The following is a 60170-nucleotide window of genomic DNA, read 5'->3' on the forward strand; positions in this document are numbered from 1 at the left end:
AACAATGGACTTGTCTGTGTACACAGCCGTACGTGATTCTAGAAACGGTCTCGTAAGCCCACTGTGGGCTTTCGAACAGAACGTGATTCTACGCCACGCTAGAGGTGTTTAGAAAACTGATGTAACGCACTAACATTGTCACAATCGTCACCCTCGTTCCATTTTTTTTTTAGTTTTTTAAATTCTTCGGTGGAATTGCCTAAAAATGAGAGCTTCAAATTGAAATTTCAAATACGTGCTTAGAGATGAATGATTTTACTAGCCACACTGATTTTCAGCATCACTTAAGGAGTTGCGGGTGCGTATATATAGGTACGTATAGGTACCTATAAGTATGTCTGAATGTGTGTGTGTGCCTGTATGTGTGCAAGCAGAAACTAACACTTGAGCTGCGCTGCTAGCTGGAAGTTGCGTTGTCGCTATTGCTCGCTGGCAGAGTCACAGCCACAGCCATAGCCACAGGCTGATTAAGGTGCACGTTATTTATGACCAGGAGTTTTTCATTTGTCTATCGGATCGCTTCGAAACTTATAAGGTAAATATTTCCGTTGCCTGTTGGGCCATGACAGCACCCATTGCACTGCATTGCATTGCGTTGAGTTGTTATCGGGGTGGAGAAGGCCAAAAACTGTAGACAGCCACACTTGGAACGATTTTTGCTTATGATTCCCCCACACACCTCGTATCAGCAAAAAGTATGTATATGGAATATATGTAATGGAAGGCATGATCTCCCTTGATCTATGCGAGTTATTGAAAGGCTATGGGATTTCTAGCTGCCCAGCGGATAAATGACAACTACAGATAGGACTAGATTCAGCCAAGCCCCCTACTGCCCTACTGCCACACATGTGACTTTGAACTTATTCAGATCTAGGCAATTTCAATGAATGTAATTCAAAATAGAAACAACTTAAGAAATGAGAGTTTCAAAAATAGTCGAATGCGAACGTTTATTATTAGAATTTAATCATCAGCCTGATGTGAGGTGAAGAACTCGCACAGAATATGCACCGACGCCTGCCACCGTCGCAAATTGATAGAAGCCAATAGGCCCTCCCTCTTGGTGATCACTCAGCGATATGAATGCAAGTTTTTCCGATTAGTACTTGACTTGAACAATATGGTGCCGAATAGGCATCATGTGGATCCCCATATATCTTGTGAGATATGACTTCTGATGCAACAGGTGCGTGGCCTGCGGCTTGTGGCTGCCCTTCTGCGTATGACAAGCCAAAACTGAGTGAATTCGTGGCTCTGAAGTATTCTGCAAATCCCAAAACCAGCGACAAATGCGGTTACCAAAACGCTCACTCGCACGCACCCACATACACATACACATAGACACACACTCACACAGACACACACCCACAAACTCGTTTTAGGCAACAGATTATGGTTTATGGAATGGCTGCGTTCGCTGTGCTTGACATCAACTATTACAAGCCGCGAGTAGCGACACACATACAATCATAAGAATTAAGTTTTATCTGTTGATCTGCGCAAAATAAACTTGTTAAGCATAAAAGCTGCACGAAAATGAATTTCATTCTATTAGCTCTCCTCGCCTTAGCTCAAGCTACTACAGATCGGATATGCTTATGTTGTGTCCTACGCTCGCTCATTGACAAGCTCAATGCTCGTTAAATGAAACATTCATCGTCAATTCAAGCCAATTGGTAGAGCATATGGATTGACTTTGTAATTTCACAGATCTGAGTCAGCAGATTGGAAACGAAGGCTGAACTCATTCGGCAAATCTGTAAGAATCAGTGCTGAAACATAGTGATTGAATAACCACACGTTGAGGCACACACACACATGCACTGCCAAATACAATTGAAAAGGCAACAGTACCAAGGTGTGAAACCATTTGCTTCATCCTGCCGTCACACAAGTTACGCACGGCGTCCATCCCATACAGATTGACAGACTACGAAGCAGAGAGACTTATTCACACAAACACTCGCACACACTTACACACCCACACAGGCCACAATCAGTTAGTCATTTCATATGCGCATTGTCAGCCGTTCAAGAGTTCATAATGAATTTAATCGCGTATGTTTATTGCTTACTTTTAAAGGGACGCACACAATTCACACGCGCGTACCTGCCAGCGTCTGTGTGAGTGTGAGCGTTAGTGTGTCTTCCTGAGAAAACATTCCCACAAGTTGTTTTGTAACAACCGACATTGGAGGGGCACACAGACACAGACACACACTCTTACTCAGACAGTCACACACACACGCACGCAAAATATAGTCAACACAGTTTATCATTTTGCCACGCTTCTTGTTTGCCAAGCGTTGGGTCGTCAGTGTTCCTTTTCCATATTGATTTATCGTTGCTGTTGCTGTTGTCACTGCCTGCAAGGATGTTGTTTTGGCTTGGCTAGGTTTGGTTCCGTTTCAGTTCGTGCCAGTCTATAAACCCGCCAGCCTGCCAGCCCGCCTACCTCATCTCCATTTCCCGCCGAGGCGGCACAGTAAGCTGCCTGCATATATTAGACACGAGCCTCAAATTGCATTTCTAATGAACTTCATTTGAAAATAATTGCAGCTGAACTTTATTGTCGTCGATGATTGCCCGCCTGCCAGGGAAATACAACTGAAGCTAAATCTATTTGACTCCCAATCACTTGCCCAATTACGATATAATGAATAACAATTCATTACGCTGCTGAGTGCAGCTCCGAGCACTGGAAATCATAAGATGTCAAGCGAAATAGCTCGAGACATCTGGGAGTTATTTTGCACTTTGCACATTGCCATAGACACGGCGTCGTCTATATTGCCGCCTTTAAACGGCTGCATGACACAGCAAACACAATAAATGGCAAATGCCAATGTGGCATGTTTCTAATGGCACAATCTAGCAACGGAACGAACGTCAACAGCTGCTCACCCAGACCACTAACCGCTCTCAATCGCGAATCAACGGTGTCCCTGGCTGCCACTAATCACTAACTAAAAAGCGTGTTAAGGACTTTCATTACAATCCACGTACAGCGACGAAGGACGCATGTTTCCCATATGCTCGCACATACATCTAACATGTACATATGTATGTATGTACATCACTGCTGCCAGCGACCTATAGTGAAAATAGAACAGTGTCTGAGTCTGCATCTGTATCTGTGAATCCGCTTCTTATATCCAGATCCCATTGTAAATCAGGAAAGCAGGATATAATGGTTTTGTTAAAAGGGATGCGAAAGGCAGAAGAATATATTCCTGATCAGGACTTAGACCTGTCCTGATCTGTCGGTCCCCAAGTGTGAACATGTCGATCTTTATTATATGGAATTCCAAAACTATTCATTGAGACACCATGGAAAAGATGTTGGTAAAATTGATCTGCTCCAGACTGGAGTCTGCAATCGCTAAGGCCGGTGACCCCAACCAATTGGGTTTCCGAAAGGCCAAGTCAACAATGGCGTTGGTATTGCAACTTCCGTTATTCAATCTACCAGAAGGAAGCAGGGATGCTACACAGCTAGCTGAGCGATGGTATTGGACGCGCTGTCAATGCAATATCCGTAAAGATCTAAGAGAGATAGCAGAGAGCTACATTAGGAGAAGAACACAGATATACAACAGTGAGGGGCCGAATTCTTATCTAGCGTCAGGTGGAGTCCCCCAATGATCAGTACTGGGGCCTCTCCTATGGAATGCAATGTGGGACGGGCTGCTGCGCCTGGAACTACCCGTAGGTGCGCATTCCATTGGCTTTGCTGATGATGTAGTCGTTGTAACCATAGGAAAGGAGCTGAAAGATACAGTCATATGTGGAAAAAAGAAAACACGCGCACACACACACACACACACACACACACACACACACACACACACACACACACACACACACACACACACACACACACACACACACACACACACACACACACTCACTCACACACTCCACGTCAGACACCGACATACACGGATATCCTGACCACACCGCCAGCTAAGCTTCGACTTCAACACATCGCGGGTCAGGATAGACCAAAATCGCTATCAATTTGCGTTTGTAAATAGATTTTAATGGCATTTCAAAGTAAAACTGGGTTGACTCCGGGTCGCGGCTCTATCGCCTCTCATCGTCCACTCATTCCGCAACCGTGTCCCGTAATCAATTTGAAAATTTGAACGTGGTTACTGTTGCTGTTCTTGTTGTTGTTGTTTTTGCCGTTTTATTGTTGTTGTAGCTGCTCTGTTGCTAGTGCGATGTGCGAATGGAACTGCCTACCGCTTAGCAATCGCGTTTTAACGGGCAGAGAGAGGAGGGTTTGGGGTAGAGGGCGGGGCAGCGGAGTGACACCGGAAATTCAAACTACTTCCTCTTTGTAGCTGGTATTCGTTAGCCGCGTTTCATTTGAACCCCAGTTTGATTTGACTTGATGGATGGCTTCAGCGCCGATTTGATTTGTTTTCATTGTAACAAGCCTTTTATTAGCCAGCATCTTTCTCCTCCCTCTTTCTCCCTCTCTTGCCCGACTTCCTGGCACATCACTAACACCAGAACCTGACCCCAAGCCCACCCCATTATCGGCCTTGGCGCGGAATTTCGACGAGCACGCTTGTTATTGCCCTTATTGTTGCTACTGCTTCGCACAGTGGGATCCTTGCGCATTTTACGCAGCAAAAAGGCACATGAAAGGCACTTTTTCGCCAATTAATAGGCTTGTCAACTCTTAAGGTCAATGCGCATACAAATTGAATAAGTTTTCATTTACTTAGTTTTTAATGAACTCCCAGTCGGACCGGTTTATGAAAACTTTGGTTTTGACTACGCTTTCCGGCCAAATGCTCCACTATGCATCGTTGCGGCGCTGTTCGTTAAATGCAAACACTAAAAAGGGTTTTCAAAACAAAAAAAAGCAACAACAACAATCAACGCCAACAGCAACAGCAACCCATCCAGAAAGCCAGCAGCTAGTGGCCATCCAGCCAACTACTACGTCCACTTGCTCTCGTAACTCACCAGGGGCTGGCAAGCAGACGGCGAGTCGACCCAACGAAATAGCCACGGGAACGGGGCGGGAGGTGGTGGGGCACAGCGGCACCAATGTTGGTCACTGCCAGCGGCAGCAACCACCCTTTTTCGATTCTGTTCATTCGGCACTGGCAGCGCACAGTGCAGCCAATTTCTATAGGAACGATTGCAAATTCCTCGATCTGGATTGCTGTAAATCACAAAATATGTTAACTGAATCTAAGTATATATGCTCTTTCTTTTTCCTTTTCTATCTCTCTTCTCGATCGACTCTATTTGTACTGGATATTTAGCTACATTCATGAAACATTCAGCTCGAATGGCAAAGCCCTATTCAAGTGAAGCGGTCTGTATTATTTTTTAATTGCAAGACATTGTGCGTGTATATGTATGCAAGTGTGTGTGTGTGTATGTTATTGTCAGTCTGTAGCAAAGCGATTTGCATACAAATTTGGCACGAAGTGTAAATATTTAAGCAGATACAAAGTGTGAGTATTAAATTTTTGATACTAATTAATTATGCATGTGTAAATTTTGCTATGAAAATTATTATAACGCCATATTTTGGCTTACCACTTGAATGGTACACACAAAATCATACGCACACACACACACAGACAAACACACAGACACATCAGTTCGATAATTCAAATTAGCACACGCACACAAATAAATTCGGGCTAGAGAGGAACAGCACAAAAATCGCCTTGATTTGAATGGGATCCTTATTTGTATTTGGACAGAGTGCATAATGGAAGTCTGATGAGTACTCTAGCTAATTGCGTAATTGAAGCACACAGTGGGCACACAGTAGGCACACAGTGGGCACACAGTGGGAAGTATTAGCTGATCTACGCGTACCTTTACATATAAATCTCTCTCAGCTCATTTGCTTTCACTTAATAAGCCATTCGAGTAAGTCCAGGAAAGTCTTGTAAAATCGAGCAACTAACGCCTGAGTTGGCTCACACTCACACTCACACGGACACGCACACGCACACAATAATAATAAGTATCGAGAAAGAAATTCTATTAAAACTTTTTCACTTTTCGCCTTTCAATGCGAGCACAAATGGGTCGCCGGCTCTATGCCATTTGTTGGTTCGATTCAAGCACCAAAAATACCAATAAATAATTTATATACCAACACACACACGTGTATAGATGGGCACACACACAAATATGACTCTGTGTGAGCCGATATCTAGTGCAGCCTTAAAGCGTATTAGCTATGAACTGGCCAGCCGGCCAAGTGGCAGCCGGACTCCAATGATAGTAAGATAGCAGGGCGAAAGTAAAGTGCTCTGGATAAGATATTGAGCTTCTTGAAAACGAAAAAAAAACAGTAAGAAGGCTGCAGTAGGGCGCAGCTGACTGCATACTACTCGCTCATCGGTAAAGGTCTGCGAAGGGCACACCAGCACACCAATTAGAGGTGAGCTGGTGTCTAGCTTCGTGCTCACGCGGAGAGAGAACGCAAAGAAAAAAGGACATGGCTGAAAACCAATATGCCCATTTCACTCTCTGGACGAATATAAAGACGTAAGCTCTGCCCGTACGGTATGCTGGGCGCAGAGCACTGGATGTCCTTCTGCAGCAGCAGCAGCAGCCGCGTAGCCGGCAAGTGCGAAACTGTCTACAAAAGTATAATCTATGGCCCAGACCACTACAGACTATTTGTATTAATTTGTTGTTGTTGCTTTTGTTGTTGTCGCAAAAGGCAGCTATTGAATATGAAAACTGTACGTACGGTGGCCACCCAGCTAAAAACTCTAAGGAATTTGTCTTTGCATTATTCGCAAAATGATCCTTGCCCACACACATCCACAGCCAGCCATATTGATGAAAGGCCAGAGCAACGACAGAGTCGGGGGCAAAGCGGAGCTATTAAAATGTCTGCGCGTACGAGAAGATAAATGTCACAAACACAATCACTGACTATAGTCGAAAAGAGAACGAACCGAATCTTAAAATGGAGAGTGAAGCGCACAATTTCCTCTTCTCTAATCCTCGACTCTCGCGAAGAGAAAAGATAAGGAGAACCGCAGAGCAGAGAATATGTTTTTCACTTAGAGCCCCAGCCTAGGGAGCTTGGCTAATCCTCGCACTTTCTCAGCCAAATAGTCGCTAAATGATGGACAGCTTGCCCATCGTAGAGCCTGTTCCACCAACAGACCATTAACCACGGGTTTTAATTCAAGCCAAGCATATCGGATGCAAAACTTGCAAAGCGTTTCATCCAATTAGAAAAGTGTTGTTTTATTGTTAATTGCCTCGGCGGATAGTGCTTGGAGATGGAGTTGGAGATGGAGATGGAGATGGAGATGGAAATGGAGATGGAGATGCAAATGCAAACTCAGCCGACGCGACGACAACCAAATCTAGATTGTTGCCAACAGCGCAACTTTGCCTTCCTCTCTTCGCCTTCCTCCTTCGCTTGGCCCCCTCGAATACCCAATGAGCCGTAATTAACTTTATCCGAAAATCTTTGCCGCCACAGCAGTCGAGTGCCAGCGAATGGTCGATGCATGACTGTTTGAGAGCTGAAGATGAAACTGAAACAAAAGCTTCCACTGGAACCTCAAGAAAAAGCTACAGAAAGGCACAAAGGAATATTAATGAAGGCAGAAAATTATATTCTATAAAGCTAAATATCTAATAAAATATAAACATCTAAATATATATGAGCCAAATTTGCAATCTGTGTGATTGCTTGACAGTAAAGTATGTCTGGAAAAAGGCTAAACTGACAGCACTGACTGCAGACGTACAGCTGAAGCTGGACTTGGATTTGGACTTTGCATGCTGGAGTTTTTATTAAGTTAAGCAGCTGAAATTGTGTAAAGATGCTTTAATTTATTGTGGGTGGGCGTGGACGGGCACGTAAGCGTGGGCGTGGGCGTGGGCGTGACGTGGGCGCGAGCGTGGGCGAGGGCAAGGGCGTAAGCGTGGTCAGTTGGTGCGTGTCAGGGAACTGGACGTGGCAAAGCAAACACTTAAGACACATCTCCCTATTATCTTTATACCATCTCCCGCCCATCTACTGCCCACTTAGCTTTCCCTGTTTTACTTTCAGACATTTCCTTTTCTGTTGTGCTCGATGCCTTGTTCTTATTCTTGTTCTTGTTCTTGTTCTAGGACTGTGGTCGTTATCGTCGGAAGGCTTCGGCCAAACTCTCTTGTAGCTGCTGTCGTTGTTGTTGCTGTTGTTGTTGTTGTTACTGCTGCTGTGTTGTTTCCTGATTATTTTTGTAATTGTTGTTTAAGTTGTTGTGGTTACATCAGTCGCATTTGCCTTTATGTAGCGTCTAAGCTGCTGTTTTTCGGGCGTGATTTAATTGAAATCAATTAACGGTAATGAGAAGTCATTAAGCCAGCTTACCAGCTTAGCTACCCCTCCTTGCTCCTTCGACTTGAGCAGCATCGCGGCGGTAATTACATAACTCACTTTGCCCCTCTCTCCTTCTCTCCCTCTCAGCCCAGAACTTCCAAAACGACTGTCCACGCACACACATAGACACAATACATTCAGATCCAGATAGAGATAATAATTAATGTTCATGAATGCAAGCATATTTAAATTTGAAAGAGTATGCAAATTGAAGGCAAAGTTAATAAATATATTTCAATTAACCAAAGGCAGACTGAACAACCAGACCAATACGAGGCAAGCCAAAGTTGGCAGCAGCAGCAGCCACTAACAATAACAAATTAACTACGCCAGATGCACCATCTCTCTGCCCCTCTCGCTATCCCTCTCTCTATCATGGTCGGAGAGGCCACATATTAAATGGAGGCATAACATTTTCTTTTACAGTAAACAAACTTAACCAAAAGTATTTGTGCTGCAAAAAAGTTTCCTATATAAATTGGTAAATGGACAGTGGGTCGCTCGCACTTAAAACTTTAAAGGACCAGGACCAGGCCCGAAACACTGCGCTACTGCCTTGTACACACTATATACCCTGCACGAGCGCACATTAACTGGCTATGCTCGACTTCAATTGTCAAACCGGCACAAAAACAATTGCATCCTGCCTATCGATGCCATCACATATTGCGCTACTCAAAGCATGGTATACCGGACTCAAAGCATGGTATACCGGATATACAGTTAGAACTTATCTCAGATAGACTTTATCTATGATTTGTTTGATTGGCAACAAATCATGGACGCTGGAAGTCCATGCAGGGTATCAGCACAGAGCTGCTTTCCCCCAAATTTGGCGCTTCAGTTGCTCTGTTTGAGCTTCATTTTTTCGTTGCCTACTTTTGTGCGCGGCTGGTTGCTTAGTGAGGAAGTGGGAAAAGAAGGGCGAGAGAGAACGCGGCAAGGGGGCAAGCGGAGATGGAGGCAGGGAAGCAAGGACGCCAGGGGGCAAGGGTAGTCGCTGTCGGTCCACTTGGCAAAACGTTACATCCTTTGCTTTGTCGACGTTGTTGGCTCGTTTTTTAAATTGTTTTGCTGTTTATTGCAAAATTACACAAAAACAATGCACGTTGATGAAGACGGCAATGTTGATGACGTCGACGCAGGCGTCGACTTCTACGTCGAAAAGTATATGGTAAAGGCAAAGGCAATGCGAAAAACAAAGGAGATAACGGGCGTAGATATTAGAGCGTTTTCTATATGTATATGTGTGTGTGTGTGTGCGTATGCGTGTATGAGAGATTGTATGTGCGTGTGTGTATTAGCACAAGTGTATGAGTGCAACTGCAGTAGAAACGCCACAAACACAAAGTTTTCAAAATGGGAAAACTTTTTTACTCTGCGAGGACAACAAGGACACTAACAATAACAACAACAACAACCACAACAAGAGCCAAGAGGCAACAGCCAACAGCCAAGAGGCAACAGCGAGGGCAGCGCCCAGTAACGAGGCAAGTTGGAAAATCTTTATTGTGTATCAAACCATTTGTATTAATTAGGAGCAGAAGCAAAATAATTACAAAAGTATAAAAAGGAGGAACCAAACCGAAAACCAAATGCTTTGTGCATTTCGCTTCTTCCTTGTTTTTTCAGTATGTTTTGGGAGAATTTTAAATCTATTTTTTAAGTCTATTTAATTTGAAAGTCTAAAGTCGTGCACATAGTGTTCTTCCTCTTTCAAAGGACAATAGCCAGAACTTTAATTGACCGCTCATTCGGTGGGTACATAACAAAATATCTCTCTCTCTCAATACAGTTTCTATTGCAACTGAATTAATTTCCTAATGAGAGAGAGAGAGAGGCAGGCAGGTGGGTAGGGAGGCAAAGGAAGCAGTCAGAGATAAATTGTAAATTTGTTTGGCTGCTGCAGCTTTTGGGGACCGACCACGAGCGACAACGGCGCGATAATAAACTTATTTATTGCATAGTTTATGCGCACCAGCTATCACTCATACGACATGGTATCGCCCATTTAACATGCACCCTTGTGTAAAAGGCGATAGGACTAGCAAGTGCGTCCACAAACCAAAACCAAACTCCAAAAAAGCGAAAACGAAAACGAAACCGAACCCGAGAACGAGAACGGGAACGATAAGGACATCCCAGCCCCAACTGACTGGGACAACCTCGACACACAGACATACATACATAGATGCATGCATGCACACATGCAGACACTTGCGCATTATCCGCTTGTATCGAATGGAGACGAGTGGAATATCTACAAAAATATAAGTACCTACAAGTATAATACGATCGTAAAAAGTCCTTTCATTGCAAGCATAAAGTATTAAGCTACTTTGCAGCATCTTTGCATGCATTACCAGGGATAATAAACAAATACACAAACACACAGCATGTAGCTTATATTTATATATATATATATATATATATATATATATATATATATATATATATATATATATATATATATATATATATATATATATATATATATATATATAGGCGCCCACAGCTGCGACAGTGGGGCCATATAGTTGCCAGCTGCTTGTAGACTTAAGAAATTGCATATATTTGATCTCTTTGGAAACATTGTTTCATTTGCCATTTGCTTACAGATACACATATGACTATCGACTGTCGATCTCTTTCTGATAATACAGCTCTGTTGAAGCAGATTGTCAGTTCACTGAGCCGCGTCTAGGTACCCACCAAACCAGTGTGTCAAGTTGGTTTGCATTGCAGTTGAGGCACTGCATCGCTTGATTCTGTTCCAATAGCAAGGTACCACTGTGCGCCGCACAGTGGGTTCAACTCCTCTCACATTGGGAAATACCTCCAGTTAGTTCAATAATGAGCTTCTTGGCTAACTGCAGTGCCAATGGTAATGAACCACTGTGCGACCACTACTAGAAGACTCACACAGTCATCTTCATGTCTTCCGTATACTTATGTACTCGCATACCCAGATTGTTTCCCATTTGCCTGGTGTAATGCCCTAACGCAGGGTGGTTATAGATGGCTTAGCTTAATACGAGATATATAATCTGACAACGCAATAATTATTGGTTAAGTAAGCTAGCCAAGCAACACCTCCAAATGCGACTAGTTAAGTGGCAATCGCTTCGTTTATCCTCTGTATGGATTCGTCTTTGATCTAGGGATGAACGTGGGCTTAGATATAATAATATACATACATATATGTATATGTATACCCGCCTAATGCCAGTTTATGCAGCATGTATATGTATGTTTACTGTTCATAAATAAATGGGATGTGCGCTGGCATCAATATGCTCATACATACATACACACATGCATACATCTGTCTGTATGTCCTTGATGGCTTGTCAAAAGGATTAAGTTAAGAAAATACGCGAAATTGAATTCCCTGTCATCGCTGTTGTTGCCTCCCCCACCAACCCCTAGTTAACGTACGTGCACACACGCGTACACACATACATACACACATACAGACGCACATGTTTTATAACTTGTTGAAGGAAATGAAATTGCCATTAAGGACGAGTGAGTGTACTCGAGTTGCTGGAGTGAACCATTTCGAAAATACCCTATAAAAGCGACAGTTGTGTACTTATACTCGTGAGCTGTGGCCGCTGCAACATGTTGTGGCATTGTTGCAACCACTTTGCAACAGAGTTGACAATACCAAGTCTATGCAAGTCGAGAAGATCTGTCAACAACCCAGCCCTGACCCCACCTACCCCGCTGTCTAGCAGAGAAAGAGAGACCTCTCTGAAGTGCACTACAAAACTAAATAAAAGCTAAGCTCTGATTGGTTTTTCTTGCCAAGCCTTCTCCACCTGGACATGTGTATGTGTCTGTGTGTGTGTGTGTGTGTGTGTGTATGTTCGTTCATAAGTTCTTTAGTATTATTAGAATTATGTGAATAGTAAGCCGCTCTTAAGATATGCGACTTTGATTTCAGTTCAGTTTTCAAGGCGAACGGATCGTTTCACTATGTCATTCTTATATGTATGGAGAGCACACACACACTCGTGCACACTCACACACACTCGCACACACATAAGCTCAAATAGCAGACGGTCCGTTGGTCGGCGACATTTTCGTTTTGGCATTTCGCATGCAATTTGCGGTTCATTGATTCGGAAGTTTTCCCATTTAACTTAAGCCTCTTTAACAATCCTATTGACGCAAATTTCTACTTACCGCTGCTGGGCACTTGCCGCTGTCCAGGTAGACGACACAGGTGTAGCTGCAGGTGCAGGTGCAGCTGAACCCACTCTCCAAATACCATTCGAACTAAAAGGAAAAGCTAAATTTATGCTTTTTCATCCCAATTAGACTTCTTTGAATCTCGGCCAGCTTTTTGCCTTTGCCTTTGCCTTTGCCTTTGCCTGTAAGCTAAATCACATATATATCTAAATGTCGATTTATATATTTCTATATTTATATATTAATATATTAATTTCATATATTTTATTATAATCTTCCGTTGACAGCAGGGAAAAAATGGTAATGCAGGTTAAATGGCTATATTAACCCAACACACAAGCAGAAAAGCAATCACATGTGAGATGTTGTCTTAGGCGCGCATGCCCGACTGTCAGTTACCCTTCAAAAGGCGCTAGACTAGGCCTAGCTGAACCTAGCGGTCAGCGTAGAGGATATTCGACTTTTTCCTCTGTCAATTGGGTGCGCAGCATCGAGCCCCAGAGCGCATTTGGGCAAACAGGGTATAAGTAGTTTGAGGAACTAACAAGGCAGGCTGTTGATGACAACGGCGCCATCTTTAACCAGCAGCATCCATAAAAACAACAACAAGAAATTCTATAAGAGCAAACAGCAACAAGGAGATGTCATAGAATTACCCTAGAGCAGCCGCCCACACACACACACACATACACACACACACATTTGGCCACGTACACAAAAGCTGAGCAGACTGAAGCCGTAAACCAAAATGCCGTCCAAAAGACAGGTGCAATGTGCAATCTTTTGGTATTTTGTTGGCTTTGCACATTTGGCGTAATGCCAAAAATACAAGAAAAAAATTGAAAAAATGGAAAAAACCAGAAGAAAAGGGGTGGAGAAAGAAAGCAAAGGAAAACAAGTGCGGCAACAGCAAAAACAAGTACAATGAAAATTCAACACCTGAAAAATGCAAACACTTAAAAGACGTCCCGCCAAACGACGTCAAGAAGCAAACTCAACGTGGAAGTGGACGTGGACGACGACGATGACGCCGACAAGGACGAGGGCAATATCGATGTGCCAGCACTTCACCGCCACTGATGAGGGCGGCGAGGGGAATGAAAAAGGATAAAGGATGAAAGAGAGCAGAGAGGGGACAGGGGCGGTTGCCGCTGAGCCTTGCTCAGAGCTCCGCTACAAAAACAGCAAGGACGTGCATTCATTCAAATCGACTACGGCTCGAGTCTTACGGTTCCGAAGCACAACGCATACAAAAGAAATTCATTTTAATGCACAGCCGGCACAGCCGGCGCAGTCGACACTGAGCCCAAGCCAAGTCTGAGGCAGGAAACCATTGCAGTGGGGTCGTCCTTTGGGGTCGGAGCGGTGTCGGTGTCGGAGTCGTAGTCACACTCAATGCCGGTGTCGTAGTCGGAGTCAGTGTCGAGGTCTGCTTGCGCCTAAACGCGGCAAATGCTTTATTCTTCGCGCTTGTTGAATTTAAGCGGCCAAAGCGCAACTGGAGCTGCAACTGGAGCTGCGGGCGAGGCAGCTAGACCTAAAGCTGGCAACTGGAGCTGTGGGCGGCCAAGTGGCAAGTCAAGCCAAGTTGAGTCTATAATTTTTGTTGTGGTTCCTGTCTATTGTCTTTATGCTATCTCCGCCACAAAGCCCGCTCCAACGCCCCTCCCTGCGCTCCAGTCGCTTTTTTGCCGAGTGGGCGGTTTTCCTTAAGCTAAATGGTAGACTAACTCCGACGCTTGCAATATTTAAAGTAGACATTAGCCTCTGCTTCTGTTTCTGCTTCTGTCTCTGCCTCTGCCTCGGCCTCAGCCTCTGCCTCTGCTGCCAAAGCCTGAGTCGCAGTTCGGAATTAAAAGAACCTTAAAATCGCACTTAGCAGATTGCAAAGGGTCTGAAATTTGTTTCAAAAATGCCTTGAATGTGGTTAATGAATATTGCTAGCGGAATCTTCATATATATAATTATAATTTTCAAAAACATACAATTTTTCAAAAATATTTAAGATAATTTCATAGTTTTCGGTTTATCTATATGGTCATGTATACACAATGGCAGTAATAAGATAAGACATCATTTTCTATCCCATCTTCATATCGAAAATATTGATATAATTTTAGTTATAATTATAATTAGCCATTTAATTTAAAATAAATAAAAAAAAACAAACAACGAACTCTCCGCACACAACAGTGATAAAGGCTAAATGCCGACTGATGCTGGACAAAAATATGTTGGCACCCAAAAGCTGGCAGAAAGCTGGCTTGCTTCGTGTTGAGTGAAAGCTCGCGAAATGCCACTCAAAGCGAAAGCGCATGTGCCCAATCGTAACTGCAGCTCAACATTTGTGGGTGGCGCCAATTTGTGCTCAACTTTTTTTATTAACTTTTCGTTCGGACTGGCTGTCGTGTTGGTAGGTTTCCTTAGCTAACTGTCGGTCTATGTGATAGCCAACTTCGGGTTGCCTGTCGGAGCCATTCGTCTCGCAACTCACAAGAGACCTGACAAATCAGTACACATCCAAGCCGCTGACTGACTGACTGACTGACAGACCAACGATACAAGTCGCACTACTAATAATCAAATTAGACGGTATTTATAAATATATACATTTATACATATATCTTGATGTTTAATTGAATAATAAATAAAACAGATTCGCCGTTTGAATTTCATGAATTTTGGCCATTGAGTCGTAAATTATCAAATTGTCTAATTATCAAGTTTAAAATTATCCCGCCAAACAGTTGCTAGCCAAGACAATAACCATTGCGCTTGGTTGCATGTGTGCTTGTCGTAATGTTGATATATCGATAACATTGCTATCGATGCAGTTCTTTACATCCCTACACCAAAATAAACAGCACGAAAAAAATACAACAAAAACAAAAGGCAACATAAACTGAACGCAAACGCGATAAACTGCGACGAAAACAACGAAATTTAACAAAACAAATTCGTGTATAAGATGGTAATTAGAAAAAAGCAGCAGCTGTAGCTAACTGGTACCCATTTGTTAACCAAACCTTAAGTGGATTCAACGCAATTATGCAAGTTGCAACTGCGGCAACAACTAACTGTACTTGGTGCTAAACCTGGGTGGGTTGCACCAATTCGGCCTGGCCACAGGGCGGCAATGCTCAGCTCTTGCAAATCGTTATAATCACGCTCAAATCAGCAGCACCATCAGCGGCAGCAGTGAGTAGTACATTCGATGATTGGAATTCAATAAAAGTGCTTCCATTTTGTTTTGCAGCAATGAATACCAAACATTCCGAACCATTCTACATCTCATCCAATCTGTTCGATAACAGGCGCCTCAGGCGCCGCATCAGCAAATGGATGGAGCGGCTGAGGGAACGTCAGCAGTTTTACATGACCCACTCGGCCGCCTCGAAGACTGATCGCAGTAGACGACGTTGCCATCTGATGGTATCGCGACGTCACGTGGCTGCTGCACTACCTGCTGACATCACCATTGACCTGCTCTCGGATGACGATGGAGACGACGCCGACGCAGAAGACATATCGCAACCAACTGCAGCAAAGCCGCCCGCGGCCAACGGACTTTTTCGACACGGGGCATATGCCTCGCCTGGAAGTTTACAGCTGTCAAATGTGCCGAACATCACTTTGGTGCCAGTAGACTATGCGCCGGCGCAGAACTCGACATCGATGCACCTGATGCCTCGCAAAAGCAAGCGCTATGGAGATGTTACATCGCGCGCAGCAGTTACAGCCTCTACGTTAAACGAGAGCATAGTCCTGACCAGCGACGACGAAGATATCAAGCTAAACCACAATAGGCGTCAGCTGATGCGTTCGCCACCGCCGCTGGCGCCTCTCACCTTTTCCGATACCATCGAGGAAGTGACCGTTTCGCTGGTTCCGCGTAGCTCAACCACAGCAAATTGCCAAGCGCGCCAGCGACGGCGGCAGCCCTGTGAGTTGTCGTTCAACAGCCATCCCAGCAGCTGCAGCACACCTACCATTACGTCGCCCAAAAATCACTTTGATGGCTTCTTGAGAGTCGATGTGCCCAACGAGGAAACGGCTGCGCTGCCGGATGAGACGACCGTGCACACAGTCATAGCGAATCGCATCTACGAACTGTCGCTGAGCAAGCTACGGGAAGGGCTCGCCTCCAGTGGCGTGCCGGAGTACGCGCATGATATGTTGCCAGAGCAACTGCAGAAACTGTCGCCCGCAATGCGTGCCAAGGTAGCGCCCATGGTGGCGCCATCGCCACCTGCGCCCATCTCGCTGAAGCTGTCGAGCGACCTAAGCATCTCCCTGATCTCAGACGATGACGATTGTGATAATGGAAATGCAGGTGCCGGCATGAGCGGTTGTGGTGTTGGCAAGAACATCAGCGATCTACTGCAGCCGGTGATGGCAGCCGAAGCGCATGCGGCTGCCAAGCTGCTGAAGCAACAGCAGCCACAGCTGTCTGTGGTGCAGCATCTACAGTATCCGGGCCATGGCTCACCCGTCGCTCTGCCTGTTATGGCGCTTGCGACTACGCCCCCAACCGTGCCAACGCCCTCGTCGACAAGACGTCGCAAACTAGGTTAAAGTTCATGGAACGACACTGAATCATTCCCCGACCCAAACATTTTCATCCACACACACACTCACGCACACACACATATATATACATATACATATAGCGGTTCAAAATTATTCTTTTAATAGCCTCTAGTGCAAATATATAAGTTATAGACGACATAGATTTCTAGCTCTTAATTCTATCCGATTTCTGCTGCAGATAGTAGTGCGTCTCTTTCGCACGAAACTGTGCGCCGTATTCTCTCTCTTCCATGTCCCACTCTGTCCCTTTCTCTCTCATAATTTAAGCCGAACATAAAATCAATAATAATGCAAACAAAACTTATGCAAACGGGACACAACAAATGATGCATCATCATCAGCAACAACAACAATATATATATATATATATATATATATATATATATATATATATATATATATATATATATATATATATTATAATTTTATAGGAAAACAAAAACAGATGTATATATATATATATAAACATATATACATATTTATATATGTTTATATATATATATATACATCTGTTTTTGTTTTCCTATAAAATTATAATATATATATATATATATATATATATATATATATATATATATATATATATATAAATTAATATGTTGCTGGTCCAGCGATGAACTAGGCGTCGGTGGCAGGTCCAGCGTTGATCGGGTATTTATAGTCTTAATCAATAAGTTGCTGGTCCAGCGATGAGCTAGGCGTCGGTGGCAGGTCCAGCGTTGGTCGGGTAATTATAATCTTCTTATGATGATTATGTTGGAGGGTTTGACTTCACCCCCTTTTCTATTAACTGGCCTTGTGGCTCAGCAATGATCAGAAATATAACAATTTGATTACGGCGGTGTGCCGGAGTAGTGCGGGTTTATTCTTCAAACTTCAATGCAAAACTGATTTTTAGCTACATAGAATATTTCACTTAAGCTAAGCCAAAACTCGCATCACACCACAATGTCATGGTCGGCAAGCCGACTCAGCAATCTTAGGCAATAACGGAAACTCTTGCAGTAAACAAAAGTATCTGGTTACCGCCGCTGACCATTGCAGTTATAGCGCGCTGATACAAAGTATGCAGTGTCGCAATTGCGAGGGCTGTTTCTTAACTTACGAAACACGCGATAGCGAGGGTTGGTTATAAACTTATGAAATACCCTATATTAAATGTTATGTGTTAACTACTCCCCCTTCAAGTGTAAGGCCGCCCTCGGCCGACCCAATTCCGGCGACGACTTCTCGTAATTGCTTCGCAGACTTCCTTGCGTCGATGAACCGCCAAAGGGTGAGGCCAATGCAGATTAAAGCACAGCATATACCTCCAATGATGAATGCCACACGATAAGCTTGATCAGTTCCGGCGTCTTTCTTGAATTGCTGTATCTCCTCCAAATTACGTTCATTTAAACGATGAAGATAAGGGAGGCTGAGGACATCTTGGCTGGCAGTGATGTTCAGCAAGGGAGAGTTGGCAATGCCCGGGACTCTATTGCGTACGTTGTTGTGGTTGTAAAACAGAGTCCCGTTGATCGCGACTCGGTCCCCGAACGTAATGAGATGCGTGCCGTGTACTTGGATTTCAGTGCCGTTATCCACCTGGATCCTTGCGGACCCGTCGTTAAGAATGATGATTCCATCATCTACGTGGGTGATTATTTCCAGGTTGCTCGGCTGGATTTCACAGTGTGCCGTGCCACCTGCATGGAGCTCTTTGGCACATGAACTCTCTAATGCCAGACGACAAAAGGTGGCTCCAGGTGAAGCGGTGCAACTCTGCAGTGTGTGGGTTTTTCCATCGCATTCGGCTATGACGTTGTCAGGCAATCGCAATATGAAATTCTGATTTAAATTCCAAAAAAAAAAATTTTTTTTTTTTTTTTTTTTTTTTTTTTTTTTTTTTTTTTTTTTTTTTTTTTACGTTGGGCGCCAATTAATATGTTGCTGGTCCAGCGATGAACTAGGCGTCGGTGGCAGGTCCAGCGTTGATCGGGTATTTATAGTCTTAATCAATAAGTTGCTGGTCCAGCGATGAGCTAGGCGTCGGTGGCAGGTCCAGCGTTGGTCGGGTAATTATAATCTTCTTATGATGATTATGTTGGAGGGTTTGACTTCACCCCCTTTTCTATTAACTGGCCTTGTGGCTCAGCAATGATCAGAAATATAACAATTTGATTACGGCGGTGTGCCGGAGTAGTGCGGGTTTATTCTTCAAACTTCAATGCAAAACTGATTTTTAGCTACATAGAATATTTCACTTAAGCTAAGCCAAAACTCGCATCACACCACAATGTCATGGTCGGCAAGCCGACTCAGCAATCTTAGGCAATAACGGAAACTCTTGCAGTAAACAAAAGTATCTGGTTACCGCCGCTGACCATTGCAGTTATAGCGCGCTGATACAAAGTATGCAGTGTCGCAATTGCGAGGGCTGTTTCTTAACTTACGAAACACGCGATAGCGAGGGTTGGTTATAAACTTATGAAATACCCTATATTAAATGTTATGTGTTAACTTATATATATATATATAGGACTATACAACTGTTATCTGTAAAACCTGAATTCGTTAGGTCCGTTTTATATGTACATATTAAAATATCTATTTGTAATACTTGTGCATTGTTGTCTACATATATATACATTAAGCGATGAAGAATAAGTCAAAATACATTTTTATATGAAACAAAGCTATTCCTCCCGTCGTATACTCCCTATAGTTAAGGCTATATAGGATAACCTACAGATAAAACGATACAAATAGAACTCTACTCTTTGCGTCCTGAGAAGGATGTGTACTTCTTTATGTTTATATCATGTTCAACCTAGAGAGGTTTCTGTTCTATTCTTTATTATTGATGGAAAGCTATTCATACGCCCCATATATGGCAAATGGCGCCACATAGGCGTGTGCACAGTTTCAAACTGAAAAAATCCATTTTTAAATGTAAATACATATAGTTTCCATAGCTATTATTGAAAAACAAATTAGTATTATATATATTAATTTGAAAATAAATTATTTAAAAAACCATTTAAAAAATTGTTTTTCTTTTATGTTTTGCAGTTTAAATTCGAAAACCAAAATTGTTTTTGATCATTTTTGTAAGCCTTTTCTTGTTAATTAATTTTTGAGTTATTTTCTTTTATTTACCTGTCTGGCAATTAGCATTTGGTTTGCAGACTTTGAATTTGTTTGTGCAAATTGGCAGCACTGCCGAGCGATTGTCCCATGCATATTGGCAGCACTGGAACAGCGATTGCCAACGCATGCGTCGTGACTGGGTATCCCGCGTAGCTTTTAGGGCGGAAACGTATTCTGATATACCAGAAATAATTTTGCTGTCGAGTGTTAAAACGTATCGAACGGGTTTTAAACGCGGTCAATTACGACGTCTGCAACAAACGCAAGATGAGCTCAAGTATCAGCCAAATCTAACCGACAAGTCTAGAATTATATATATTAATATATCCTGATATATATTTAGACGTTAAACAACCGGCCATGGTAGTGCTACAACATATTTTTAACTTAACTTTTTTTATTATATATATATATATAAATATATATATATATATATATATATATATATATATATATATATATATATATATATATATACATACCGATATATATAGGCATGTGCTTCTAGCCCACTTAACAGTTCTTATTAATGTTTTAAGCATTTAAAAATTGAAGTGAATAAGTGAATAGAAACTCGTATTAAATGAGTTTCAATCCAAAGTAAATACGGGGATTCGCATACGTATGCATTTATGTATACTAAAGGCGTCACTTCCAACTGACATACATACGCACTCCCATACACACAAACATACGTGCATGCATATGTAAATACAGCTGAGAAGCATACCGAAATCCAATTTAAATAGATATTTTAAGAGATATACTTATATGTACATATGTATAGAACAAGATGAATATATCCATAGAGAAAGTCACTCAGACATTCATATGTATATCCATATATACGTTTGTCTGCAGGTCCCGAAGGAACAAAAGTATTCGTACTTATTCGGCGTCTATCGATGCTTGCCACCACACCCACATTACATATTATGCTACATACTCATACACAAGCACATACATACACACATTCAGACACATATACACATACACAATTATACTGTTACTTTAAGATGCGTAAGAAACTTTTGACAAATATGTACACAAGGTATCAAAATATATATTTACTTACATGAGTGTGTGTGTAGGTATGTACACTTAAAGAGGCTCATACGTACATTTACGAAATTCGTACCGGCTCAAAATGTAAACAAAGTTTAAACAAGACAACCCGCACTGTCGACTGTATGACACTCACACATACATACATATATGTTATCTATATATATATAGCACACATATACAGAAAGAAAATTTTACTTTTTTATTTTTTGTTGCAGTGTACAAAGCTAACGCAGAAGAACTTTTAAACGAAACACAACTTATTGCACAAATACAAATATAACTTGTGAATCGACAAAATGTTGATCCGTTGGAAGAGTAAAGATAAAAGTGCATCAACTAACCAAAGCGGCAATGCGAGCAGCAGCTCATCATCGAAGAAGAAACGCAAAGGACGAGAAGGAGGTAAGAAAACCAAACAGTATAACGTATAAATTAACGGCTGCATACACATACATACATGTACTTGCATATATATTGTGTGTGTGTTTGCATACAAGACTATAACACTCAAGTGCTAATAAAATAAAATAGAATTGAAAAGCGCACGGAAAGTCTTCACACACAAAAGCACACGCAAACATAGTTTGGTGCGTGCATGCGCTCATATGCAGAGATAAGCAAATGAATATGTGCAAATACTTCAATTAGAGCCTCTGCTAATTTAAGCTATCGATAGTATCGATACAAAAAACGATCGATTGCTTAGTGTATTCCTTAATTGATACGTTTTTCAGAAGAAGACTGGCAAAATGAAAACAAACCGGGTCGCATGCAAAGTAACGAACAAGGTAAGCATTAAATTTCATCGTCAGATGATTGTATGTATATATGTACTCTCTCTCATATTCTCTTAAAGGTGGCGACGAGCGTAGGCGCGCAATGCGACGCGATGATCCTCGCAGACACACGCTCGGCGGTGACATTCTGGTCTACGGCAGCTCCCAACATCCGCATCCGCATCAAATGGCGCAGCAGCAGCAGCGAGCCATGGATTTAGAAGCAAGCCAAATCACCATTACATTCAATATATCAGATCAATAACTTTTTTCTATAACAGATGAGCACACGAGCGCAAAAGAACAAGAAAAATCAACCGATGCGCGGCTATGCACCCGTTAATCAGGGTCCCCTATTTGACGACGATCCGGGCATTATGTCTGAGGTGGAAACTGCCAGCACTGGCTTTCGACGAGGCGGTAAACAGCGCTCTTCGTTGCCAGTAGTACGAACGCCCTCGAAGACGCTCGAGAGACCGCTTGGACTTGTCTTTCTGCAATATCGCTCAGAGACCAAGCGAGCTTTGCTACCAAATGAAATCACCTCGATAGATACGGTGCGTGCGTTGTTCGTGCGCTCGTTTCCCCGTCAGCTGACAATGTCGTACTTGGAAGGACCCAACGTTAAGATCTACATACACGATGCCAGTAAGGACATGTTTTATGAGCTGGAAGATGTACGTTCCCATCTGCGCGAAATTCGCGATCGCTCCGTCTTGCGTCTGTTTGAGTCGACAGAGGTAGCCGCTCCTCCACAGATTCTGCCTGGTGGTCCGGGCATACCGCAGCCCTTACCCCAGGCGCCTTCTAGTTGGGATCAGGATCAGAGCTATTTCAGCGAGCCCGAATTCGATTCGGATTTCAAGCATCAGCACATTCATAAATCGAAGGTAAGACTCCTTCCTATGTAGAACCATTAATAGATTAAGTTAACATAGGCGATAGATTGTATTAGAGCTTGTTATAAAGACCTCGAAAAAGATGCAAATCAAAGATTGACCGAATGCCTTATAAGATCCCGCTTAGTAGGGAGTATATCTAACTTACATCGTTATATTTAAAGTGCCGAATTCAGAGACTAATTTACAGATATTAGCTATTTATTTTCGCATTAACATTATTTCAACACCCACAATTGCTATTTGTTTAGATATTTATATAAATATTTGCATATATACATAGAGGTGAGAGGGTTCTGCTATGATACGATATGTAAAGCCGGGCTATCCAGCCACATATACTTATACCATATATACCTATGTACACTTACATATATTCAAGTACATTCGAAGCAAAAAAAAAAAAACAAAAAACAAACAAAACAATGTATGTATGTATGTACAATAAGCGTTATATGCAGCACCCTGTTTAAGAGTACCTTTAGCTGGACAGGATTAACTGCTGACTGAGTGGGTGATTGAGCGGGAGGTATTAGAAATTGCCGCAGTCGCCCACGCTGAGGCCTTTCAGAGTGTTATTCATATGCTCGTTGACATCCTTCCAGGCGAAGACGATAGCACCTTGGAAGGGCTCTGGGTCGCAGTTGCTGCAGAAGCCCATAACGGCCTTGACCTCCTCCTCAGCTGGTTCGCGATCGTGTGTGCTGATCTCCTCCTCCAGAGTCATCTTCAAAGTCAAATCCTGCTTGAACTGCTGACCACCAAAGTCGGCCAAGCCATTGTACTTGCTAAATGACTCGCTGTTACCATCCAGTTGGCCATCATCCACCACGGACCCATCGTCAAGTAAGACTAAGCCACGCTTTTGAACCTTTCGCTCTTTAGCTGCCTCTCGTTTAAACTGTATGTGCGTCTCTGTTTCATCTATGAATTGGACATTCGCTGAGTTGCTTAGCATCTGGAAACGTCCCGTTATAGGCTCATTTTGGGCCGTGGCCCTTCCTTGGGGTATGGGCGAGATGCCGAGCAGCTGCTGTGCTACCAATCGAGAGCCAGCATTAATTTGTCCATTGACAAAATTTGTGTTCACTGTAATCGCTTGATCAGCCACGCCGTTCAATGGCTTCTGCGTGGGCATTGAGTTGGCCAGATTGATGCGAACTCTGGTTGGAATTTGTCCACTGGCCAACAGCGAGTGCATTGGCTGTGGTCGATTGATCTGAGATAAGCAGTTTGTGCATGGTATTAGCTGAAGGATTAGCTGTGGAATCTCTGTAACTATACGAACCATGGGTGGAGCACGCGCTGTGCTGGACACCTCCTGACCCTCGTGATCAAAGTGGTGCACATGGTGGTGCTTGTGATCTCGATGTGCCTTTCCCGCGCTTAAAGCCACCCGATAAATTTGCACGAGCGTTACTTCAAAGTGGAGGCCATGACTTACTTGCCCAGTTATTGAACTACCACCCGACCGTAGCTTTCCCTTCGCGGGTATTTTATGGCCTACCAGCTGCAAAATTCGATTTCGAAATTGTAAATCGCAAAACAAATTCAACAAGCTAAAATTATGGCTAGTTGTGTTGCCGACTTGCAGATACCCTAAGCCCTATTACTTCTTCAAACATTCTACTTAACACACAATATATTATGCGTCTAGCATTTAGAACGGGACATGAATAAAATTTTATATCGATTTAAGTTGATTTATGTAGAAGTCTATAAAATTATCCATTATTTCAAACAAAACTGATCAAGTCTTTTCTTCTTACCATCGGACACATTGAGAAACATGACTAGAGCGACGGGTCTGTTTAGCCAAGGGGTTCGCTCAAGCCTACTTCTTTCTGCATAACTAATCTACCCTGAATTCGCTATTTCAATGAGTAAAGTAGAGTAAGATTATTGATCGATTATAGACCGTTGTGACATTTAATATCTGCTGCAATAGTCTGGCTGGTAACCAGATTGATGTAGTTAGTCTTGTAGACAGGTAGATTGGCAAGCGTTTCCGTTCCGTTCCGTCGCGTCAGGGTAATTGGAGATTACTCACCGAGTTATGGAACCCACGTCCAATGCGTTCTGCCTTCAGCCAGACCTGCCACTCGCCGGTCTTGCCATTCCACGAGCTGCACATGTGATGCCATTGCCGCATACGCAGCGGATAATTCAATCTGGATTCGAAAAATCATTGCATGGCTCCAATATAGTAACAGAACAGCGAAGTATATATGTATACAGTTAATTGGAAACGACGTACCTGTACATTTGCTGACCTTTTATGGCCATCGATAGGAAACTGGAATTTTGCGCATTCGCGACCCAGATTTGTATCTCGCGTGGTTCCTTTTCGACTGTAGAAGTGGAGACAGAGTTAATTTGAGAAATAAAAATCAACGTTCAATTGCCGTCGATGGCTGTTATGAAATCCGAGCAAATTGCGTGATGCTGAGTTGCAATCACCCAGCTAGCCATCCAGCTAGACAGCTAGACAACCAACCAACCAACCAACCGACTAAGTCACCTAATTAAATGTTATCTAAAAAGTGAAAGATGCTTCAGCTATGCAACTATGCAATGCTACACGACAGGGCTGACAATTTTTAATTTTTTTCGAAAGATCTACCATTAAATCTATTCTATCCATCTATCAACTATATTTGATTCCTCTAATTATAATGATCTACTTGAAGTGCAGCCAGCAGTGATTACATGGTATGAGCATGGTCTCTCTTTAAGCAATTAGTACTGAAATTAAAGCCTTCTTGAAACATGTACGAATAACTGAGCTGTGTGTACATTGTTTCCATTTCCTAGGGTATCAACATGGGTGTATATAGCTTTTCTTGAAACTAGTGAAATATGTGTGTAACCTACTCCGCAAAGACTCAATAAGCATGCCACACTGCTGGCTCTCGGGTAAAGACATCTACATATATATCCGCCGGTCGGTCGGCTATGGTGGCAGCGAGAGTAATAACGGGAAATATACCAAAAATCCTGTTAAACATAATAGCTGCATATGTAATATCTGTTAGCGGAGAGTAACCGTCTACCAGTTTAGTTGGCTTTCCATTGCAAAAGTGTGTTTCGCTCTGCACGTTTGCTGGTGAGGTGAGGTAAATGCGCGATGAGGCGTTGTCCCGGGGGTCAACACGGCATCTGTCAGTTACTCCGGAAGCTTTTCAGGCAACTCACATTGCATATTTAAAATAATCTCAAGCAGTTAAAATAACAAAAGCAGCAGCAGCAGCAACAATAGCAGCAAAGGCAGCAGCGACAGCACAAACAGGTAAACTTAACGCTTATGTAATGCGGTTTCAAGTCAACGGGGCATTGGGAAATGGCGAAGATGAAAGGCAAAGACTGTAAAAACCATCTCTAAGATATTTTCAGATTTTTTAGTATAATAAAAAAAGTAAGAGTCCTCTAGGCAGACCTACTCGACTACCACATACCCTGCTTCTGCATTCATGAATTCTTACTTGCTTGTATACACACACGCCCTATATACTTACATAGGGAGTAGAGTGATTTCAATGTAACTTCGACTATTTGATTTGATTATGACAGAATGAGTGATAATTTTGGGAGCCCAGTCAAAAACCTGTTTTGATCGATATTAAGTAAATGCGTTTTTTTTATATATATATCTATATGTCTATTTGCCTAATTCAAATTTCAAGTTAAAAAAACATTGTTATTCTCAAGATAAAGCACAAAGAAAGATCATCTTAGGTCAAGTGTTACATACATTACATTTATGTAAAAACCAATATGCCCAGTTTCCGATACGTTACAGCGTATAATAATAAAACGTACTTTCGTATAATCACGGATAACTATGTTGACCATCAAAAAGCTGTTAAGCCCCGTCGTCACACATCATCTCATCTGTCAATTTCGCATCAAAAATATCGTAAAACCCCGTCAACATCAACAACAACACTTGGATCAGGAAGTTTAAACCCTTTCACTTTTTGGGGCCAGATTTCGACCCACAATTTGTGTTGGTCACAGATCGCGTAGCAAACGGCTTTTATGCTGCATGGCTGGCTGAAGGGGCATCGAATTGACGTACGGTTATGTAAAAGGTCGCCGACGATTGTGTTCGTGATTAAAGAAAGTATCTACAATGGTCTTGCCTTATAAAAGTTGATGTGGTACGCAACGAATGAGATGATAATCCCTTAGTGATTGGTGGATTAGCTACACACTCACCTTCGTAGGTTAGCATCACATGATCGCCGCTGTGATTGGTGAAACGCATCCAGAAACATATCGTGAACTGGTCCAACTCGGGTAGCTCGTTATTATACTCCACTGCCCCGTCTTGGTTGAATGCAAACTTTTTGACACTGCAGCGATCGGAGGCGTAGAGGTTAGAGCGCGGGAAGCTAACTGTAGGCTCCTCAATAACTTCATCCTTCAAGCTATATGAGTCATAATGATTCTCGTGATCGTCAGCTAATGTAAGGGGATGAGAGGACTCAACTCCATTTATCAAAGCGGCACGCGTCAATAGTAGATCGTCCTCCTCCTTTGGGTCACCGAATTGGGCATAGCTGGTGGCCAGCTCGTGGCTGCTGCTGGCCTCGCCTGGATGTGATTGCTTTAAGCTATAGGATGTTATAGGACTGCCAGCTGATGCGATTGGCTTCCATCCCAAGGAATTGTCAACGTGTAGAAGAAGAAACGCACTGAGCACTAAGCTCGCTCCCCAGCCCGTTTGCCAAAACATTTTACCGGGATATTATAATTTTTGAGTTTAGTCTTTGGTCTTTTTTGCTTTTTTAATTCAACTCAAAGCGTTTATACGTCCGTCTGCGGCGCTGTCTCGCACTTTACTAGTCGGCTACGCATGCTCCAGCGCTGTTTCGGCCGCAGTCAAAAAGAAAAAAAAAAACAAGTAAGAAAGCTCTAGTCGAGGTGCCCGACTAGGAGATACCCTAAACCCACTCCTATCTGCGGTTTTTAATATGTCCCATGGCATTACAAAAAAATACATATAATAGTTAACTACACAACGCGCATCAACTCTACCAAATTAATAAATATGGTCATTCCATATAGGTATAAATATATATTATATATAGGTCTATATCTAATTTAATATCAGTATGAATATTAATATATTAATTGTTTTATATTTTTTTCTGACGTTACAATTTTTTATTTATTTATTTTAGACATTTTTCTATTTAAAAAGAGAAAAATTGTCATAAATATGAAAATAAAGAGAAGAGATTTCTGCCTAAGACAAACACTAAGCACTGCGAAAATGATCATGAAAAAATCATATTGCTAATAATCATTATCGTTAATGACAATAACCAGTAATAAATGATCATCGTTAAAAAATTATTATTATCACTAATGAACATTACGACGAACTTCATTATAACGTCAATCAGTGTTTATTAATAATAATTAAAGTTACTTAAAATTATATATTTATAACATTTAAAGAATTAAATATTTATTATTATATATAGACACTTATTAAAAACAAGAAAGTCTGAAATATATATTTTAATATTTACTAAATAAATACAAATTATTTATTATATTATTATTTAACAACAAAATTTAAATTCATTCCCCACTTCCACTGGACCGCATGACTGACCTAGTCCAGGTCATGAACTTGACTGATCGCCCACAGCCGCTGCTGCGCCCAAACACAAAAGTCACTCAAGAAGCAATTCCAGCAGATCTCTTGAGCACTTTTTGAGTGAGAATTTACACTAATTTGAGTTATGTTAGAAGTAGAAAGAAATGCGGACGGACAGAATTAGCTATATACACACAACTTGTCTTCCGATCGGGAATATATATGTTATACATATATACTGCATATATGTGAATCTAATGTGTTTTTTCTGTCTGCTGTTTATTACTTGTTACACATCTGTTACTTTTTTAGTCAGTTTACGTGATATAAATGATAGACAAATATATGCTACTATATAAACAGCTACTGATATATATATATATATAAGTATATAATACATGCTATACACAGAGCAACAACAAATTCCATTCTTAAGCTCTTACAGATACTGAGATCGACGTGTTCACACTTACGAACAGACGGACAGGGTTCAATCGAATCTGTTTGTTGTCCTTAAAAATATATATACTTCATGGGGCTTGCCACGCCTCATTCTGCCTGTTGCATACATTTTAGCAAAACCATTATACCCTTATTTCCCGTTTTCAATGGGTTCAGGGTATAAAAACATAAAGAGCCAAAACCGCATACAGCGAGCCCGTCGCCACGCACAGTGGAGTCTCTAATCGAAAACCGTCGCGAAATGCAAAATTGTTATGGAACTGTAGAGATTCAATATTCAATTTGATTTGGCAACGGAACACGAGCTGAGGCCACACTGTACGATGGTTGCACGAGTACGTCCCTCGGCCAGTTGTAACAAATGGTAAAATTGTATTGAAATTTAAACTGGTTGGGTTTTTGTTGTACCCTGCAGCCATTGAAATGGGTATGTAAGATCTCGCTAGCAATACACAGGCTATTCAAGGCCCAACTGAATAGTCCAGTAAAGAAGATAGATGTTATATTTTTGCCCTTAACTTTCATTCATCGTTTGCAACCATTACAAAACCAAAGATGAATAATGGCTCATTTACCATAGTGGGCAGCTGAATATGAATAAGAGCCGCAGTATATGTATGTGGCAGAATGAATGCAGAAATATTGAAACAGTGGCAGGGTACCTACTAGTTAGGCATAGCCGACATGAGCACTCTCACTAGTTTTGTTTTTGTGCTTTACAGCGGCTCATTTTAATGCAACAAATACACCATTCGCATTGCTATACTCACATGTATAGTATGTATTAATGTATTTATGAATATATGGATGTATGCAAGCTAAGCATTACTGTCTGCTAAGCGCTGACATACTCGCAGCTTCCTCCCTGTCTCAACCCAATCGCTGTCTCGGCGAATGAATGTGAATATATATTATGCTAATATATGAATATATAGTCTTATAATAACTCAACATTCCTGTGACAAATATTGAGAGAAAGAATTGCTGAGAAAGAATAATAGAATAGAATAAAGACTTTGATCAAACCCCTTTCAACACATGTGGTTATGACCAAGAATATTTTCAGAATCCGTCTGCTCGTAAGGCTTTCGAAAGGGAGCTCTTAAAAATTATTAGCCTAACCTATGGCTAGATGGTTGCTAATACTTATTGATTTCTTATTGACTCTTAAGAATTGAAGGTATATCATGTGTTTCTGATAAAGTGAAAGCTTTTTAACTGCCAAGCGCGTCAATAATTGGCAAAGAGTTTGATTAGCTGGGTGTGTACTGTGTTACAGCTTTTGTGGGTCGTTTCTTTCGCATGGAATTTTGTTGGCCCTGCACTCTGGGATTTCCAGCTTTAGTTTTTTTCGTATTGACTTGAAATCTATTATCAAGCCTGAACTATGAAAAGATTTATTACTAATTAATATCTATAAATTTGGCAAACCTCTAATTTTTTTCTTATACAAATATGTAAGGATTTGATTGATAATCGCTTTTCCTATGTTACTATATGTTTATTATATATTATATGAAATTGTTTCAGATTGGCAAACAGCCAGCACCGTATTATGTGGGCTCTTCGCAGACCTTGCCACGAGGGATGTACGGATCAGATCGTAACAAAGTCTCCATGGGTACGTAATATTTGCTTATCGGTTCATTGCTTATTGCTTATCTATTTTTGATTCATATTTTAAGACCATATCTATATACTTGAACACTATTTTATTTATTTTTTAGTTTTAGCTTAGATTGGATTGCTTATTCAATGGGTTATATTATCTCAGTATCACAAAGGACTTCGTACTTTGTATGTACTTACATATATGTGTGTATTTGTACAGCAACAAAAATTTAAACATATATATATATATATATATATATATATATATATATATATATATATATAAATATCTATATATATATGTTTCTGTAATTACATTCATCAACCCTCATCAAGTACCACATAACCATTTGATCAGAATGTGATAGAGAATATATATGTATGTTCCGTTTGTCTGTTTAGCATGAATAATAGGTCTCGTCAATATATAACTGAAGCGTTATATATGTAAATATATCTGTTTGTAAGACTTTATTTAAATGTAATTTGAATAACAAAGGAGCATTGGTATCCGCTCAGTTACTATAGAGAGAGTGACTGTAAGTAGGGGTATTCCTTTGAAGCAATATTGTTCTTAAATACGTAAATGTTTTGTTTTAATACATTCTAACTCTATAAATATGTATGTTAAGTTAGCAATTGTTGAAAAAACTCCATGCGTAAATATTTGATGTATTATTAAATAAAAAATATAAAATATAAAAAGGAACGCCAGTGAAACCATTCAGATCGATTAATCGAAGGGGTAGCATGGAGCCCCTGTTTCCATATTCCTCGGATCAATTATACAGTATACCAGGTACACGCATCTATCATATATGTAACTCTTCCATTACCTATATTAAACACATATCACTTATTTCCATGTATAAAGCATATACCTGCATATATACGATTTATGTACTCTTATTGGTTGCAAATTTTTATGGGTTTACAAATTAAGCGTAATAATATTTACCAATTAGTAAGACTTTTATGTGCAATGCTAATAAATATAAATATAAATATATATCTTAGTTTCAAGTTCCAAATTATATGTATATATATATACATATATATATAAATACATAAATAAATATATATATATATATATATATATATATATATATATATATATATATATATATATATATATATATATATATATGTTTTATATATATTAAACAGTAAAAAATCTATAGTCACTTTCTATACTGAGTTGATCTTACAGACGGATATACCAGCTCTCCAGAACGAAGCACAAGGAGCAACTATGAGGAGCCATACTACAGCCAATATGGTACGCGCGGACCTGTCGTAGCGCCCATCATAGACGAAGAACAAAGGTTAATTAGAAATAATATTTTTGAATTTATGAGTATGTATACTTATATCAGTACACTGTATCGTAAGACCGATACTCTCCCAATAAATCCAGAAATATTTATTATATGTGCAGAATGTGCTCTATTGTAAGCCAAATACAATATATTATGATCTAAGTCCTGATCAACAAAAATTAGCAAAATATATAATATATTTAAATTTAATAATGCCAGTGAAAATAGGTTAAAATATCTCTCATTATAATTTTTGGACTAAAAGGGTAAAACTGATATATATATATATATATATATATGTATGTATATATGAGCGATATATTCTCTCTCTATTCCTCTTTCTCATACTTTCCCTAAGTGTGACTCTCTTTCTTTCTCTTTCACAGCGATGTGGCTCTCGCGGAAGATCAGTATTCCTTGTATGGAATTAAAGTAGGGCCGAATCGTCTACCGCATCGTGGCAATCAGATCTATGATCCAACCAGGTGAGCATTATAGCGCAATTGCTGAGCACGCACTGATTTCATATATGTCGCATAGTCGGCCAAGAGTAAATTTGAAATGTGAATGTGACCATTGTCGATGTTGCGCCTACGTCTACTGCGCCTATAAATCTTAATGCGCTTCACACTCCCATTGGTATTCGTTGTGGTAGCTGTGGCAACCGGATGAAAATATGTTGTGCCTTTGCTTTTGATCGCTTGCACTATGAGGCACAGGAGGTAGCCGCCAAATGAGAGAAAGGCCAGGGCAGTGATGCTGATTTGAAACAGGGTCTGCAGCTTGGATGGTTTCTCCTCAGTCCAACTGGCAACAGGATCACTTTGCCACGGATGCGAGGAGCCAGCGCCCGATGTTCCACGATCGCCCCTAGTGAAAAAACAAGACTTAAGGAAGAGTTACCGTAGATGACGTTTGATCCTACCGATCGGCCGCCATTAAAGCCATTCGCTGGGGTCCATCAGCCGTGCTACCACAGCTGTCAAAGTCCTCGGCCGCATCCGTTTTGTAGCCCTCTGTGTGCACCATCAGCTCCATCGACTTTTTCAATACCAACAAATCGTGTATTTGAAAATTTGATAAACAGTTTGCGAATCGTTCTTGCGTGCTGGTCACTGTTGGGCAACAACAAGATATCGAATATTATTCAGACTATTAGCTAATCGTTACAAATAGCGTGCATATCTACCGCTGCAGTAGGCCATGGTGCTTGCTAAGGCAGTACACCTCCACACCTAGTTGATGCACATGCAAGAAGCGACTGCGCATCAAGAATGACCATAAATGAAATTGTGGTACTATTCGGTACTTCAGAGAACATACAGCAGCAACGCTTGCTTGACTCAAGTATTTCAACTTTCAAGCTAACAATGGAGCTCATTGAAAATGGTTGAGTCAACAGAGTATATTAGTTTTTGAGTGTACCTGTATTAGCCAGAAAAAGGTATCTGCGACTCAATCTGAAACATATATACCTTGAATATATCCTGGCTTTTGCGTTCCTCCAAACTTTGATTTTGATATATATATATATATATATATATATATATTTATATATGCCCTTAACTCTTCTATAATGATCGTTAGTATAGAGCCGCAGAGATAAGGGTATTTGGTAGTCAGTACTGCCGATTATAGCACTCTTGTCTGGCTTGGCTGCTCAATTAGAACTTGACGACTTGTCACAAACAGTGGCTCCGACCTACGTGTGAATTAAAAACTGTTCAATTTGTTCAATAGCGTGTCGAATGTTATACTTATTTTAATTTATCTATATATATATATATTTGCAGGCCTGAAGACTTACATCGCATACGCGTTGAGCATATGGAGCGCCAATTGGCGAACCTAACTGGATTGGTCCAGAAGGCATTAGTCAATCAAAATCCCCAAATTGCGCCAATGCCTGTACCTACACTAGACTCCAATTATCTCGTCGTGCCATCTCAAATGCAAGGTATACCATATCTTTATAGCTATTTGTAGCAAACTTGACATTTCATTACATTATTACATTGAAGAGAGGAGCTTTGCAGAGTAAAAATTTTCATTGGGGCAAAAATTTTATTCATGTGTCATCATTAAAAAGTATAAAACAGGCAGGCCAAGCCGATTCATTATATAGCGAACTACTATTTTCTTTTTATGTCCTTCCGTCCGTCTCGGAACCTATAAGAATTTGAGATTTTAAAGTAGATTCTCTCTCCTATAGCTTGCGCAGATCAAGTCTGTTTTAAACAAACAAATTATATATTGTATATAATCTCATATTGAACGCATTCTGTCTTATATATATTTATATTTAGCCAATGGTTCCGCCGATGAGCTATACATTAGAGAAAAGGCACCTAAGCTGGGCAAGAATTCATGTCGTAAGTGTCTCCAAACCTTTGCCACATGCCTCAGTGACCAATTCCGTTTGTTTCTTTTTTCAGAGAAATCCGTGTCCTTTGAGAAATCCGTTTCCTTCAGTGACGATATTCAGGGAATACCCAAGTCGCATAGCCCTCTACATGCCGGTAAATAAAACAAAAACAATTAACTATTTATATGCCATCAATTTTGTGTTACATTCCTTATTTGAGCTTTTTTGCTTCGCTTTTGTTGTTTTATTTTTACTTTTTACCAATATTTTCATCACAATTATTTAGTTAAGTCTCGTTGCTGTGGACAATTTATGCGTTCGTTGACTTTGATTTTATTCCGACCTTTAAGAGCCCATTAAGAGTCACTATGACAATCGTTGTGAACTTGCTGCTCACTGAGTCTACAGATCCAAACTGTTTTGCAATTATATATTAACACTCATCCCCTATTCAATCAAATAATATTCTGCACTGGACCCAAAAGCTGATACGAAACCAACTAAGCCGGCAATCAAGTCGTCTACCTTGCCACGTACATCCTCCCAAGGTAAGAGCGATATATGAAAGAAACCAAGGCAATTACTTTTTTGTTATATGATTTTTACAAAAAAAAAACACTTATATGAATCACGCATGCATTAAACGCAAATCACGAATACATATATATGTATTAATTATATATATATGTATATGCAAATGCTTACAAATGTTTTATTGATTTATTATATTAATATTTATGTATACTCTGAGCCTATTCAACATAGATTATTTTTTGTCGTAAGGTAAACACATATTCTAAATACTTCCGATCTTCCGATCTTAATATAAGTAAAAAACTTATCAAAAAGAAATGTTTCTTGGGCTTTGCTACATGATCAAAATGAAATATTTGTGCCCTGAAGTAAGGGAGATCATGCGTCTAGAAATGCAAGGTTCGGAGTAGCTGCTAGTCGGGTATTCTCGACTAGAGTAGCACTTTTAGTTGTTACATAATTGAATGCAATTCACAGAACGCGATCGCCTAAAGCCTCCGCCACCGCCAAAGCCAATTGTGTTGACACAGACCGCCCATCCCAACTACCGGGCGGACATTGCACTTGCCCCCGAGGTCTACAATCATTTGCGTGGTCTGCAGAAGAAGGCGAAGGACTTGCGCATGGAAGTGCGGACATTAAGACGGCTGTCGCAGGCTCAGTCAGTTGCCGTACGAGAGGACATCAAAAGCACCTTCATGCGCATACGTGCTACATTGTTGGCCAGCAGTGGCGGCAGTTTTTGGGGCCAGGGCGATCAGGACACTACGCGTATATCGAGAGAAGAGGAATTGTACAAGCAAGAGGTCATACGGCTGGAAAAGGATCTCAGTGATTTGGAAGCTTCGGTTGAAAACCTGCGCGGCGAGGTGATCAATCGACGCACGCGCGTCAATATGACAGCTGTCGAGGACATGGCCCTGGTATTAAGTCGCGCAAGGTATGATCTGCTAAAAGTCCTACTTCACGCACAGCCCAATCAAGTCTCTCTCTCTCTCAATTTACAGCAAAACTGTCGCTGAGCTGAAGCTCAAGTTTCCGACTTTGTCAAATGGTTTGCGTTGCATATTGTCCAATGAAATGGAAAAAGTAGTACGAGAAGAAAAGTTCCTAAAAGAAGAGCCTGATCGGCTAGAGTCTGCTCTGCGTCGCTGCAAAAAGCTAACGGGCACATTAGTTACACTTAAACGGTTTGTATACTTCCCAAAACCATTTGATTATACCCTGGAACCCATTGTGAATGGCTGGGTAAACAGGGTATGTTTGATTTTGTGAAAATAAAATATAAAATAAAAATATTCTCATGTTCGCCTGTCCATCTGACCGTCCGCATAGTTGTCTATCTTAAGACATCTGCCCCATCAAGTTTCATCTATAACTTCAGGGTTCAGGGTGTCTGGCTAGTCGGGTTCCCCCGAGTAGAGCACTCTTACTGGCTGTTGCTAATTGAATAAACTTTTCTTTCCCGAACAGTTTGGCGAGTGTACAGGAACAGCGCTTGCCCCCCAATGAGCCGTCAGTAAATGAGGAGTCGTTACGTTCCGCAGATATTTCGGTCCCTGACAAGGTAAGTCCACTGACAGATCCAAATCCATTGAGAGATATTTTTGAAAAACAAATACACAAAATAAAAAATAGTTATTAAAAAACACCTAGGGCTGCATAGCCAATGCTATTATTTGCGCATAAAACACCGTTCCATACCGTGTCATACATATTAATATATATATAATAATGTTTATCGAATATTCTTTGTATTATTTTGATGACAAAAACTAGTTGCTTTTGACCGAAAGAAGTATTTGCATTGGCTGAGTTTCATTTTAAAAGATGAACCTATTTTGCACATTAGAAACCTTGCTAAATATTGTAAAACCCGCTGACTGAATAACTTAATATCTTTATGTCGAGTATCTGTGAGGTCGCCATTGGACTTGGTCTAAGGGATTAACTATGAACATTTAAGTTAGCATCAGTCCATTAACATATCTATGCATACCTGTCTTTCCGTCCGTCTATTTGTCTATCACAACGAACATCAAGCAACAATTCAATTGCTGATAAGTCAAACATATGAAATTCTATAAAAGGCTGATATGTTAGTTATATATATTACTTATATATTAACTTAATTGGTGAATAATTTATATCGTATACGGGGTGTGTTAAAAAATATATATTTATTCATCGCTATTCATGTTCTCCCATCAAAGTGACCCCCCCCACCTCTAATGCAATACATCTGTGCCAACGCTTTTTCCAATTTCGAAGCACTTATGTCCAGCACTTTTCAGTATACCCATTCATCCTGTCATAGTTCGCCTGCAGTACTGTAGCTGAGAGTGCTCCACTAGAAGACACCCGAGCTGCTGCTTCAAACATTAACAGTGCATGCATATGGCAACAAAAAGAAGTGTTAAATATCACAATTTCTATATATTACAAAAATATATAAAAATTAAATGCAACTTTGCTGACTTAACAAGTGTTATTTATTCTAAAATCATGAAGAGGAAAATAATGGACGAGGATAGGAAGCGAACTTTATCTGCGCGAGCTGTAAGAAGACCTACTTTTAATTCTAAGTCTTCTTTTATGGCCCAACTTGTAGGAAGCTTTTGTTTTTCAAATCAGCAATTGAATGAACTTAAGTGAGGTCTACACTTCCTTAGGTAAACTTTTGGGATGCCGTACAATATATAGAAGTGTTAAATATCACAATTTCTATATATTACAAAAATATATAAAAATTAAATGCAACTTTGATGACTTAACAAGTGTTATTTATTCTAAAATCATGAAGAGGAAAATAATGGACGAGGATAGGAAGCGAACTTTATCTGCGCGAGCTGTAAGAAGACCTACTTTTAATTCTAAGTCTTCTTTTATGGCCCAACTTGTAGGAAGCTTTTGTTTTTCAAATCAGCAATTGAATGAACTTAAGTGAGGTCTACACTTCCTTAGGTAAACTTTTGGGATGCCGTACAATATATACCCATATTACAGACATGCATAAATAAAAATAGTAGTCAACCAGCCTTTGATTATTCATTTACAACCGGGTCGATGGGATTTAGTGGACAATGGGAGGGCAATCCATTGGCATATGTAGTTAACCGATTTGTGTGTACATATATCTATATATTTATCTGAAAGGAATGTGAAAATTATTTTAATCTCATTTCAACCTTAATAGTGCGCATCGACTATTATCGATTGTTTTTGATTGAAATTGCAATCTAGTTATGCAAGGGTTTTATATAATATATAAGCAAGCTATTTAGTGCTACCTTAGTAAATCAATTGTATTTACTTATAATTAAATTCATTTGTACGTATGCTTTGTTTCTCTTGTGTTTATTGTTTTTGAATTGGTTCTTTTCTTGAGTTCTGTGCAGTTCTTACTATAAACAAGTTGCAATTGGCTGTTAAAAAGTAGTTTCATTTGTCCTTGTTTATACTGCGTCCACTTCATTATACTTGATTTCTTTATATATACATACATATAGAGTTAACTCCAATCCCGAGACAGTTTGTAAAAGGCGATGGCTTCACCGATATTTCCCAATGGTTAAAACACCATCAACAAAATTGAAAACAAATTTAAAAGTTTATTTTCCTTGCTTTTTTTTCTGATGAAGCGAAAAGGTTTTACGTATTGAAACACGCTAATTCATATTCATACGTTTGACAAAATAACACCACCTAAATCAAAAATCAAAAGCTTAAAGTCTTATCAAATGAGGTTTACCTAGTGATATCGTTTTCTTCTTCTTGCCCCTTTTTTTCGAACTAACAATTTTTGATATCGTATACAACAACAACAACAACAACAACCCACATAGTTTAACTGGCGATGGAGTTCTAACTTCAAAGAGGCAATTACTGAGTAATGACTGAAAACACAAAAACCAAAAACAAAACAAAAAACTATAAACAAAAAAATCAAAATAAATATAAAAAAATAAAATAATTAAACAAAAAACATTTTTCAACAAAAAAAATTATGAAAAATTCTCATAAAACGAAACTATGTCCATTTTATTTTAGCTAAAACATTATTTGCTCCGCATTTAAAACATAACTAGTTTATATTTTTGTATACCACTTACTTAACTTAACTTAACTAAACTAATACAAACTCATCAAATGCTATCTATAAGACCATAACACATTTACCAACTGCAATTATATATCATTAGCTACCTATATATATATTTATATATATATATAAATATATATATATATATATATATATATATATATATATATATATATATATGTGTATATGTATATAATACATAATATATAATATATATAAGCTTATGTGTGTATACATATATATGAATGTGTGTGCGTAAAGTGCTTTCCAAAAGGGGTTTCTCTAAGCTAAACCTTGCAAACTTCTCGGCTGCAATACTTTCAAGGAGTTTACATACATATAAGTGAGCTACGGATCAAAGTGCTTACCATATACTACCATATTGTAATATCACATAGATCGACAATTTTGTATCGCTAGTCAAATTTCAAGTCAATCAATGAGTGAAGAAAGGTAAATAGCATCGACACACAATTTATTATACATGTTTTGAAAGACTTAAACAGCAACAACCTCTGTGGTAGATAAATCGTTTTTATCCCCCCTTCCGTAACTACATACTATCTTCCCAGATGTCCCCTTAACGTACTAATCAAGAATACAAAAAATAAAACAGCAACAACAACAACAACAAATAATATGTGATCTCCTCAACACCTCCCTGTGTGCTCAAATAATCCTATTTTTAATAATTGTTTTTCATTGCTTTCGTCTGTGGTCGTCCTTGCACCCCTCTACTACACACATCTTACTATTTCTATACCTTTTGGATTGTAAAATTATCATCAATGGACATATATATTTACCAGGTGTAGTTGTGGCTTTATACAGAGTATAACAGTCTAACAGTATATCAGAATATAGCAGACTATTCAACAAATACGTCTTACTGTAAAACAACTGTTTTGTACATAATATCTAACCATCTCTTTGTATATGGGTCATGTTAATCACCTCTAATGCAACGGAGTGTAACACTATAATAGACATTACTGTAAACATATTTCACTATGAAATATAAGGTGGACAAGATCTTGTCTAATCTCCTTATGTATACCATATATAAGGCAGCTCTAAGCCAACAGAGAATAACAGTATGCTACTATAACTATATAACAGACGTTGCCATAAATGAATTTCACTATAAAACAATATATGATGCTATATATCATATGAAAAATAACTAATCGAACAAAGTATAACAGTATAACAGACTTTGCTACAAATGAATTTCACTATGGAACAATATATGATGTGGACATGATCTAGTGTAGTCTCCTTATATACATCATATGTATGTAGGGCAGCTCTAAACCAATAGAAGAAACAGTATAATAGACTCTGCGGTAAATGCATTTCACTATATAACAACATATGATGTGAGCAAGATCTAGCTATCTTTTTATGGACATCATATGAAAAACAGCTTCTAATCACACAAAGTATAACTTTGCTATAAATAAATTTCCATATAGAACAATATATGATGTGGACATGATTTATTCTAGTCACCTTATATACATCATATGTAAGGCAGCTCTAAGGCAACAGAGTATGTAAAATGGGATAACAGTATCATAATATAACATACTTTGCTGTATTTAGTCACCTCAGAGTTTATAGATAAATTACTTGGGCCATTTTTTTTTTGTTTGTATTAGTAGCAGTTAGTTCCGAAATGATGATTTAATTTGCAATTGCAACATATTTTTTCTGCTCTTTGACAATTCGAGACAACTTTTCACATTCAAACTAATTACAATCTGTTCGTCTGTTTCGACTTCTTATTTGTGTTGATTGATTATGTTTTTGTATATGTTTCTGTTGTTCTTTTTATTGGTTTTTCTTTTGTACAAAGTTCAAAAAGTTTAAATATGGTACTTAAATCGATTTATGTGCATGCCAATATATGTGAAGGCCCCGTTTCCACCTTCTACTAGTCTAAAAACGAAATTGTAAATTAAATTTTATGTTTTTCTCATCAAACACGCAATATCAACTTTGACAGTAACAAAATTACAACATTTTATGTTCACATTTAAGAAAAAGACAACAAAAGAACACAAATTTATTTAATTCAATAACTTTCTCCCCTTGAATACAGCCGCGCCGAGTTTTCCCGATTCACAAAAAATTTATTTATAGAACAACTTTTGGAAAGATATAGCTTCGGTGTTCCGAAGACTTAAAACAAATATGCAAACATATTTATAGAATGTTAATTTGCAAGAATGCAAATTATTTCTTTTTTGTTTTCCTGTTAAGAAAAGCTAGTTAAAAACTAAAAACAAAAACAAAAACAAAAACAAAAAAAAACAAAAGATAATAATATTTTTGTATTAATGTTGTAGCTGAAAAATGAACTATGTCTATATATACAAACTCTAGTATCAACCTAAATGTACCTTTGTTAATGTATACACAAATCATTCTTTTAAGCGTGCAGTCAATATACCAAATTAATCAAACTAATCCAATTGAACCAATTGAATTTAAAAGCTCAAGCTCTTCAAAATGTTCTCACTCATCGATTGTTGTCTTTGAAGTTTTAACCATCTAACATATTTACCCATCCATCATCGATCTCTCTCTCTATTTATATATATATATGTATATATGTATAAATAAATATATATATATATATATATATATATATATATATATATATATATATATATATATATATATATATCTATATATAATCTTTTTATTTTGGTTTTTTTACCATGATTATCTATCTCTATTAAAAATATTAACAATTTATGCCCAAAATATTTAATCGGTGAAGACTTCATTTGGAGCTATTTAAATATACATATATATAATACATTTATACATACATACAGATACATGCAGATCTTAAGTGCTAATGCTTGTCTCCAATGCAATTCATCGTTGTTTTTTTTTATTCTTTTCAAGAAATTAAAAAATCCGAATCGAATCAAAAATGATTAGTTGTATGGAATCTATTTGAGCAAACGTGCCCCTTAATGTTGCATGCAGTAAGAGTAGTTAGAGACGGACACACACAAATGTTCATAATTAATTATAAGTATATTTATATTTTTGTTTTCTTATTTGTGCATGTCATGTTTAAGCCATGGAAATCAGAAACCCGCTGAATTTTAATTAGCAAGTCATTGGAAAAAGAAAACAACTTGTGTTGATTAATACGAAGTTTATTGAGGGTACGGTACCTGACTACAATGTGACTGAGCCAACCATTATTGATCTTTAACTGTACAACTCTTTCCCAATGGATGTCAGTGTCAGCAGACAGACTACCTACGCGTGCGCTTCTACTTCAATGTTAAACATGCTAAAAGTACAACATGGCAAATATATTAAGCAATATACATGTTAGAGTACTTCCGAGTAGAAGTGCCCGACTAGTAGATACCCTGGACGCCATGCCGTGTTAAGCTATTATGATATGTTACTGATATTTGTATGGTCAACATATATAGCTCTGCGGACTTTTCAGATATTACGAATCTAAGGTGCATGGAACGAGTAGTTTCCAGTCGAGCATTGCCAACTGGAGTGCTTGAATCGGCCTTCAAATTCTATTATAGCTTAATTTTTGGTTTTGAACTATCCTTGGATGGAACAACTTTGCTTTGATTTGATTTAGTACTTGAGTGCATGTTGTATTAATATTATATCGTGGCAGATACTCTATATAACCCATAAGATGCACAGCATGATTCATGACTCCTATGCACACAGTATTATATTGAGTCGCTATGGCTTTTTTTTGTTACTTTCTAGCCAGTCTAACTGGACGGGCTTTCATACTATGTATTAATATCACAATGCTGGACCACATAAGTATATATATATTTTGTGTATATATATATATATATATACATACATATGTATAAATGTGCAATGTTTTTTATTAAACGTCATTTCACTTCACAAATTTTTGGCAAATATTTGCATCGATTTACAATTTTACTGTAATTATATATTCTTTATAGCCAATCCCAACACCCAGGATGGGGTCGTTCCCTGTCGGCGGGGGACTCGCACCCGAAAACGCACTCGATGCTCTGCTAGACGAGTTAAAGACATTTTCAAAGCCCATTGCCCAACAACAACAACAACAACAGCAGCAGCAACAGTTTCAGCAACAACAACAAATGCAACAGCAACAACAGCAAAAGCCACCATTTGAGGTAAATGATTGTATTCAAACAAGATCTATTGACTTTGACTTATATATATATATATATATATATATATATATATATATATGTATATATGTATGCATCATAGGTACGCCCCGAAGATTCGGCATCCGATGAGAGTGCCCAGGCCGCGGTGCAGAGTACCGTCACCACGCAAATATCTCAGGCACGTCTATTCACAGAGGCGAACGTCGTCAATATGCAACAGGCGACCACCAACAGCATGGTCATGGCCGTTTCTAGTGGGGCAACAACACAACTGTCCCGTGGTGGATTGACCCACCAGCAGTCACAACAGCAGCTGATGGTGCACACCAATATGGGAAGCTTGCGTCGCCTGCACTCCTTTCCCAGCGAATCGGACAACGAGTTTCCACCCCCACTCGCTAATGGTGGTGGTGGTGGTGGTGTTGGTGCAGTCAGCAGCAGCATCAACATCAATAACAGCAACAATAAGCCACCAGTGCCCGAGCGTAATGCCGATTTGATAAGCAGAGTGGGTCACAAGCGCATACCGCCACCACCGCCGCCGCGTACCAGCTCACGTAGTCCACTGGCCAGTCCGACAAGCCCAAATGTGCCACAGAACATAGCTGCCGCTGCCACAGCCGCCGCTGCCGCTGCCACCGCCGCCGCCGTCGCCGCTGCAGCTACTAACAACATGATTGACAATAATATAATGAGCATTGAGACTGTTGTCATCGGTAGTGGTGACACCTCAAGCGGCGACAACTCCAGCGGAAATGAGTCCGGCAACGATCACGCACAGCGGCAAGTGGCGCTCGAAATGCGCCACCAGGAACTATTGAAGAAGCAGAAGCTGCTGCAGGAACAGTACCAGCGCTTGCAGCAAATGAGCAAGATACCATCGGTCGATATATCCGGACCCACACATCCCGGCAGTGAATCGAACATACAGCAGAAAATAGCCGCAATCAATTTATTGACCTGTGAATCCGTGGGCGGCGATCCGGCGGCGGTGGCAGCAGTAGCGGCTGAGAATGCAGCGGGTACAAATGGTGTGTTGAACAGTGATGCTACGGGTGGTGTGGTTGGCGGCGTTGTTGGTGGTGGTACAGGTGCGGGGGCTGCTGCTGTTGTTGCTGCTGCTACAAACACCACAATGACCACTAAACAGGTGTACGAGACGGAGATACTCTAACACAACTGGAAATTGGCGTGGAGCGAAACGAAAATCGATATTTAACTGTAGCATCACTATACATACTATATATATGTGTCTCTGTCACGTTGCACAAATTGCAGCTCAATAACTGTATATCACTCTCACTCTCTCTCTCTATCTCTATCTTTGTCGCTCTCTTGCTAAACACATACATCATTATACATATTGTATATGTTTCTCTGTCACATGCACGGATTGCAGCTCTGATCTGTATATCACTTCTCTCTCTCTCTCTGTCTGACTCTTTCGCTGTATCTCTAACTTTGCCATCCTTAACACAGATATTAGACGAATTACATACGAAGGCTAAAAGCCTTCGGCTCTGTAATACCATTAATACTTAAATAATAATTTTGTTAAGAATGTTAAGCAACTAAGCCGTACTCCTATACGTGTTAAATCTGAATGTCGTACATACATACATGTATATATTATATATATATATATATATATATATATATATATATATATATATATATATATATATATATATATATATATATATATATATATATATATATATATATATATATATATGCATATACCATATACAAATACATACATATTCCATAATACGTTTACGTGCCAGGCTATGTATGTATTGCCAAACGAAAATCAAAAATAAAGTAAATGAAATATGCATGCAAGCTAAACGATGTAGCTGCATCGTACATGTAGATGTATGTACATATATCGAATGTATGTACTAAGCTGTTTTGTTACACTTCAAAACACTTTGAGCAAAATGCCAAAGATCATTATTATAATAGTTATTAAGGAATCCCAGCACATGAAGTTCATTAAATTGCTACCTTCTACCACCGGCCGTAGAACACATTAATGACATGTCTAGAGCAAAGCATCCGGAAATGCGGCTCTTATCTCCATCTTACTCTTTCGCACTAAGCTAAGAGTGCCTGAGCAACAACGAATATTCGATTAATGTCTTGTATGGTGAGTGGTCGGTCGTGCATAGAAAACCATGAAATAGAGACAGACCTAAATGTTATAGTGAAGCATCGTCACATTTGAGCTATTGCAACTGTTTCAACAAGTTTAGTTTAATATACCTCTCATTTGATATTCTTGTTTTGTGGTTTGGTATGGGACGTGAGACTGATAGTTCTATATATCTAGGTCATCAACAAAGTAAAGAATAAATACTTGAGTAATCAATAAGTACGAATATATTTCTTAGAAAATAAAACTAGCTAATTTTATTCCCAGACACGGTAAACTCTTTCCAAAAATAGGGACCGACCCGACATACTGCATGCCATTTATTTTTTGAAATGCCCTACGTTTTGGTTAACAATATTTGATTTTTGGGAAGAGTCTTTTTTCGGAGTCCCGAAAATATGCATATATGTTATAACTTATCAGTACATCCCATGAAATGGGGCTGATACATTGATTCACTTCTCTATAATCGATTATCGTTAAAGTCATATATTTGATATCTTTTATTGCACAGTACTTCATAGCTAAGGATTTTTAAATACATATAGGTTTTACACATGTTTTTAGCCAATCGGAATGATTTCATTTTTAACATGAATTATGTACATACCAAACATACTTATAACAGATTTGAAAGTCTTTGATTATAAATTTTGTATAACACCCGTACCACATACATATGTAGCGATATTAGATGTACATGCATATATATGCATATCTATACAATTGAAATTTGTTGCACTAGTACCAGGTTATATATATATATATATATATATATATGTATTTATATGTATATATATATATCTATAAATTAAAAATGCATTTCCCCAGATTTTTGGATGTCATTTTACGTATTTATGCCTTTATATATGTATATGTATGTATATATATACAATGGGTTATATGTGACTATTCCTAAATGAACGTATGAAACGTTTTTTTTTACTTAAGCCAAACCTTTTGTAAAAAGTCGATATATGTATTTTTCATGGTTCTTAAATACATTACATTATACAGGCTAATATCGATATTGACCGATCGATATCGATTTCGACTAAACTCTCGATGTTTCGAATCAAATATAAAATGGAAATAGTGTAGTGGTCCAGAGTCTGGTACGTCTTGACTTCTAAGATATATATATATATATACAACTTAGAAGTATTGAGTATTTTTAATTACCGCTATATTACAAATCACAATACGAAATAACAAATTACAAATTGATTTTTAATTCTTAAATATAACGAAAGAGAAGAAAGTAAAAAAGAATGCGCTCAAAAGATTTATACACATTAACACATACTATTTACAATAATTGAAGGCACTGTTTTTGTTTTTTTCGAAATTGTTTTTCATACATACAACGAAAAGAAGAATTTTGATTACAGCGATAAGAAGTACGAAAATACATATGTGAAAGTATTTAATTACTATAAAGCTGCAAACATAATAATAATTATAATAATAACACTTATAACAGAATATTTTAAAATATAGTCATATGCAATTGTATGCGTGTATTGTATGGATACGTAAATGTTTTTCTTATAAGGCACATTAAACACACTCGATTGCAAAACTTATAGTAAAAACTAAAAAACGAACATGGCATTAGGTATTACGAACATTAATAACAATGATAATAATAATAAAGTCAATAGAGTCACCATGCATAGAGATGTAAACATTAACATTAACATAAACATAAAAAATGTGCATTTTTTTGTCTTAAAATTATTGTAATACCTATATAAAATTAAATTGCAAGAAACCACAAACAATAAAAATATCATATGCAAATTGAATTCACTTGTGTTTAGATGGCCAACTTACTTACATGCTCCTGCAAGGTCTTATCAACTAATTAAAACTCTATATGTATATATATTCATTTGATCTTTATATATATGATTACAATCACACAATGCATAGTTGGGGCGTCTGGAACCCGCACAAGAACCAAGATCCAATTTTCAACCCAACTTAATTTCTGCTGGGCTGCACAAGGCGACTTGAGATGGCCTTTATTCTTAATTTTCAATTTCCAAAACTCTCACTTCTGCAGCAGTTTTAACACGCATCCTCTGTATTGAAAAAGTTGTTCCAGATGTCCAATCTATCTGTTGTATGTTTAGCAGTATAACAGTTTCAAGTGCGATAGCAGTTTCTACATTATTCACGATCAACATCAAACTACAAGTCATATAAAATAATGCACGTAAAATGCAGATACATAACATTTCATGACAACTGTGTATATAGGCTATTTAAAAGTAGATACATTGTTTATAGAAGGCACATTCTAATTGGTATCCGGTGTAATCTGTCATGGTCAAGTGACAATTGGATATGTTACGTTTCCATCTACTTCGAATCTATATATATTTATATATGTTGCTTTAGCTAATCTCTAAAACTCACTTCGACAGTCGCTATTCACATATTTATATAAATAAAGAGTTCCCCTGTTTAGCTTATCTATGATTCACAGAGACAGTCGCAAGGCAGTTTTGGCATTTTGCTAGCTGGCCAAGGCAGATAGCCAGCTGTCTTGAAGACCCAATAGTCGTACGAAACTTTTGTGATCAGGGCTAGCAAGAGGAGGACCTCTGCTGCTATTAAATAGTATATGTAATCAGTCCAATCCGGTGGCGATTGGCATAGCTTTGTCTCTTGCAGTTCAATAACACTCTGAGGTAAGTTGCGGCATCGTATGTCCATATAATCTGGTATATCTGTGCTGCGTTCCTTAAGCCAGTTTTGTAGCGTTTTTGCCGAGTTGCAATCACATTGAAGTCGATTCTCTGCAAGATAAATGCGACGCCCAATGCCCGTATCCATAAGAGCATTGTTCAAAAAGTATTCGGGAATCTAAAAGAAAGTAATTTATATTCATAACTGGAATGCATCTTCTATACATTTTTTTATACTCACCTTAGTCAGAGAATTGTTGCGTATGTAAAGGCGTTGAAATTGCTCAATGAACTTTGTGCCCTCAAATTCGTAAATGGATGATATATGATTATTATCGGCGTCCAGCTTGACAATATTGTAATAGGTGGGATTCGTATGAAAATGATCACCCAGGGTGCTTATTTTGTTGTTGCTTATGTTTAGGGTGAATGTATTGTCCGGCAACAGAGATGGGAGCTCAATCAGGCCAAGATTTGAACAATCTACATGGCAAACGGTTCGTGATTGATCCCCCTGTATTATCATCATATTATAAATGTTACAAGAGCAGTTCCCATAGTTCGGAATAACCGGACATTTGGTGCCACATTTCTTGATACTCTCCAGCTGCTTGACTGATACTAAATTTGTTGAGTTGAACCACTTGTGTGTCGCATTGTACAAGCAAAAAGAGTTTTCCGGATTGACAAAGTTAAATGAGTCGCCATAAATAATCTCGTTTAGGGGCTCACAGAGCAGACGCATATTCCCACTAGAAAATAAGAGTTATTTTTGTAAGTATAACAAATTTGATATACTTCAGCATGAGAAACTTACCTAATATCTAAAGCTATGTGCTTGTTCTGGTTGCGATTCGGAACACGGGATAGCAGATTATTCGATATACCAAAAAACTCCAGTTGAGGCACATCTTTAACGGCTCGTGATGCGATGTCTGATATATTATTATTCGATATGTTAAGGCACTTAAGCTTCGAGTGACGCGGAAAGGCATTTGTCAATTGCATAATATTGCCATCCGTAACGGCGAGCGACTGCAACGATCGATATATGGGATTGGAAAGGTTCATTGCATGCACGCTGAGGTTGCGCACATGCAGATTTGTCCACTTGGATATGTTACTGCAGCTTGAGATTGTCGAAATGTGCGTAATGTTGCAGCAGTACCAAGAATTGGCTCGAGTCGGATGCTCCCTGCATTGGCAGCTGTTCGAGTCGCGATCACGACCTTGGAGACTCTGGGATTGCAAGAGGCTTCCATTTTGTGCGCTGTGCGCAGTCATATTGTCAGCAGTAATGTTTTCTTCTCCAGCATCCAATTTGACACTAGTCATCTCCACACGATCAAATACAGGTGGCTCATCACCATTGCTGCCATTGTGACGCCGCCAATTGAGACACAGCTCCTCTTCAGCATAAAAACAGTTCTTCAAGTATTCCGGCAATTCAGAAGAGACTGCGGCTGACGGCGCTGCAACAGTGGTACTTGCCACCGGTGTTACAGCGGGCACTGTATCCGCTTTCTCGACTTCACTTTGCCTCTCGATGACCGCCTGATGCGGTACAGGTGGCGATGTCACGGCGGCTGCTTCTATCGATTGTGTTACCAACTGGGACGACGTCGCCGAGGGGGTTGCTGCGAAAGGCTGTGGCGGAACTGTTTGTGCTGCTAGCTCTTCAGGACGCGCGCATGCGTGAGCTAGCATTACGATTAGAACCAACTGCAAGACAAGTTGAAAAAGCAATTGTCTGCTGATAATGGATAACCAAAACGGGAATCAACAAGCAATATTTATACATGCAAATATTGACAGTGTACGACCCAAACTGACTGCCCACAATGTTGACAAAGTTAATTAGCGCGCAGCTGTAATTCGATAAGGCGAAGGCTTGGCCTGCAGTTACGGCAATTAAGTTAAGTGCGGGTCAAAAGGCGAGGGCGAATCTAACCCATAACCCACCCCGCCTACTTATCCGATTTTAGCGTTCCAGGCACAGCAGGCTTTGTTCAAATATTAATTAGATATGGCAATAAATATGTGTACACGTAGTTTACGTGAATATACTAGATAATATATTCATATATATATAGTCTTTTCTTTTTTCATGAAGATAAAGACAATAAGGAATATTTTTTAAAAAGTTAACATTCTTAATCGTTTTTCCCAATCTGATATTTTCCTGACATTCCGTACTTATGTATATGCATAAGCACGCGCACACACTCATTCATATGTAATTACACTTAGTAAATGGCTTAAGGCATAGTTCGACATAGTAAAGCTACTTTTTGATCTGTACTTTGATGTCGTTTAATTACATTCAATAAATGCTTTTGATAAAGCAAATACATAAGCAAAGAACAAAACAAAGCATAAGGATATATGTATGTATATATTAATACCCCGTTTATATATTTATATATATATATATATATATATATATATATATATATATATATATATATATATATATATATATATATATATATATATATATATATTTATTTATTTATTTATTTATTTATTTATATGTATGGCTATATGCGTATGCGCGTTCGACTTACATCTTTATATGCAATCATTGCATTTGGGGTGTAGCACATCAATGAAAATTGCGATTTGGTAAATCAGCGTTCGTATTTTTAAAAACACACAATATGATCACATTTTATATTTGATTTTATCTTTAAACTGTCTGCGCATGCTAAAAATACAACTTCGCAGAATTGATTTCAGTCATATCAGTCAGGCACTTACGTTAAATAACAATGAGTTTTATGTTTAAAAAAATACAGAATATATAATTTAATCAGAAATATACAAAAACAAAATACAGCGTATGTTATCGACAACAATACGAACGCAACAGTGTTAAGCCTGCCCAAGCAATTCTTACGTGTTCTTTCCATACAAACGAAACTAAAATGGTACTAAAAAATACTATGCCCAAGAAATTATTCAGTATTTTTTTTTGGCATTTTGCTTGATAGATCTGTTCTCTTCACACAAATGTATTGATACACATGAATCATGTTTTTTGTTTTGGTTTTAATATTGCGATCTCTTTCCATAGATCGAGCAATGAAAATAATATTGTAACTGTTCTTTGTACCATGACGCGATATCAGCTGTTGTACACGAAATCTCTCAAAAACAATTCTATCGCGGATAATTTGAAGCATATGAATATCAGCAATCAAGGAAATTTACTCGTTTATATATAGTGAGAATACGAATTAGCGTCATAAGATGCCAATTGATACCCGCGAGCTAATGGAAGCCATTGCCATCATAGCTGATGAGCGAAATATTCGTGTTGCAGTAAAACAATCAGGAAAAGGAACAGCGATTTGTGCTGCCTGCTGCTTTGCTGGCGGCCTTTTGATGGGCCCTGTGGGTCTAGCTGTAGGCGGCGCTGCCGGAGGAATTGCTGCGTACAAAATGACTAGTGGTTAGTCTATATGTTTCGCATTACGAACTGTCTGTAATATTTGTTCACATATATTACAGGTACATTTAAACCACTAGGAGAAGTTATATTGAACGACTTAACAGACGCACAACGCGAACAGCTAGTCCAACATGTAACAACAGCCGTCGCCGACGTTCACCCAACGGACTTGGTAATGCTGTTGCCTTTGATAACGCAGAATGCATCCATTCAACAGGCGGTGCTCAATACAATTATGTCCTTTGTTAGCAACGAGCTACGCATGCAGATCGTTGACTGATTCAGCTGTGAAATGTAGAATCGTGATTTTACTTATATAGTTGTAACTCTATTAATAAAATTGCCTTAGAAATTATATGGTTTTATCGCAAATGTACAAAAACATCAAAAAGTGTCGAATATTATCTACAATAGAAATGCAAAATGTGTTTAGATTATTGCCTGATAAATAATTATTCTATAATGACTCTAAAATCTAACTTACTCAAGAAACAAAATACTCTATTTTACTGATCTACATAATATACTTTATTGATAACAAAATATGCGCCCTATATACTATATGTACATGTGGACGATGTTAATAACTTAGATGTGTCTGTTATTCCCACTCGACGTTGACCTGATCCCAATCGTCGACGAAGGGCTGGTCTATGGTATCGATAAGTAGGCCACAATATAGACAATCGGCAGCAAGAATCTCTTCGATTTCCATTTTGAGATCAGCGCGTTTCTTTAGTTGCTCGGCTGTGTGATTTGACGAGCCGATTGTTTGCGCCATTAACGTTTCTAGCTGCTGTTTAAGCAACGTAAGCCGGCGACTGCGATCCTTGCTAATCATTGGCATCACCTGCTTTTCCAAGCAGTCGCTGTGGAACTTATGCCCACAAATGTACACAAAGAACGGCTTAACTAGCAAAATGAGATCACATATATCGCATGCGTCCTGCGCCTCCATCCGAATGCTGTGTGTTTTCAATTTACGCAGCTCCTTGCAGACGCGATCTGACTGCTCCTTTGAATCAGCCATTTCTCGCTGCAGTTCTTGTATACGTTGGTTATAGTCCTGCAAGAAGACACATTGCAATATAATAAGTAAATTCAACGAATTAATCATATTAAAACTTCACTTTTAGAGCATCACAAATAGCCTCTTTAAAGTTATCAATCTTCTCAAAGTCCGAGAAAAAGGGCAGCAGATCCTCAATTCGTAGTAAGTCGCACTGCTTTAATAAGCTTAATGCCTTCTTCACATCGTTTGTGCCCTTAATGTCATGGTAGGCTACAAAATTACAGAGTTTTTATTATACTTTTGCCTAAATACATTTGGATAAATAATTTACCAATTCGCAGCCACAATTTGCGCCTTGTCTCGCTATCCTGTGGCTTGGACGCTGTCTCTTTGGCTAATTTCATATCAAATTCCAGAGCCAGGTCGACAGCAGTTGTCCACATGCAGAGCATGCACTGAAGGAACACACAGGCCACCTTTACATCCAGCTCGGTGCACACTTTCAATGCAAAGTGAATATCGTAATGCACTAACGACTCATCACGTCCCTGAATCTCAAGATATTTCATCAACAACTTCGGATCGTATTGCGCGTAAAGGTGCAGAAGGTAGTTGTGTATAGCTTCGTTCAAAGTATTTAGTGTGTAAACGGCAAACTCGAGGTAGCGTATCACCTGGTCGCGGTGCTCTTTCGTATCAATTACCACAAGGGTGGGCACAACTTTCTCGATCTCCAGTTTGGCACCTAGGGCCATCAAGGCATCGATCGTTTGCTTTGGCAGCTTTTCCATAAGCTGAGGGGCATATTTGTAGTAGAGTGTCAGATCGCGTTGCTTGCACAACGTTTGTAGCGCCTCGGCATGCCGGTCTGCCTTCAACTGTTGCCCGATCACCTCCTCGTAATCATCTATAGAGATTGCAAACTGTGCCAAATTATGCGGATCTGCATGCTCGTTAATCAATTGTCGGACCGCTGTGCGATGATTTCTTGTAATAGCCAAAACAGTTGATTCACGCATAAATTCATCGTACTCTGTTTGCCACTCCACCCGCCAAGCTGCGTCCTTGCCAGGTAAGTTGATTTGTGTAAGATATAGATCAATCAACCAAATAACTAAAGCTTTCAGAGCATCAGTTTGGTTAGACTCCACACTCATGGTTAGCTTGTTGAGTCGCTTCTTAACGTAATTAACTATGGGTCGCTTATCGGACAATACCATGAATTTAAGGCATACCGTTTCGAATGCCTCGTTTGTTTCGGCATAGTAATTTGCTGCCACTTCATAGGAGCCCTCATTGAAAGCAGCTTCGGCACGTTGCTCCAATACTAATTGCAGATTCTCGGGGACTTCAGCTGCATGTGCTGTAGCTAGCTCGTATTGACCCCGATTTAAATATATACGCCATATGTTTCGTTCCTCATGGATTACGCGAAGCGTGAACACAATTTTGTCCGTGTAAACATAAATGGCACCGGTCACGGCATCCCGTTCCATATTCAAAAGTTTCCCCACTCTGGCCTCATCAAATGTCTCATGGTAGACCAGTTCCTGGTTAAGCAGGCATATGGCTTTTAGGTAGTCCGAGTAAAGGAAAACGGCATGGTATTCAGTCAGAACAAAAGACTTGGGTACATTAATACGTCGCTCATCATAAGACATATGTTTGCTCTTCTCAAAGTCTAACTGAATCAATGTGTCACCCAATAGCGCATTACTTCCGTTTGCATCTATTGAAAGCTACAATACAAAAGAAGTTTTCATTTGATTCTAATTTAGATTCGTCCATCACTTACCTCTCCGATGCGTAGACCTGAGCCGCAAAGCCATGCCCATTGTTTTGGGTATTTACTTTTGGGCGGGGCAAAGAATCGTAGCACTGAGTAACCCAAATCTGTTTTGTGCTTCTCACAGTGCGGCTCCCGCTCACCATTTACATAACTCGCAAATATAGGCTGCAAGGACCGCTCCTCTGGCTTGAGCGTTTCCTGGAATGTGTAAATACAATCGGGTGTTGTGGCTACGACTATCCAACGATTACTATTGGGCATACATAGCACCTCCAGCCCATTAATTGGATATTTGCTAAGACCCAGTCCCAGATCGTAAAGCTGTTTGCGTTGCGTATCGCTGGCTGGTCCCAGCTCCGTCTCAAAGATGAGGCCACGACTAGTGCCTAGGAGTATAGAGCCCGTTGTTGATTCATTGCCATGGTACATATTAAAAGCCACTGCTGTAATTTCGTGGTCCTTCAACTTCTCGATTCGACGCACTTTCAATTGTTGTGCTTTGGTTGTCTCTGTGCTGTGTATGTACAAAAAGTCGGATGAGAAACCCTGAGATTTTGGCACCAGTGAAATAATTAGGTGATGGCCAGTACTATCCAGAAATATGTTTGTTATCTTATATCCAGTTAAATATTTTTCCAATCCAGTTTCTGTAAGCAAGCTTTAATCATTTAGAAGATACGTAATTAAAATTCATATAAAAAGTAAGTCGCTCACGGCCTGGTGGTATTGCACGGGGTAGAAAGAAACGCAGCAAAGTCAATCGGCCCTCTGCAGACAGCAGACAGAACAGCCAATTCTTGGAGACGGTCAAGTTTGTCAAGCTTCCAGTGCAGTTACTTGGTATATTGAGTGTCATCTTTCGCTTACTGAAAATTTCTTCATCTTCTGTCTCGAAAGGATTTCCACCGGCTGTGGAAACGTAAGTGTTTGCATTCGCTACAGTGTTTTCGACACGGGGCAGGAATTTTGGCTGCGATGTCTTCGCATGTGCCATTTTAACGAAAACCTGAGATATTTATCTTAATTCTTAATAGGTTTATTTTTAATTTTTATTTATTTGCATTACTTGTAATTTTTCAATAAACGCCCAATAGTGTGTGACCAATGAAAATATACTCAAAAATACCAAAAATATATATTTCAGTTTAAAGTTGTCTGACGTAAACATACTAAATTTTGAGCTTTCTCATTAGAAAATTTTTTTAGAAAAAATCTAATTATTGTGTTATGTGGATAATTTACATATGAATCTTTTCGTTCTTGATCTTTTTCCTATAAAACAATCATGTTTCATTAGCCAGATGCGCGTATTGATTATCATTGAGTGCTTTTTTCCTAAGACCGCCTCCAATTCAAATCGACGCCTTTTCCGGCGATACGCCAAATTGTTCGTCAAGACGAACTGCAATTCAGTATGTTATTAACTTATATATCGGGAAGAATGTTAACGCTTACGGTTAAATTGTGTTTCGTTTGCAGTGTACGCATAATATTATGCAGTTCCATCAGGAGATCCGTGCGCTCGAATACGTGATTCAAGCTACGAATCGCAAACGATATTGAGTCGACAATTATCAGTTTAATCTGTAGAAGAAAATTAATTTTTAAACAAGCATCTTTACATTGCAATTAGCTCTGGTAGTACATTGGGTTGCCTCTCCAAATACTTATGGCAATTCAATAAGCCAGCAACAAGTTGGGCAGCGGTATGACAATCCACATAAAACACATTTCTTAACATTTCGGTTGCTGTGGGTGCTAATCCAGACATATGACCAACATTTGGGCGCGCTGCAAGCTCCTCCGCCAGCTCTGTGTAACCAAAATATTATCACTCGGTCAGATATCTAATAACCACATACCTTTCAGCCGTGCCGGATTAAAATCCTTTCGAGTATCAAAATATAATGCTTTTCCCGTGTAGCCATATTTGCATAATTGGACATTTAGGCAGAGCCTCATGCTAGAAAGTCCCCCTTACTTAATGAATTTGAAAATCAATGCGTATTTTAATACTTGCCACAATTGTGTTTTTCCACAACCTGATCTGCCTACCAGTTCGTACAATTTTCCTTGCTTAAGACCGCCTCCTAAAACGGTATCGAGTCCTTTTATGTCAGTTGCAATTTTAGGAGATTTTGCGTATTTAAGACACTTAGCAGTCTTTAACTCCATCGCAATTCGCTTATTCGTGTTCAACTAAAAATACATTTAAATGTCATGGGCTGTTATCGTGATTGTAATCGTGTATCGATATATAGTCAGCTGTAATGTCAGTGCTCTAACAGTGCCAAAATGAGTAGAGCTTCGATATTACATTTTATGTGCGTATCGTAACGATGCGATCACTTGCTATATAATCATCGATATTAGTTGCTGTCAATTTTGGTAAGAGCGGTAAAATGCTAAGCGATATAATTAAGAATCGAATTTTGTATTCCATCCTCTAAGATGTCTTTGAGATCAGAGGTAATCACCAAAATACAATTCAGAAAACATTTTTGGATCAATGTCACTTTAATAATTTATATGTTGAACTCGCGTTTTGATGCAACTATTATGTACATATATATTTCAGAACTAACGTACACTTCATTCGGTTCGAATACTTTTCTGTGCTCGGGTTTGTTGGGACCCTCCCTGAGCTTTCATCAATTGCCATGTTTTTTTTATAGTATAATTTCAAACTTCACAAAATCTGGGCGTATATGAAATTTTAGGATTTAAGTTTTGCGTTTGTGGATTAATAAAACAATTTGGATATTTTCTGAGATTTTTTGAACTTTTATTTATAATTTGTAGTTTTCTCTGTATACATGTAATTGTAGTCTGTCATATTATATATATATATATATATATATATATATATATATATATATATATATATATATATATATGTGTGTGTGTGTGTATGAAAGTATATGTATATGTATATTGAACTTTGAGCTTTTGTTGCTCATGTAGATATAATTGTTTTATAATTCATATATGGTTAGTATACGTCAACAAACATGTTTCAATGTGCTTGTCTCTCTATATGTATGTATATGCAAGACATATATATAGTACGTATCGAAGTCATTAACAGATTGCTCACAGTTACATAACTTCAACTTCGACCCTTTTTAATTTCATTCTTGGCATTCTTTCAATTACATACACATATATATATATATATATATATATACATATATATATACATATATATATATATATATATATATTTATAATAAAAAAAATGTACAATTAATTTTGTTAGAATGCATTTATGTATGCGTGTATGTGCGTATGCATACACTTAAAAATTGTTCTGTTGTCTGTGTGAGTGCAATTGTTGTGTGTGTGTGTGTTATGCATTTTCTTATTATTTTTATATAGCTTTTCCTCTATAAATTCGGACTTTTAAAGTGTTCGAAGATACAGTTCAATTATCCTAGTAAAATCTAAAAAAAAAAAATATATATATATATATAATGCATATATATATATATATATATATATATATGTATATATATATATATACAAAGATATATATGTATATTTTTATATATATACTTGTATTTGCTTTTAAGAGATGCGCTGAAAATGTGAGGATTACACAAAACAAAAAATTTGTTTGTCGCAGTTTTGCTAAAGAAAAATGTATTTGAATACTCGCTCACATAGTGAGCTGCTCCCCTGTTCATACTGAAGCCAACAGCACAAGACACACTCGATGTACCTTGTCGTATCCATGCCTGGAATACAGATTGACTGAAGACCATAGAGCGGCGGTCTGTTGTGAACGAGTATTATGCAGTCGGTAGCGCCCGACAGCTGATAGATGCTTACTTGTTTATCTTGAAAAATGCAACTGCATAATAAAACCAATCAATACAGCACAGATATACTCAGATATACATAAGTATGTAAGACAAACATATATACGAGATGAGCTTCACCATATCCTTCTCCTACTCCTTCTCCTTCTCCTTCTTCTTCTCCTTCTCTCTCTCTCTGTCATTCTCTATATATATGTTTGTATTTCAAATTGTGCTGGTTAATTTTATTATTTCTTTGTTTCCCTTCTCATATCTAGATATATATATATATATATTTAATTATGTAAACCAAAAGAAGTTCGTGTTAGATTTGATTTAAAGTTGTATTGTGAGCTTTGTGCTATACAAATTTAAGGTTTTTTGTTTTTGTTTTTTAAATCTTTAAATTTTGTAGGTAATCACAGATTTTTGTTTTTAAATACCGAAAAGTTAAATTGAAATCAATGAACAGCATAGTTTCAAATTTATTTGGCTTCCTTTTATAATAATATATATATATATATATATATATATATATATATATATATATATATATATATATATATATATATATATAAATATATATATATATATAATATATATAATTTTGACTAATAATTTTCAATTACCTAAATGTTTGTTTCATGTGTTTTTTTCTTCTGATAAATTAACTTTTATTCCACATTTTCTTCTGTTTCCTTTTTTTCATAATTTGATATGCGTTGCATTTTCAACAATTATTTGAGTAAGTGTGTGTGTGTGTGTTTCAAATAAAAAGCAAATTGAACGGTTCGTCTCGCACTGACTTTTCTTGCTGTCTGCGAGCTTCAATTCTTCTTTTGTTAGAGAGGTGTGTGTGTGTGTGTATATGCATGTATCCATATAGGTAAATATTTACACCTGCCTAGGTAAGTGATGCGCAAGTGTGCGAATGTAATTACATAATTAAGTTTTAAGCTATTAACTACATCAATTTTGTTGAATATTATTTAAGTTTCGACTGACGCGTGCGTCCATTGGCCAGATGCTGCTCTCAGTATGCAGGCCGCTTTCTCGTTCTACTCGTTCACAAAACGCAAAGCGAGTATATTGACACAATGTTCTTGACATTTGGCATATATATCTATATCTATATGTATGCTCGTCTGCTTAACTGTACGACGCCTGTCAAACTGGGTCTCCTGAGTGGCTAACTTCCCTGAGCTTCGATTTTCTTAGTCTAAATGAGTTATCCTGAGTTGGTATAGTCGATCTGATATCTGTGCCACATCTAGTAGCTTACTGAGAAGTCAAAAGAAGGAGGAGGATAGATAAAAAATATTGCATAATCTAAAATCACTAAACTGGTTTTTCTCTCGCAAAACATAAAAAAATGAAAATTTGGAAAAAATGTTTATTTATAAGCAATTTATTCAAGTAAATGTTTTTGAATACAAATGTGTAAATAGAAAAAAATGTACAAAAAATAATACAAAAGTTTGCACTCTTTGCGTTCACAGTTACAGAGAAGATCAGGGGCCTAAACAACAATTTCGCATAGTAAATAATTTAATAAAATTAGTTAAATAAACTAAATATCCAAAACAATCAATTTTTGTATAAGGAAAACAAAAATGTTTCACTTTATAACGTCACACAAAGAATTTGTTGTAAATCACAGTTTGTTTTTTTTTCTTTTCTTTTTTCATTTCATTTGCATTATTTTTCGTATTCGTTTTTTTTTTTGTTTTATTGTTAAGTTCTAAAATGCTTAGGAGTAAAAAATGTGGCTTGTTTTTTTGTTTTTGTAATTTTAAAAATAAGTAAGGGGTAGCTAAAGAATGCTTAAAAATAAATGAAAAACAAAATGTGACCGAGACAGAGAGAGAGAGATGGAGAGACGGGGGAGAGAGGGAGATAACGCTTATGTATTACATATATCTGAATATGTGTATTCCTTAGTAGAGCTAAAACTGATTTCTGTTAGATTCAATAAATTATTTAAAAGCTATATAAAACAAAAAAAATAAATGAACCGCTCACATT

General features: G+C 38.7%; 8 protein-coding genes and 1 long non-coding RNA gene across 15 annotated transcripts; 3 read left to right on the forward strand and 6 right to left on the reverse strand.

The window, feature by feature from the left end:
* Positions 1-7899: 7899 nt before the first annotated feature.
* LOC111592201 lies at positions 7900-20369 on the reverse strand. The gene is made up of 3 exons (XR_002750930.1): positions 20318-20369; positions 8381-8495; positions 7900-8314 (listed from the first exon to the last, which is right to left on the reverse strand). It is a non-coding gene; the product is annotated as an uncharacterized LOC111592201 (long non-coding RNA).
* LOC111592180 (protein a6) lies at positions 15471-17522 on the forward strand. The gene is made up of 2 exons (XM_023304250.1): positions 15471-15784; positions 15843-17522. The coding sequence occupies exon 2, from the start codon at positions 15845-15847 to the stop codon at positions 17159-17161; it is 1317 nt and encodes a 438-aa protein (XP_023160018.1). The 5' UTR covers positions 15471-15784; positions 15843-15844; the 3' UTR covers positions 17162-17522.
* Positions 20341-44833, forward strand: LOC111592138 (coiled-coil domain-containing protein CG32809). Of its 6 annotated transcripts, XM_030224116.1 has the most exons (18): positions 20346-20671; positions 21592-21778; positions 22111-22164; positions 22233-22375; positions 22434-23042; positions 30655-30745; positions 31442-31534; positions 31946-32060; positions 32441-32539; positions 33848-34011; positions 34361-34426; positions 34490-34573; positions 34905-34967; positions 35431-35893; positions 35961-36143; positions 36427-36520; positions 43039-43236; positions 43337-44833. In XM_030224116.1, the coding sequence occupies exons 2-18, from the start codon at positions 21673-21675 to the stop codon at positions 44408-44410; spliced, it is 3699 nt and encodes a 1232-aa protein (XP_030079976.1). In that variant the 5' UTR covers positions 20346-20671; positions 21592-21672; the 3' UTR covers positions 44411-44833. The 6 variants fall into 6 exon arrangements, with proteins under 6 accessions (XP_030079975.1, XP_030079976.1, XP_030079971.1 ...); XM_030224115.1 differs by lacking the exons at positions 31442-31534; positions 43337-44833 and adding an exon at positions 38799-38842 and having other exon boundaries at positions 20341-20671; positions 43039-43207; XM_030224111.1 differs by lacking the exon at positions 31442-31534 and having other exon boundaries at positions 20348-20671.
* Positions 23445-27857, reverse strand: LOC111592170. 2 transcript variants are annotated; one of them, XM_023304237.2, is made up of 5 exons: positions 27270-27856; positions 25309-25402; positions 25102-25222; positions 24340-24561; positions 23446-24270 (listed from the first exon to the last, which is right to left on the reverse strand). In XM_023304237.2, the coding sequence occupies exons 1-5, from the start codon at positions 27787-27789 to the stop codon at positions 23584-23586; spliced, it is 1644 nt and encodes a 547-aa protein (XP_023160005.2). In that variant the 5' UTR covers positions 27790-27856; the 3' UTR covers positions 23446-23583. The 2 variants fall into 2 exon arrangements, with proteins under 2 accessions (XP_023159996.2, XP_023160005.2); XM_023304228.2 differs by having other exon boundaries at positions 23445-24561; positions 27270-27857.
* Positions 32506-33441, reverse strand: LOC111592191. Its single transcript, XM_023304261.1, has 3 exons — positions 33244-33441; positions 32980-33169; positions 32506-32924 (listed from the first exon to the last, which is right to left on the reverse strand). Exons 1-3 carry the CDS (start codon positions 33257-33259, stop codon positions 32525-32527), a joined length of 606 nt encoding a protein of 201 aa, XP_023160029.1. The 5' UTR covers positions 33260-33441; the 3' UTR covers positions 32506-32524.
* Positions 44834-47206: 2373 nt separating the features above from the next.
* Positions 47207-50922, reverse strand: LOC111595053 (protein halfway). Its single transcript, XM_023308979.1, has 4 exons — positions 50658-50922; positions 48908-49812; positions 48332-48842; positions 47207-48268 (listed from the first exon to the last, which is right to left on the reverse strand). Exons 1-4 carry the CDS (start codon positions 50694-50696, stop codon positions 47876-47878), a joined length of 1848 nt encoding a protein of 615 aa, XP_023164747.1. The 5' UTR covers positions 50697-50922; the 3' UTR covers positions 47207-47875.
* A 222-nt stretch (positions 50923-51144) lies between these two features.
* LOC111596692 (protein C19orf12 homolog) lies at positions 51145-51941 on the forward strand. The gene is made up of 2 exons (XM_023311422.1): positions 51145-51544; positions 51604-51941. Exons 1-2 carry the CDS (start codon positions 51343-51345, stop codon positions 51822-51824), a joined length of 423 nt encoding a protein of 140 aa, XP_023167190.1. The 5' UTR covers positions 51145-51342; the 3' UTR covers positions 51825-51941.
* Positions 51942-52060: 119 nt separating this feature from the next.
* LOC111594199 (vacuolar protein sorting-associated protein 18 homolog) lies at positions 52061-55451 on the reverse strand. The gene is made up of 6 exons (XM_023307788.1): positions 55412-55451; positions 55060-55351; positions 54352-54992; positions 52888-54295; positions 52675-52826; positions 52061-52610 (listed from the first exon to the last, which is right to left on the reverse strand). The coding sequence occupies exons 2-6, from the start codon at positions 55337-55339 to the stop codon at positions 52146-52148; spliced, it is 2946 nt and encodes a 981-aa protein (XP_023163556.1). The 5' UTR covers positions 55340-55351; positions 55412-55451; the 3' UTR covers positions 52061-52145.
* Positions 55452-55501: 50 nt separating this feature from the next.
* LOC111595870 (DNA repair protein RAD51 homolog 3) lies at positions 55502-56593 on the reverse strand. Its single transcript, XM_023310201.1, has 5 exons — positions 56366-56593; positions 56208-56308; positions 55991-56157; positions 55801-55929; positions 55502-55747 (listed from the first exon to the last, which is right to left on the reverse strand). The coding sequence occupies exons 1-5, from the start codon at positions 56518-56520 to the stop codon at positions 55571-55573; spliced, it is 729 nt and encodes a 242-aa protein (XP_023165969.1). The 5' UTR covers positions 56521-56593; the 3' UTR covers positions 55502-55570.
* Positions 56594-60170: the final 3577 nt, after the last annotated feature.

This window comes from Drosophila hydei, unplaced genomic scaffold, assembly GCF_003285905.1.
Source record: "Drosophila hydei strain 15085-1641.00,03,60 unplaced genomic scaffold, DhydRS2 tig00000358-arrow-arrow-pilon, whole genome shotgun sequence".
Taxonomy (NCBI): domain Eukaryota; kingdom Metazoa; phylum Arthropoda; class Insecta; order Diptera; family Drosophilidae; genus Drosophila; species Drosophila hydei.

Excerpts from the sequence above, each read along its gene's own strand:
- LOC111592138 (XM_030224116.1), top strand. The coding sequence starts at position 21,673 with ATGTTGATCCGTTGGAAGAGTAAAGATAAAAGTGCATCAACTAACCAA. Across the intron at positions 34,427-34,489 it reads GCTGGGCAAGAATTCATGTC|AGAAATCCGTGTCCTTTGAG; the intron begins GTAAGTGTCTCC and ends TTCTTTTTTCAG. Across the intron at positions 43,237-43,336 it reads AGCAAAAGCCACCATTTGAG|GTACGCCCCGAAGATTCGGC; the intron begins GTAAATGATTGT and ends TATGCATCATAG.
- LOC111595053 (XM_023308979.1), bottom strand. The coding sequence starts at position 50,696 with ATGTGCTACACCCCAAATGCAATGATTGCATATAAAGAT. Across the intron at positions 48,843-48,907 it reads CACATAGCTTTAGATATTAG|TGGGAATATGCGTCTGCTCT; the intron begins GTAAGTTTCTCA and ends CTTATTTTCTAG. Across the intron at positions 48,269-48,331 it reads GCAACAATTCTCTGACTAAG|ATTCCCGAATACTTTTTGAA; the intron begins GTGAGTATAAAA and ends ACTTTCTTTTAG.
- LOC111594199 (XM_023307788.1), bottom strand. The coding sequence starts at position 55,339 with ATGGCACATGCGAAGACATCGCAGCCAAAATTCCTGCCCCGTGTCGAA. Across the intron at positions 52,827-52,887 it reads CAAATTGTGGCTGCGAATTG|CCTACCATGACATTAAGGGC; the intron begins GTAAATTATTTA and ends GTAATTTTGTAG. Across the intron at positions 52,611-52,674 it reads CTATTTGTGATGCTCTAAAA|GACTATAACCAACGTATACA; the intron begins GTGAAGTTTTAA and ends GTCTTCTTGCAG.
- LOC111596692 (XM_023311422.1), top strand. The coding sequence starts at position 51,343 with ATGCCAATTGATACCCGCGAGCTAATGGAAGCCATTGCCATCATAGCT. Across the intron at positions 51,545-51,603 it reads TGCGTACAAAATGACTAGTG|GTACATTTAAACCACTAGGA; the intron begins GTTAGTCTATAT and ends CATATATTACAG.
- LOC111592170 (XM_023304228.2), bottom strand. The coding sequence starts at position 27,789 with ATGTTTTGGCAAACGGGCTGGGGAGCGAGCTTAGTGCTCAGTGCGTTT. Across the intron at positions 25,403-27,269 it reads TGTGATGCTAACCTACGAAG|TCGAAAAGGAACCACGCGAG; the intron begins GTGAGTGTGTAG and ends CCACTTCTACAG. Across the intron at positions 25,223-25,308 it reads AAAGGTCAGCAAATGTACAG|ATTGAATTATCCGCTGCGTA; the intron begins GTACGTCGTTTC and ends TTTCGAATCCAG.
- LOC111592180 (XM_023304250.1), top strand. The coding sequence starts at position 15,845 with ATGAATACCAAACATTCCGAACCATTCTACATCTCATCCAATCTGTTC.
- LOC111595870 (XM_023310201.1), bottom strand. The coding sequence starts at position 56,520 with ATGGAGTTAAAGACTGCTAAGTGTCTTAAATACGCAAAATCTCCTAAA. Across the intron at positions 56,158-56,207 it reads TAATCCGGCACGGCTGAAAG|AGCTGGCGGAGGAGCTTGCA; the intron begins GTATGTGGTTAT and ends TTGGTTACACAG. Across the intron at positions 55,930-55,990 it reads ATTTGGAGAGGCAACCCAAT|ATTAAACTGATAATTGTCGA; the intron begins GTACTACCAGAG and ends TTTCTTCTACAG.
- LOC111592191 (XM_023304261.1), bottom strand. Across the intron at positions 32,925-32,979 it reads GCTTTAATGGCGGCCGATCG|GGGCGATCGTGGAACATCGG; the intron begins GTAGGATCAAAC and ends TTTTTTCACTAG.